Source organism: Phalacrocorax carbo (assembly GCF_963921805.1).
Source record: "Phalacrocorax carbo chromosome W unlocalized genomic scaffold, bPhaCar2.1 SUPER_W_unloc_4, whole genome shotgun sequence".
Lineage (NCBI taxonomy): Eukaryota > Metazoa > Chordata > Aves > Suliformes > Phalacrocoracidae > Phalacrocorax > Phalacrocorax carbo.
In genome coordinates this window covers 1213334-1285422 of record NW_026990255.1, presented here as the reverse complement: position 1 = coordinate 1285422, position 72089 = coordinate 1213334, and the positions used below count along the sequence as shown (strand labels likewise).

The window sequence follows — 72089 nt, the reverse complement described above, 5'->3', positions numbered from 1 at the left end:
GGAAGCGATTTACATAAATTTTAAAAAACGCAGTCATATAAGTTCAGTCTGGCTAGCTTGAAAAGTTCTAAAGAACATAGAGTCAGATGTCTGAAGCACACACATTCAGGAAACAAGCACTGGAATCACCTAAAAAACATATGCAAGGTACTCAGCTCTTAGAAAGAAATAAGCGCTATTTTTCTTTTTTGTCTTTTTATTTAAAATTATCAGTGGAAGTAATACTGTGCACCTAGGTTGAAGCCAGTTGTACTAATATCATTTCTGAAGATACCTTTAAACAAATGTGTCTTCATCATTATAAAAACAGGGGGTGTAAGTGAGGCAAACAATGGAAAGGGCTGTGTCAAAAGAGCAAAGTAATTTGCTGGCCTCTGGTCCCCTGCAGCTCAGCAGACAGCTGAAAGAGCCCACTAACTGCAGCTAAGTTAAAGCATAAAGCTTGGTGTCATGGTTTTAGCTGGGACAGAGTTAATTTTCTTCGGGTACCACCTCATGGAGACAATTAGCAATTATACCTCCTCCACTGAGAGGTTTTTTTATGGAGGAAATACAGAATGGCACCTTAGCTACCTGCTTCTACAATGTCTCCTACTTCATTACAATTCTTCAGTATATTGAACATCCTTGGGGAGTTAAGATATATCTGTTGGTATTTCTTTGGCAGATTGTTTCAGTTTTGTCTAAGGTTAATAAGCAATTGAAGAATATAATCCAGAGATTTGCCCCAAGGCTCAATAGTTATGTGTGGCAGGGAATGTGGGATACTATGGGCAAACATCTAGGATGGTGGGCACCTCCAGTGTTTTGGGACTTCACCCCTGACCAAGTGCAGAAACCTGAAAAATCAGTAGAATACTGGGAGGAAGTATGCATTTCCTCCATAAAAAAACCTCTCAGAGGAGGAGGTATAATTGCTAATTGTCTCCATGAGGTGGTACCCGAAGTACAGTAATGGCTTCCATGCAAGACCTAAATAACCAATAAATCTCCTAGGCAAAACATTGCTAATCATTACAGAGCACAGCAAACTACAAAACCCAACAGCAATCTTTAGCATGTACTTCAAAATCAGCATGGTGTAGATCTGATAAACTAATATTGAGAACAGATGAATCAATGCTGTGACCAGCAACTGCTATTATCTCAACCCTTCGTGCCCCACATTGGGCACCAAAAAGGACTGTCATGGTTCAGCCTCAGTCGGCAACTAAACACCACGCAGCTACTCACTCACTCCCTCCACCCCTGTGGGTTGGGGGAGAGAGTCAAATGGGCCAAAGCAAGAAAACTCATAAGTTGAGATAAGAACAAATTAATAATTAAAATAAATCAGTAATGGTGATAATAATAACAATAACAATAATAATATAATGAAAAGTACAATAACAAGAGAGAGATGAAACCTTGGGAGGAGGGGAAAAAACCAATCAAGCGATGCCAGCACTCACTGCCCACTGACTGATGCTGCTGGTCTCTGAGCCACAATCACTGCTTCCCCCGGTCAACTCCCCCCATTTAATATACTGGGCACGACGTTACATCACATGATATGGAATATCCCTTTGGTCAGTTTGGATCAGCTGTCTTGGCTGTGCCCCCACCCCTCCTGGCTTCTTGTGCACCTGGCAGAGCATGGGAAGCTCAAAAAGCACTCCTTAGCAACAAGTAAAACATCCGTGTGTTACCAACATTATTCTCATACTAAGTCCAAAACACAGCACTATACCAGCTACAGTGAAGAAAATTAACTCTGTCCCAGCTAAAACCATGACACATGGCAGAACCAATTTTACTTGGATCATTACATTTACTGGAGAGGCAAAGGTAGATAAAGTCATTTACACCAGCCAAAAATGCCACAAATACCACAGCAAACCATATGAGAATGCCTCATGATGACAAGTAGTAGATAACAAATTGTTGGAAGTGCTCAAGTTCTGTTAGTACACAAAACTATTAGTGATTCATGTAATAGGAATTACTGGTATGCCGCAAACATTCCTTATTTTTAAATGAGAACAAAGTTTCTCACATTCCTTTGCTTAACCCACATGAAAGATATTTGCCATTCTTGATGCTCATTTTTTCCCCCAAGTAGTTTTAATTATTAAAAGATATCAAGATTTGCTTTTAAATAGTAATTTTACAACAACCATTCTATGTTGATGGCTACTAAACAAAACATGCAAACAAAAGACCTTGACATAAAACCAAGCAAAATGAAACAATCTAACGAGATTTGTCACTCCAGAAAACAAATTCTAAAACTCAGTGGGAACTTAAAACATGTTACGAATCTGCATCGGAGAGCAAATCTAATTATTAGAAAGATGGACAAGCTAGTTTTACAGGGACCTTTTAGTAAAAGACAGGAGAATATGACAATACAGTACAAACTTCAATGCAATAAATTCCACGCAAGGCACATGCTAAAAGCAAAGGTTGTGGAGCATCACTGCTAGACCCTCACATAATCACAGGTTGGAAGGGACCTCAAAGATCATCTAGTCCAACCTTTCTGGGAAGAGCACAGTCTGGACAAGATGGCCCAGCACCCTGTCCAGACGACTCTTGAAAGTGTCCAATGTGGCCGAGTCATCAACCACTTCCCTGGGGAGATTACTCCAATGGTTGACTGTGCTCACTGAAAAATTCTCTTGTGTCCAATCGGAATCTCCCCAAGAGAACTTGTGTCCATTCCCCCTTGTCCTCTCCATGTGACTCCTTGTAAAAAGGGAGTCTCCATCTTCTTTGTAGCTACCCCTTAAGCACTGGTACATGGTGATGAGATCCCCTCTAAGCCTCCTTTTCTCAAGGCTGAACAAACCCAGTTCTCCCAGCCTATCCTCATATGGCAGCTTCCCAGTCCTTTGATCATCTTGGTGGCCCTTCTCTGGACCCCTTCCAGCCTGTCCACATCCTTTTTGTATAGCGGGGACCAGAACTGTACACAGTACTCCAGGTGTGGCCTGACAAGCGCTGAGTAGAGTGAGATAATGACTTCTTTCTCTCTCCTGGCGATGCCCTTTTTGATGCAACCCAGCATCCTATTGGCCTTCTTGGCCGCAGCAGCACACTGTTCGCTCATGTTGATCTTTCTGTGCACCAGGACCCCCAGGTCCCTTTCCACAGAGCTGCTCTCCAGCCAGGTGGATCCCAGTCTGTGCTGCACTCCCGGATTATGTTTCCCAGGTACAAGACCTTACACTTCTCCTTGTTGAACTTCATAAGGTTCTTGTTGGCCCACTCTTCCAGCCTATGCAGCTCTCCCTGCAAAGCAGCTCTCCCTTCTAGAGTGTCTATTTCTCTGGTCAGGTTGGTGTCATCCACAAACCTCATCAGACTATACTTGATCGCATTACCCAGATCACTTATGAAGATGTTGAATAGCACTGGGCCCAATATTGATCCCTGGGGCACCCCACTTGTGATAGGTTGCCACTTTGAAAAAGAGCTATTTACCACCACCCTCTGGGTGCAGCCTGTCAACCAGTTCCCCACCCACTGCACAGACCACTTGACTAGGCTGTAACACATCAATTTCTCCAGGAGGAGGCCGTGGGGGACCGTATCAAAAGCCTTGGAGAAGTCCAGGTAGACAATGTCCACTGCCCGCCCCATGTCAACCAGGCAAGTCACTTTGTCATAGAAGGCCACCAGGTTTGTCAAGCACGATCTGCCCTTAGTGAAGCCATGTTGGCTTTTCCCAGTCATGTGCTTCATTTGACTTGTGATGGCCCCCAGGAGGATTCGTTCCATAACTTTCCCAGGGATTGTAGTAAGGCTGATGGGCCCATAATTACCCAGATCCTCCCTCAAGCCTTTCTTGTAGATAGGGGTAACATTTGCCTTCCTCCAGTCCTCTGGGACATCCCCCGTTCTCCATGACTTCTCAAAGATTATGCAGGGTGGCCTTGCAATTACATCAGCCAGCTGTCTCAACACCCTTGGTTGGATGGCATCAGGGCCCATTGATTTGTGTGGGTCAAGCTCCTGTAGTAATTGACATACTAACTCTTCCTTCACTGATGGTGGGTTGGTGTTTGGATCAACCGGCAATTTCATTCCCAAAGCCTGGGCTTCCATAGTGCTGGTAAAGACAGAGGTGAAGAAAGTGTTGAGGACCTCTGCCTTTTCAGCATCATTGGTGACTGACTCTTCTGTTCTGTTTAACAGTGGGCCTATGTTTTCCTTCTTTTTCTGCTTATAGCTGACATACCTGAAGAAACCTTTCTTGTTATTTTTGGCATCTACAGCCAGTTTCAATTCAAATTGGGCTTTTGCTTTTCTAACTGCATCTCTGCACACTCTGGCTATGCCCTTGTAGTTCTTGGCGGATAATCTTCCACACTTCCATCTCTGGTATGCTTCCCTTTGGATTTGAGTAGACCCAGGTGTTCATGGTTGAGCCAAGGGGGCCTCTTGCTCCACTTACTTCCCTTTGCTTTGTAGAGAGTAGTTTAGCAACTACATCAGCCAATTCCCTCAGGACTCTGGGATGCATCTCACCAAGTCCCATAGACTTGTGTATATCCAGGTTTCTCAGGTGGTCTCAAACCTGATCTTCCCTTACAGTGGGAGGGGCTTTATCCCCCTGGTCTCCATCCTACGGTCCATCCACTTGAGAGGTGTGGGAGGAGAGGATACCAGTGAAGAATGAGGCAAAAATGTTGAGTACCTCAGCCTTCTCCTCATCTGTTGATAGTAGGCCACCATTCTTGTTCATCACAGGGGGTATGCTTTCTTTGACTTTCCTTTTCTGGTTCACGTACCTATAGAAGCCTTTCTTGTTATTCTTTGCATCACTTGCCAAATTCAGCTCCATCCATGCCTTAGCCCTCCTGACCCCATCCCTATACAACCAGTCAGCATTCCTATACTCTTCCCAGGATATCTGTTCCTGCTTCAACTGCCTGTGTAATTCCCTCTTGCTCTTTAGTTTGACCAGCATGTCTCATCTCAGCCATGCTGGTCTCTTCCCTTCCTTACCTGATTTCTTACACCTGGGGACTGAGAGCTCTTGCGCTGTATGGAATGCATCCTTAAAGATCTGCCACCTCTCATCTGTTCCCTTGTCCCTGAGGACCATTTCCCAGAGGGTCCTGCTGAGTAATTCCTTGAAGAGCTGAAATTCCGCTTTCTTAAAATTTAGGGTCTTGACTATACTCCTCACTTTTCCCATATCCCTCAGGAGTGTGAACTCCACCAATGAGTGATCGCTGCAGCCCAGGCTGCCTCCAATCTTGACGTCACCGATGAGCTCACTTGCATTGGTGACCATCAGGTCTAGTATTGCATCCCCTCGGGTAGGGCTGTCTATTACCTAGCTCAAGAAGTTATCCTCAACGCATTCTAGAAATCTCCTGGATTGCCTACAGCTTGCCATGCTACTTTTCCAGCAGATGTCGGGGTGGTTGAAGTCCCCCAGTAGGATGAGAGCCTGCGAGTGCAAAGATTCCTGGAGTTGGCTTCGTCAGTAGGCTCCCCTTGATCAGGCGGCCTGTAGTATACACCAACCACAAGGTTCCCTTTGTTGCCTCTGTCTCTGATTCTTACCCATAAGCTTTCAACCTGCTTTTGGTTATTCTTCAGGGACAGATCTTCAACTGTATTGATCCTTGCTTATTATGTAACCAGAAAACTTTCTGCAGCATTTTAATTTTTCTTTCAAGACCAGATCCGCTAAGCTCTGGGTCACTTTAAACAGGCTTTCACCAAATGAGAACCAGGGGCTAAACAGCAGTAAACAATGTAATATTTTCAGCTGTGCAACACAATCATGCTCATACACCCAGTGCTCCCCATTCATTCATCTACAAGTCATCTTTGTAACATGCCAAGCTTTTACCCATTCTGTTTTTCTTCTCTCTACAATAGGGGCAGTTCTGATAAATATATGTAAGAATTATTTACAGCTGTAGTATTTCTAAAGTGCATACACATTGTTAGTAACCAAGCAAACCAGAATATAAAATTCTGTACTGATCTAGAGGGGTAAGGAGTGGTATTCACCTGCACTGCAAATATAGCATCGTCTTTTTTAATGTTTTTTTTTAACCTGCATAGGAAATATATTATTTTCAAGAAACAATTTATAGGTAAGCTCTAAAAAGGTAGGGGCAGGGCAAGTGCTAACTAAATACTTTCAATGAAAGGGACCAAAGATGTCTGATGACATCAAAAGTTTGCATTTTAGAAGACTAAGAATGAATGGGCTTTGTGGATGCATCCACAAAATAGGATTAATGACATTTAATTTATTTTCATTATGGTGATGAAGATTGCTTGTTTTGAGTACACGCCATAGTTATTTGAATGCTTTGGTAAGACTTCTTCCAGCTTTCTACCAGACACCTCTTTTAGGGTGAAGCATATGGAACACAGATAAGAGCATCCTCATACAAGTTCTCGATACCTTCTTAACATACCCTGAGAAAGGGCAGGCCACATGCAAAACAGACTCAGCTAATGTTGCCAAGATTTGTGTTCAGTCTAAAGGTCTTCCTCCTCCTCTGTGATACCATTACCCAAAGTCTGTATCACTCCTGAAACTCCATGTAGGATGGCTTAGAATTGACTCTGGTTATGAGTACTATTGCTTGTATCTACCTGCCTGGTTAAAGCTACTCATGTGAAAATATGAAAAGGGACATGAGTGAGACCATCCCCTTCCTTTAGCTGCAAGCGGAGCCACTGGATTGGCTCTGTCATATCATCTATCCTCATTAACAGTTAACAAGAGAACTGCATATGAGAATCTCATACATCCAATTAATTACAATAGAAGCAGTTTGCTACCAAGAACTGCTAAAGAATTTAGTTTGTGTTTACACATCATTTGACATAAATTGTCATAAAATAGTCACTGTGGGTGGCACTCTATGGAAGCTAATCAGAGAGATGCAGAACTAGACTTCAGCTTCCAGAGGAGACTCCTTAAAACAAATGGGAACAAGACATGTTACACAGGTAACATCTTGCTAATCTAGCTAATACCAATGGGAAAAAAGCAGACAAGCCTTCTTATTTCCAAAGACATATTGTAGCCAAGCTATTCAGCACCGGAGAAAAATAAATACACAAAAATCAGACCATAAATTTCCACCTGCAGTAGACAAAGAGGGGGAGACGGTGCTGTCTTCTGTAACATGAAAATACAGCAGGAAGGAGTTTCATAGGAAGGGGAGACAAAAAAAAAATATAGCTACCTTAAAAACCACAACATTCACCTTAAGAAAGAAGAGGTGAGCAAGTAAAGTGAAAAATATTCATCAGTACCAAAGGAAGACGTATTTTTCTACAGCCACATCTTGCCTATAGCATACACTCAGCTATTGCAGATGCCATGGTGCAAAGTCAATGTAATTTTATGGAACTTTTATTGTACCAGGTATAATCTTGCTGGGTTCAGAATATTAGTAAGTAGTAACGCTGATAACACTGGTGTGGAGTTGCAACATATGATTTTGTTCACTCTTTAATGCAGCAATTTACAAAAGCTGAACTGCTCCCACATCACTCTCACACTGACATGGGCTAATTTCCTTTACCATTGTTTCCTACCGCCTTGCACTTGCTCAACCTACCTACCCTCTGGGTCCTAGGCCGATATACTAGGCAGTAAAATAATGCATTCCTTTTGCTCCAATTTTGCTTGCGTTGCATTAGGCAGGCATAAATCTTAAAGGCAGCTGACCTAGAACTGACACCTTCCTTCCTTCCCCCCCCTTTTTTTTTAAACTACCATGCAGAATAGCAGACATGCTGTTGAGCCCTGTAAACATCAGCAAACGCATCCTCCCTAGGAGGCTCTTTCAAAAGGAAGCTGGAACCAGCTGCATCAGCACCTTCTGCAATGACCCATACAGCGCAACCATGAACTTTGGGAAGTGTGACTGTCGTGGTTTAGCCAGCAGCTCAGCCCCACACAGTCGCTCGCTCACTCCCCCACCGGTAGATGGGGGAGGGAATCAGAAGGGTAACGCTCGTGGGTTGGGATAAGAACAGTTTAATAATTAAAATTAAAAGAAACAACAATAGAAATGCAATGGAAAGGAGAACAACAAGAGGCGCAAAGCCCTGGGGGAGGGGGAAGGGAGGGGAGAGGGGGAACAAACCACCGAAACAAACCGCACGCGCTGCAGCCGCTCGCCGCCCACCGACCCGACGCCGCGCCGCCTCCGTGCTGCCACTGCCCCCCCCAATATACCGGTCATGGTGTCACATGGTATGGAATGAACCTGCCATTGGCCAGTCGGGGTCAGCCACCCCCACCATGGCCCTGCCCCTCCAAGCCCCCCCCCGCCACGCAGCAGAGCGCGGGAAGCTGGAAAGGTAGCCAAACCCCACAGTGAGGAGAATTAACCCCTTCTCAGCCAAAACCAGCACATTCTCCACCCCTTATTCCATACCATTTACACCATGCCCAGGTCCCATACGATGCAATACAACCGTACCAACCACCACCCCTCCCCTTCCCATCCTTTAACATAATACACAGGCATCATTCCCTTAGTTCATGGACCTTCCCTGTAAAATGTCCATTAAAATGTCCATTGAGTTCACCCAGTCCATGACTCTGGGCTCCATCTGTTGTATCAGTCTTTCAGGGTGGGAGAGATGGTGTGTGGCATTGGGTTGCTGCATACCGAGTCAGTCATCGTTCCATCACTGCTGCAGGGCTTGTTTCATAGCTGATCTTCCATGGGTTGGGAGGCTTGTACTCTGATATCATTGATACAACACAGAGGTGACACACAGTATTTATTATATAGCAGTTCACATTGTGCCATTCAGTTCATTGACTGTTTTCACCCAAAATCAAATCCCCTTGAGGCACACATCGGATTTCTCCATCCTCCCGCATCACCCACCAAGTGCACCCAGGTCCTCCAGCAAAAGCAATCCCACGAATGGGTTTGCCTTTGCCCGAGGCAGGAAGAACCCAGACTGTTTTGCCCAGCATACTTTTTGTGTGCACTACAGGGACTCTATCCCCTTCCACAGTATGTAGGATTTCTGACTGGGCAGGGCCAGCTCGGTTGGCAGATCCCCTCGTGTTGACTAACCACGTGGCTTTTGCTAAATGTGTATCCCAGTGCTTGAAAGTTCCACCCCCCATTGCTCTCAGTGTAGTTTTTAACAGTCCATTGTACCGTTCAATTTTCCCACAGGATGGTGCGTGATAGGGGATGTGATACACCCACTCAATGCCATGCTCTTTGGCCCAGGTGTCTATGAGGCTATTTCGGAAATGAGTCCCACTGTCTGACTCAATCCTCTCTGGGGTGCCATGTTGCCACAGGACTTGTTTCTCAAGACCCAGGATAGTGTTCCGGGCAGTGTCGTGTGGGATAGAATATGTTTCCAGCCAGCCAGTCATTGTTTCTACCATTGTAAGCACACGGCGCTTGCCTTGGCGGGTCTGTGGGACTGTGATATAGTCAATTTGCCAGGCCTCCCCATATTTATATTTCAGCCATCGTCCCCCATACCACAGAGGCTTTACCCACTTCGCTTGCTTGATTGCAGCGCATGTGTCACATTCATGGATAACCTGCGCAATAAGGTCCATGGTCAAGTCCACCCCTCGATCACGAGCCCACCTGTATGTGGCATCTCTCCCTTGATGGCCTGAGGTGTCATGGGCCCACCGAGCTAGAAATAGTTCACCCTTATGCTGCCAGTCCAGATCCACCTCAGCCACTTCAATCTTGGCAGCCTGATCTACCTGCTGGTTGTTTCGATGTTCTTCAGTGGCCCGACTCTTGGGGACGTGAGCATCCACATGCCGTACCTTTACAACCAGGTTCTCTACCCGGGCAGCAATATCTTGCCACAATGTGGCAGCCCAGATGGGTTTGCCTCTGGGCTGCCAGTTGCTTTGCTTCCATTGCTGCAGCCAGCCCCACAGGGCATTTGCCACCATCCAGGAGTCAGTATAGAGATAGAGCACTGGCCACTTTTCCCGTTCAGCGATGTCTAATGCCAGCTGGATGGCCTTTACCACTGCAAACTGGCTCGATTCACCTTCTCCTTCAGCAGTTTCTGCTACTTGTCGTGTAGGACTCCATACAGCAGCCTTCCATCTCCGGTGCTTTCCCACAAGGCGACAGGACCCATCAGTGAACAGGGCATATTGCTTCTCATCTTCTGGCAGTTGGTTATACAGTGGGGCTTCTTCAGCACGTGTCACCTCCTCCTCTGGTGATAATCCAAAATCTTTGCCTTCTGGCCAGTCCATAATCACTTCCAAGATTCCTGGGCGACTGGGGTTTCCTACTCGAGCCCGCTGGGTGATCAGTGCAACCCATTTACTCCACGTAGCATCAGTTGCATGGTGTGTAGAGGGGATGTTTCCTTTGAACATCCAGCCCAGCACTGGCAGTCGGGGTGCCAGGAGCAACTGTGGCTCAGTACCAACCACTTCTGAAGCAGCTTGGACCCCTTCATATGCTGCCAATATCTCTTTTTCAGTTGGAGTAGAGCGGGCTTCGGACCCTCTGTATCCCCGACTCCAAAACCCTAGGGGTCGACCTCGGGTCTCCCCTGGTGCTTTCTGCCAGAGGCTCCAGGTAGGGCCATTCTCCCCAGCTGCGGTGTAGAGCACATTTTTAATATCTTGTCCTGCCCGGACTGGCCCAAGAGCTACTGCATGAACTATTTCCCGTTTAATCTGTTCAAAGGCTTGTTGTTGTTCAGGGCCCCATTTGAAATCATTCTTTTTCCGGGTCACTTGATAGAGAGGGCTTACAATCAGGCTGTAGTGTGGAATATGCATTCTCCAAAAACCCACAACGCCCAAGAAAGCTTGTGTTTCCTTTTTGCTGGTTGGTGGAGACATGGCTGTTATTTTGTTGATCACATCCATTGGGATCTGACGACGACCATCTTGCCATTTTATTCCCAAGAACTGGATTTCTCGTGCAGGTCCCTTAACTTTACTTTGTTTTATGGCGAAACCAGCTTTCAGGAGGATTTGGACTATTTTCTTCCCTTTCTCAAATACTTCTTCTGCTGTATTGCCCCACACGATGATGTCATCAATGTATTGTAGGTGTTCGGGAGCTCCACCTTGTTCCAAAGCATTATGGATCAGTCCATGGCAAATGGTAGGACTGTGTTTCCACCCCCGGGGCAGTCAATTCCAGGTGTACTGGACGTCCCTCCATGTGAAAGCAAACTGTGGCCTGCACTCTGCTGCCAGAGGGTTTGAGAAGAATGCATTAGCGATATCAATTGTGGCATACCACTTGGCTGCCTTGGACTCCAGTTCATATTGAAGTTCTAGCATGTCTGGCACAGCAGCACTCAACGGTGGAGTGACTTCATTCAGGCCACAATAGTCTACTGTTGGTCTCCACTCTGCATTAGATTTCCACACTGGCCATATGGGACTGTTAAAGGGTGAGTGGGTTTTACTGATGACTCCTTGGCTCCTCAGTTGGTGAATGAGTTTATGGATGGGGATCAGAGAGTCTCTGTTGGTGCGATATTGCCGTCGGTGCACTGTTGTGGTGGCAGCTGGCACCTGTTGTCCTTTGACCTTCAGCAACCCCACAACAAGAAGGGTCCTTTGAGAGACCGGGCAAGGTAGACAGCTGTTTCGTTTCCTCCGTCTCCAAGGCAGCTACACCAAAAGCCCACTTGTAACCTTTTGGGTCCTTGAAATACCCTCTCCTGAGGTAGTCTATGCCAAGGATGCACGGAGCCTCTGGGCCAGTCACAATGGGGCGCTTCTGCCACTCATTGCCAGTTAGGCTCACTTCGGCCTCCAATACAGTTAGCTCTTGGGATCCCCCTGTCACTCCAGCAATGCTGATGGGTTCTGCCCCTATATAGTTTGATGGCATTAGGGTGCACTGTGCGCCGGTGTCCACTAAAGCTTTATACTCCTGTGGGTCGGACGTGCCAGGCCATTGGATCCACACAGTCCAGTAAGCCCGGTTATCCCTTTCCTCCACCCGGCTGGAGGCAGGGCCTCTCTAGTCCTGATCATGGCAGTCACAACTCACTTCCTGTAAATGTGAATCAGGAGTCCCTCTATTACACTTAGAAATAAAATCTGCGCTTCTACTCCTCTGTCTGGGGATTTGCTCGCTGGAAACTGGAGCAGAAGCTTTCCTGGAAGAGCCTCCCTGAGTGACTGTTCTTCCTTGCAGTTCATGTACTCGTGCCTCTAGGGTCGAAGTAGGCTTGCCATCCCACCTCATCATGTCCTCTCCGTGGTCACGCAGGTAGAACCATAGGGTGGCCCGTGGTGTGTATCCCCTTCTTTGAGCCAAAGGACGCTTATTCCTAACAGCTGAGACACTACTCTGTCGAGGTGGGGAGTAGGACAGATCTTCTTTGAGTTGCTGGACCTCTTGGGATAGTTTCTCCACAGCAGAGACTAGCGAGGAAGAGATATTTGTGTTGTAATTCCGGAGTCTATCAATCACCTCTGCCACCGTTGGTGTCTTGTCATCTTTCCAGGACATCACTGCCAATGAGTTTGCATGCGAAGATGGTGCGCTCCGTACAAACTTCCGCCACATGGGTCGTGTGCACTCGGCTTCATCTGGATCTTTGGATGACTCTTGATTGTCCAGGTCACCATAAATCACCTCAAGCACAGCCAATTCCCTTAGACACAGGATGCCTTTCTTGATGGTTGTCCATTTTCCTGGGCAATATGTAACGTCTTCTTTAAAGGGATACCTTTCCTTCAATCCAGACAGGAGTCGCCTCCAGAGGCTGAGGGCTTGTGGTTTTTTTCCAATTGCTTTGTCAACGCCCCCTTCCCCAGAAAGGGATCCCAGTTGTTTGGCTTCTTTTCCCTCTAATTCCAGGCTACTGGCCCCATTATCCCAGCATCGGAGCAGCCAGGTGACAATGTGCTCACCTGAACGACAGCTGAAATCTTTCCGCATATCTTGCAACTCACTCAAGGACAGGGATCGGATCGGGTGGTCTCTATTTCAAGCGTTTGCTGATATGGCTCCACTGGCAAGAGTCTTTCTGAGTTGTGCAGTCTCAGCACAAACAGGACCAGTCCCCAAGTATTAGGTCCTTTGAGTCCTGAAATGTTTTGTAAAGATTTACATGAGATACCATTTTTATTGTTTTAGAACTACAATTTCAGAGTGTTTTTCCCAGAAAAGAAGAAATTTAAAATTTTCTTAAGAATGAAAGTTTAGATTTCTTTTCAGTTATAATAATATTTTTTAAATGAAAGGATTAGCCCTATCTACAGTGCTAAGGGTGCAGGAATAGTGGAAATCAGACAAGTCACATTTAAAGCCAGTTCAGGCAATTTGTGAAACAGAAATCTGCTTATGTTGAGGTATAGGTCTATGTTTATCCTTTCATGTTTTTACTGCTCTTGATATGAAAAATCTGTTGCAAAATCTCCAAACATAGAAATAAAAAAAGTTTTGTTAAGATTTACGATATACATAATATGCAACTCAACAGTAAAGTGGGAAAAAAATATGTGTAACTCCTTTCAAATTTATTCTTTTTTTCTTTATTCTTTTGAAGACAAACAACATGACATTGAAATCCCTTCTCCAATGCAGAAAGAAAAAGAGAAAAAGAAGAGGCCAATGTCCCAGATCAGTGGAGTAAAAAGCTGATGCACAGCTCCAGCTTGACTAATTCCATTATCCCCAGATTTGGAGTTAAAACAGACCAAGAAGATGTTCTTGTCAAGGTAGAGAATATTTAAATCCTTGAATTAAAATGGAGGGTGGACTTGTCAGTATTATTCCATCCTCTGCTTATAACCATCAATTTCAAGCTGTATCACCAAAGGCTGGTCTCTAAATAATATAAATCCAGTGAAATGGAAGAATAACAAATAAAATCAGAATCAGGCCATGAGGGTTAATTTCTGCATGAACAGGATTTCAGCAGGAATGTTTGCTGTCTGGAGATGGAATGTAAATCAACATTTGTATATGCATTAATAAAGCTGCTTATTCATAAATAATATCTGAGGAATTAATAGTAGACATACCATATACTATCAGAGGAATGAGAATATATAGCAGCCCTATGTCTTTTTGAAAATGCACAACTGTATATAGCATTAGAGCTAGCCCTGCAAGTCCTGTCTTAGGCTGTATCGTTTTATGTACATCAGTTGTGTTTTTGTTTTTAGTGACATTTCCTGTGATTTTCACACCATCAGCTGGTTGGCAATAATATAAAACTGACATAAAGTGATTATTCATTCAATTTTTGCATTTTGAAATATGTCTATCCTTACGTTTCCAGGAATCTCCCCCTTTATTTGAAGAGACTGTTTCTGAGAACCAGGGAGACAGCAGCAGAACCACAGAATCTCTCTCTGGAGGTTTCTTCCTCACTGAATTCTGCTGTCACTGAGCAGTGAGATAGCAAAGTGTGTCAGTTCAGTTCTTCAAGATACTGTAGCATTTTTCCCCCTGGAGCAATCCACTTAAAAGAGGCACTCTTTCCTGCTTAGTGAATTAAATTCTAGAAAGTTGGTAGCTGCAAATTCAAATATTGCAAGATTAGGAGCAGCAGCTTTCCCCCTTTCAGAGTTTAGCGTATAATTTTCACAGTGGCAAGGTCTGAATCTTCTTGAGTCTGCTGTTTGTAGCTGTTTCAATCAAACACCGCTGGAATGTGTGTGTTAGGTTTCAACATGTCTGTTGCTTGATTCTGTTCTAGGAACTAGAAGATGTGAACAAATGGGGCCTTCAGGTTTTCAGAGTAGCAGAATAATCTGGAAACAGACCTTTGACAGTCATCATGCACACCATTTTTCAGGCAAGTAGCAGTAGCCATACTGGTTTTTTGCTTGTCTTAGAGATTTTTCTGTGCTTTGTCATCTTAATTGTTTTTCTTTTCCTTTTCTAGGAACAGGACTTGTTAAAAACATTTAAAATTCCAGTAGACACTTTAATAACTTACTTGATGACCCTAGAAGACCATTACCATGCAGATGTGGCATATCACAATAACATACATGCTGCAGATGTTGTTCAGTCAACCCATGTCCTGCTATCAGCCCCAGCACTAGAGGTAAACTATGCTAAGGTGGGAAAGAGGCAGACATGAGAGAACAGGATATACTAAGACTCTTCTAAACTAAATGTTAAAAGATCTTAGTTTCTGCAGTATTTTTTAAAAGAAATCTTGACATTTCTTTCATGAATTGTGCTCTTTTAAAGATATTTTGTGAGGATCAAAGTTTATTTACATGTAAATATGCAGAAAATGTCATGTCTTTTTCTCTTAAATCATGGGTTTTTACTTGCAGATTTGTGCTGTCATTGTAATACAACGCATAACTTGTTTCCACCATCTCATTATTAATACTACATCCTGTTCTGTCATTATTTCCCATATAGGACTTTCACCATAGTTAGTGGAATTGCTTACAAAAGATAGTGATAAAATGGGATTCCCTCAATAGGGCCATGTGTTGGTTATTTTTTCCCTTGTTCATATTCATTCTCATCCTGAAAGGCTACTTTTGTGTTTGTTTCTCAGGCAGAGTGGAACATGTACTAAATTTTCACTGGAGTATCTAATTTATTTATAAATATTTCAAAATTATTTGGAAAACAATAGCATTTCATATGTTCTTTTCTGAGGAATTCTCTTGTTGAAAGTGATTAAATCTCTGATGTGAAAGGAAATGAAAGAAAGATAGAGATTGCTTTCCCCTTTTTAAGCACAATTCAGCCCTTAGTTTAGCAAGCATTGACATATCCCCGTAAATTGTTGGAAAAAGCAGATAAAGCAAGTAACTGAAATTTTAGTAGTTCAGAAGGCTATGCCCTCATTTTCAAGGGGGGCCCTGCATTTTTAGTATTTTTCATAATGACCAGTCTTTCATGTTACTGAATGCTTCTGCTTTACCTTCTGCTTAACAAGAGGGTTATAAGTGGACCTTAAGACTGTTGGCAGGTCTTGATCCTCAAAGACTAAGGAATTCTCTTGGGAAAGATTTTCTTTATCTCAAGAAGATCAGATTATGTTCTTCAATCACCACTAGCTTCACCAAATAGCTGTCAGTAACATTTTGGGTTTGTTTTTTTCCAGATCAACTGTTTTCCATGGCCTTGTTCTCAGCTGAGCTTTAGCCAGTAAAACAGCAATATCTGCCTGGTGCCACAGCTGACCTACACACTTCTGAGCAGTTCTTGATTAGTTATGAAAGCAATTATATAACATGGGTGTTTGTTGCAACAGGGGACTGGACTCAGTGACGCGCCAGGTCCCTTGCAATTCTCTGTTCCTATTTTCCTAATAATCTCATACAGAAGAAAAATCAGTAAATTTTAAGATGCCTTGTAGCCTGTCACCCTTTCCTTTAGCATCATTTAGGAGATGTGCATCTTTCAAATACAGGACAATGTGTTCATTGTGTAATGTAGACATGTCAGATGTAACATGATACCATGATACGTAGGAATCAGACTGAAATTTTTACCTTCAATTTGTGCTGTAGGTTAGAAGCCTAAATCTGTACTTAATGATCTAATAAAAGTGGATTTATTTACAGACTGAAGCTGAAAAAAACTTTTAGTTGTTACTGAATTTATTGATGGTGTCATTGTGAAGTAAGGATAGTTTTAGTTTGATGGCCAAACTTGAAATATTTATTAAATTCTATGTAATTGACAATTTTACAAAAGGTTATGATAGTCTATGTGTAAAATCTCTTAAGATCCCTGATATATTCCAAATGTGTTTTGCTTGTTCAATTCTAGATTCAAAATAGAGTCCTTCTTATTGAAAACATTTTTCATTGATTAGTGATTGTCATTTCTGTTTCATGATTTTCTAGGCAGTGTTTACTGATTTGGAGATTCTTGCAGCAATTTTTGCCAGTGCAATACATGATGTAGATCATCCTGGGGTTTCAAACCAGTTTCTTATCAGCACAAGTAAGCTTGATGTTCAGTGTTTTTCTCAAAAATTTGCTGCAAGATCTGCACATAGCACCTGAAAAATACACAGTTCATTATTTGTTTGCTTTTATCTGTACCTTTTCTCAGTAAATGGATAGGTGTTTGTATTTTTAACTGAATATCATTTTGCATTGCTTGTAATTTTAGAAATAATATACATAGTACCCTCTAGCAAAAATTACTAAGACATGAACTATAATCCTAGTATTGTTTCCATGTGCTGGATGTGGTCTCTTTTCTGGAAGTTAGTTGGTTTACATTAAATAAATAAAGTTGTAGGAGAAAAATGATGGAAGATTAAATAAAATATCAAAAAAAAGGAAGACAACAGTTTCTGTGTTTATATTGGAAGCATATGGTATGACCAAGGATAGCCATACATTTTTAAGAAATTTAGAAAACAATTTTATTTTTAGCAGACTGGCAGGCCCATCTCTGTCTCTCCCTGGCTGCTGTACTTGTTTTCTGATCTCTGCATACTCATGCCTCTAGGACTGAATTTTTTTCAGCCTGTCCCTGCAGGCTATGGCAAACCTCTTCTCTTTTTTTTGTGAGTCTCTTGCTGGCACTCCATGTGTGGAGGAAAAAGCCCTAATGAAATGAGACCCTAATGCCATCTCTGAAGTTGAAACCAGGGTACCTTTTCTGCATTCCTCAAGGCTGTTCTCTGCAGCATTGCATGAACCACTTCCCCCTCTTTAATCTTTGTCGTGGTTCAGCCTCAGCTGGCAACTGAACACCACGCAGCCGCTCGCTCACCTCCCCCCCCACCCCTGTGGGATGGGGAAGAGAATCGGACGAGCAAAAGAACTTGTGGGTTGAGATAAGCACAGTTTAATAACTACAATAGAATGATGATGATAAATGATTATGATAATAATGACAGTAATGTTAATATAATAAAAGGGAAAAGGAAGGAAAGGGAAAACAGGGAACAAAAACGCAGAAACACGAACGATACAACCGCTCACCACCCGCCGACCGACTGACGCTGCCCGTCCCCGAGCCGCGATTGCTCCCTCCCTCCCCCGGCCAGCCCCTCCCAGGTAGCATACTGGGCATGACGTTACATGATATGGAATATCCCTTTAGTCAGTTTGAATCCACTCTCTTAGCTGTGCCCCCTCCCCTCCCGGCTTCTTGTGCACCCAGCAGAGCATGGGAGGCTAGACATGTCCTTGACTAGTATAAGCGCTGCCCAGCAACAGCCTAAACATCTGTGTGTTATCTCAACAGGTTTTTTTCCATGCTAATTCCAAAGCACAGCACTATACCAGCTAGAGTGAAGAAAATTAACTCTATCCCAGCTGAAACCATGACAGTATCCACCCCTTATTCCATATCATTGACATCATGCTCAGGTCCCATACTATTCAGTAGAACTTCAATAATCCTTATCCATCTTCTCATCCTTTAACAATATATGTATATATATATATATACAGATTTTCATTTATCATTCCACTAGTTTATGGAACACCCCCGTAGAATGCCTGTGAAATGTCCATTGAGTTCATTTAGTCCATGACTTTGGATTTCATCTCTTGTAAGGGTCCTTCAGAGAGGCGGTGTGCGTGGGGTCAGATTGTTGCATGTCAGTCCTTGTTCCATCACCGCTGCACTGGTAGTTCTTGTTCTCTCACTGCTGCACTTGCTCGGTTCCATTGAAAGTTCATTTGCTATTATTATTAATTGGGAGATTCCCACCATGATAACATTCCACTGATGCAACCATAGTAGTGATGACATACAACATCATATTACAATTAACAGCATATTATTCAGTTCATTGGCTGTTTTCACCCAAAATTAAATCCCCCTGGGGTACACACCGAACTCCTCCATCCTCCCGCATCACCCACCAAGTGCACCCAGGTCCTTGAGCAAACGCAATCCCACGAGTGGGCTTGCCTCTGCTGGAAGCAGGAATAACCCAGACTGTCTTGCCCAGCATATTTTTTATGTGCACTACAGGGACTCTATCCCCTTCCACAGTACGTAAGGATTCTGACTGGGCAGGGCCAGCTCGCCTGGCAGATCCCCTTGTGTTGACTAACCAGGTGGCTTTTGCTAAATGTGTATCCCAGTGTTTAAATGTTCCAACCCCCATTGCTCTCAGTGTCATCTTTAATAGTCCATTGTATCTTTCGATTTTCCCAGAGGCTGGTGCGTGATAGGGGATGTGATACACCCACTCAATGCCATGCTCTTTGGCCCAGGTGTCTATAAGGTTATTTCGGAAATGAGTCCCATTATCTGACTCAATTCTCTCTGGGGTGCCATGTCGCCACAGGACTTGTTTTTCGAGACCCAGGATAGTGTTCCGGGCAGTGGCGTGGGGGACAGGATATGTTTCCAGCCAGCCGGTGGTTGCTTCTACCATGGTGAGAACATGGCGCTTGCCTTGGCGGGTCTGTGGGAGTGTGATATAGTCAATTTGCCAGGCCTCCCCATATTTAGATTTCAGCCATCGTCCCCCATACCACAGAGGCTTTACCCGCTTCGCTTGCTTGATTGCAGCACATGTTTCACATTCGTGGATAACCTGCGCAATAACGTCCATGGTCAAGTCCACCCCTCGATCACGAGCCCACCTGTATGTGGCATCTCTCCCTTGATGGCCTGAGGTGTCATGGGCCCACCGAGCTAGAAATAGTTCACCCTTATGTTGCCAGTCCAGATCCACCTCAGCCACTTCAATCTTGGCAGCCTGATCTACCTGCTGGTTGTTTCGATGTTCTTCAGTGGCCCGACTCTTGGGGACGTGAGCATCCACATGCCATACCTTTACAACCAGGTTCTCTACCCGGGCAGCAATATCTTGCCACAGTGCAGCAGCCCAGATGGGTTTGCCTCTGCGCTGCCAGTTGCTTTGCTTCCACTGCTGTAGCCAGCCCCACAGGGCATTTGCCACCATCCAGGAGTCAGTATAGAGATAGAGCACTGGCCACTTTTCCCGTTCAGCGATGTCTAATGCCAGCTGGATGGCCTTTACTTCTGCAAACTGGCTCGATTCACCTTCTCCTTCAGCAGTTTCTGCTACTTGTCGTGTAGGACTCCATACAGCAGCCTTCCATCTCCGGTGCTTTCCCACAAGGCGACAGGACCCATCAGTGAACAGGGCATATTGCTTCTCATCTTCTGGCAGTGTGTTATACAGTGGGGCTTCTTCAGCACGTGTCACCTCCTCCTCTGGTGATATTCCAAAGTCTTTGCCTTCTGGCCAGTCCATAATCACTTCCAAGATTCCTGGGCGACTGGGGTTTCCTACTCGAGCCCGCTGGGTGATCAGTGCAACCCATTTACTCCACGTAGCATCAGTTGCATGGTGTGTAGAGGGGATGTTTCCTTTGAACATCCAGCCCAGCACTGGCAGTCGGGGTGCCAGGAGCAGCTGTGCCTCAGTACCAACCACTTCTGAAGCAGCTCAAACCCCTTCATATGCTGCCAATATCTCTTTTTCAGTTGGGGTATAGCGGGCTTCGGACCCTCTGTATCCCTGACTCCAAAACCCTAGGGGTCGACCTTGGGTCTCCCCTGGTGCTTTCTGCCAGAGGCTCCAGGTAGGGCCATTCTCCCCGGCTGCGGTGTAGAGCACATTTTTTACATCTTGTCCTCCCGGACTGGCCCAAGAGCTACTGCATGAACTATTTCCCGTTTAATCTGTTCAAAGGCTTGTTGTTGTTCAGGGCCCCATTTGAAATCATTCTTCTTCCGGGTCACTTGATAGAGAGGGCTTACGATCAGGCTGTAGTGTGGAATATGCATTCTCCAAAAACCCACAACGCCCAAAAAAGCTTGTGTTTCCTTTTTGCTGGTTGGTGGAGACATGGCTGTTATTTTGTTGATCACATCCATGGGGATCTGACGACGACCATCTTGCCATTTTATTCCCAAGAACTGGATTTCTCGTGCAGGTCCCTTAACTTTACTTTGTTTTATGGCGAAACCAGCTTTCAGGAGGATTTGAACTATTTTCTTCCCTTTCTCAAAAACTTCTTCTGCTGTATTGCCCCACACGATGATGTCATCAATGTATTGTAGGTGTTCGGGAGCTCCACCTTGTTCCAAAGCATTATGGATCAGTCCATGGCAAATGGTAGGACTGTGTTTCCACCCCTGGGGCAGTCGATTCCAGGTGTACTGGACCCCCCTCCAAGTAAAAGCGAACTGTGGCCTGCACTCTGCTGCCAGAGGGATTGAGAAGAATGCATTAGCTATATCAATTGTGGCATACCACTTGGCTGCCTTGGACTCCAGTTCATATTGAAGTTGTAGTATGTCTGGCACAGCAGCACTCAATGGTGGAGTGACTTCATTCAGGCCACGATAGTCTACTGTTAGCCTCCACTCTCATTAGACTTCCGCACTGGCCATATTGGACTGTTAAAGGGTGAGTGGGTCTTACTGATGACTCCTTGGCTCCTCAGTTGGTGAATGAGTTTATGGATGGGGATCAGAGAGTCTCTGTTGGTGCGATATTGCCGTCGGTGCACTGTTGTGGTGGCGATCGGCACCTGTTGTTCTTTGACCTTCAGCAACCCCACAACAGAAGGGTCCTTCGAGAGGCCAGGCAAGGTAGACAGCTGTTTCGTTTCCTCCGTCTCCAAGGCAGCTACACCAAAAGCCCACTTGTAACCTTTTGGGTCCTTGAAATACCCTCTCCTGAGATAGTCTATGCCAAGGATGCACGGAGCCTCTGGGCCAGTCACAATGGGGTGCTTCTGCCACTCATTGCCAGTTAGGCTCACTTCGGCCTCCAATACAGTTAGCTCTTGGGATCCCCCTGTCACTCCAGCAATGCTGATGGGTTCTGCCCCTATATAGTTTGATGGCATTAGGGTGCACTGTGCACCAGTGTCCACTAAAGCTCTATATTCCTGTGGGTCAGATGTGCCAGGCCATCGGATCCACACAGTCCAGTAAACCCGGTTATCCCTTTCCTCCACCTGGCTGGAGGCAGGGCCCCCCTAGTCCTGATCATAGTATTCATCACTCACTTCCGGTAGATATGAATCACGGGTGTCTCTGTTAAGATCAGTCAGGCCATCAGCACTTCTGCTCCTCTGTCTGGAGAATTGATTGCGGGAAACTGGGGCAGCAGCTCTCCTGGAGAAACTCCCCTGAGTAATTGTTCTCCCTTGCAGCTCACGTACCCGCGCCTCTAAGGCTGAGGTAGGTTTTCCATCCCACTTCTTCATGTCCTCTCCGTGATCACACAGGTAAAACCATAGGGTGCCCCGTCGTGTGTATCCCTTCTCTTGAGCCAAGGGACGATTACTCCTAATGGCTGAGATACTGGTCCGTACTGGTGGGGAGTAGGACATATCTTCTTTGAGTTGTTGGACCTCTCGGGACAGTTTCTCAACAGCAGAGACGAGCGAGGAAGAGAGATTCGCTTCATATTCCCGGAGTCTATCAATCAACTCAGCCACCGTTGGTGTCTCGTCATCTTTCCAGGACATCACTGCCAATGAGTTTGCATACGAGGATGGTGCGCTCCGTACAAACTTCCGCCACATGGGTCGTGTGCACTCCGCTTCATCTGGATCTTTGGAGGACCGTTGATCGTCCAGGTCACCATAAACCACCTCAAGCACGGCTAATTCCCTTAGATGCTGAACGCCTTTCTCTATGGTTGTCCATTTTCCTAGGCGAAATACAATATCTTCCTTGAAGGGATACCTCTCTCTCACCGCGGCCAGGAGCCGCCTCCAGAGGCTGAGGGCTTGTGTTCCTTTTCCAATTGCTTTATCAATGCCCCCTTCCCTAGAGAGGGATCCCAGTTGTTTGGCTTCCTTCCCCTCTAATTCCAAACTACTGGCCCCATTATCCCAGCATCGGAGCAGCCAGGTGATAACGTGCTCACCTGAATGACGCCCGAAATCTTTCCGTATATCCCGCAACTCACTCAAGGATAGAGATCGGGTAGTTTCCGTTTCTTGTACACATGGTTCCTCCTCCTCCTCCTCTTCTCGTGATGGCCCTGGTTCATCGTAATCTCTTTCTAAACGAGTTGACTTTCTCTTCCATGATTTCTTCTTGCGTATAGGGGCGACTGATACTGGCACAGGTTGGTCCTCTGGTTCAGCTGCACCGCTTGGCACTGGGGTTTGAGTAGCTGCAGTGCCTGTCGTGGGGGTTTGAGTGGCCGCCATGCTCATCACCAGGGTTGGAGCAGCTGCAGTATCTGTCGCGACGGGTTGGGTGGCCGCAGTGCTTGTCACCGGGGTTGGAGTAGCTGCATTCTCTGTCACGGCAGGTTGGGTGGCCGCCGTGCTCATCACCAGGGTTGGAGCAGCTGCATTCTCTGTCACGGCGGGTTGGGTGGCCGCCGTGCTCATCACCAGGGTTGGAGTAGCTGCAGTCTCTGTCGCAGCGGGTTGGGTGGCCGCAGTGCTTGTCACTGGGGTTGGAGTAGCTGCCGTCTCTGTCGCGGCGGGTTGGGTGGCCGCAGTGTTTGTCACCGGGGTTGGAGTAACTGCAGTCTCTGTCGCGGCGGGTTGGGTGGCCGCAGTGCTTGTCGCTGGGGTTGGAGTAGCTGCAGTGTCTGTCGTGAGGGTTTGGGTGGCCGCAGTGCTTGTCACAGGGGTCGGAGTAGTTCCCTTCTCTTTCCCTTGGGGGTACTGAATAGTGTTAAATAGGGCTCGATAGGCATAAGCCAGACCCCAGCACATGGCAGTGATCTGTATCTCTCTGGAATTGCCAGGGTGACAACATATTTCCTCCAAATGTTCTACTAATTTTTCAGGATTCTGCACTTGTTCAGGGGTGAAGTCCCACACCACAGGGGGTGCCCACCGCCTTAGGCATTTGCCCATACTTTCCCACATACCCTGCCACGCATAGCTATCGAGCCTTGGGACAGATCTCTGGATTATATTCTTAACTCGCTTACTAACCTTAGACAGATCTGATACCACCTGCCAAAGCAATATCAACAGATGTATCTTAACTACCCAAGGATGTTCAAGATACTGAAAAGTTGTTGTAATGAGGGAGGAGACATTACATAAGATATTAGCTACGGTGCCATTCTGCATTTCCTCCATAAAAAACTCCTCAGAGGAGGAGGTATAATTGCTAATTGCCTCCATGAGGTGGTAGCTGTAGTACAGTAACGGCTTCCATGCAAAACCTAAATAACTGATAACAGTCAAGGCCAGTGTTTTAATAACAAGTCTCCTAGGCAAAATATCTCTAATCACTGCAGAGCACAGCCAACTGACAGAACCAACAGCAAGTTTTAACATGTACTTTACAATCAGCATGGTAAAGACTGGACAAACTAATACTGCGAGCAGATGAATCAATGCTGTGACCAGCAACTGTTATTATCTCAAACCCTTCTCGCCCCACGTTGGGCGCCAAAAATAGACTGTCGTGGTTCAGCCTCAGCTGGCAACTGAACACCACGCAGCCGCTCGCTCACCTCCCCCCCCACCCCTGTGGGATGGGGAAGAGAATCGGACGAGCAAAAGAACTTGTGGGTTGAGATAAGCACAGTTTAATAACTACAATAGAATGATGATGATAAATGATTATGATAATAATGACAGTAATGTTAATATAATAAAAGGGAAAAGGAAGGAAAGGGAAAACAGGGAACAAAAACGCAGAAACACGAACGATACAACCGCTCACCACCCGCCGACCGACCGACGCTGCCCGTCCCCGAGCCGCGATTGCTCCCTCCCTCCCCTGGCCAGCCCCTCCCAGGTAGCATACTGGGCATGACGTTACATGATATGGAATATCCCTTTGGTCAGTTTGAATCCACTCTCTTAGCTGTGCCCCCTCCCCTCCCGGCTTCTTGTGCACCCAGCAGAGCATGGGAGGCTAGATAGGTCCTTGACTAGTATAAGCGCTGCCCAGCAACAGCCTAAACATCTGTGTGTTATCTCAACAGGTTTTTTTCCATGCTAATTCCAAAGCACAGCACTATACCAGCTAGAGTGAAGAAAATTAACTCTATCCCAGCTGAAACCATGACAATCTTCTACTAAAAGAAAAAACACTGTTAGCTTTGTTGAACCTGATCATGACACATTTACTGAATGGCTTGTTGCCCCAATGTAACCTGCTTTGATTTCAGTGATGTATGTTACTATTATAAGTGGGTAGCAGATTGTAAGTCAGTGCAAGTTCTGTCATATGATGTTATTTCTTTTGCCATCTGACGACTTCTCCTTTTACAATAACTGACCCAGAAGTACAAAAGTTGAAATAATACTAAGAATCCAAGTACATAAGAAGAAAAAGCTACAAAAATGGAAACATACCTAGGGTTGCATATTTGACCCATCTGGTTGCACATTTATAGATGCTGTCATTCCTGCACTTGGGTGAATTTATTGCACTGGTGATAAAATAATATGACCCCACATCAGCAGTATAGTTTGAAGAAGGAAGGTCCCATTCTTAGTCATTGCTGCTGTATGTTCAAATAAGACCTCCACTTCGGTATAGCCTGCATCTAATTTTTTTTGCCTTAATGGCCTGAGGACCACCCATAGTGAAATTTAATCTGATGACTCATCTGCAAGGAGGAATATTGGGACTGACTCTAGATTTCTGGTGCTGTATTAGTAACCAGTACAGTTCAGCAGTGTGGTATAGGAAGAGGACGAATCAAGCTTTGTGCACAAAACAGTGTGTAATACCCAAATTCTTAAGAGCAGGCATATGTAAGTAAGGTTTTTATTTGTTTGTTTAATCAGAAAATGAATAGCAGGATATATTGGTGGCTCTGAGGTGCTATGGGGAAACCACTGAGTTGTTCACGTTTAAGCAGAATGACTGGCTAGTTGAAGGGACCAGTAGTGACACATAAAGCTTTTGCTTTTAGGCAGACAGCTGAAATTCAGCTAAGTTTGGAGTGATTATTATGCTGCTTATTTAGTGGCTTAGAAGAAATATCTTGTTCTTCTCAATTTAGCTTTTGATAGAGAACCAGCACACATGTCAATCAACTAACATCACTAATTGGAACTACTGTTGCCAAGCTGAAAAGAGACAAAGGGATTTTATCCCTTCTGAGTTATGTGTACAAAGAAGAAACTGTAGGGACAGAGACAAAGACCATCTAATTTAGATTTATTTAGCTACCTAATACCCATCATTTTCAATGAGAGCTTAAGAATCAATGCTCACGTGACTTGTACAAAAGTCACATGTGAAGTCTCTTGAATCCCAGATTTTCCTAACCCCTAGATCATTTGCTTCCATCTAGTTTTATGTTTTCCAATGAACCTTACAATGTATTAACATTTCACTAAGAAATATAAGAATACATTTTTAAAAGCATAAGAGACTTATAGTTACTTAAAGTATGTACATATTTGCCATATTTCAGCTTATTCTTTATAATTACTCATGTGTTATTTCTGAATATTGTATCCCTATTTCAGGTTTGTTTATTTCTGTCTATTTACACAGTTGTCTAAAAATCTGATCCCTCTTCAATGCTATTAAAGAACAAACAAATATGGATTGTGTTAGCATCAGAGGAGATGCTTATTTGATCATTGTACCTCTGTCCTTCCAGACAAATACTCTTGAAGCTTATAATGTGTTACAGAGATTACCAAGGGGGAACTTTCTTCCATTTCCATCTCCATTACAAAGTTGAGCGCATTTTAGCTCTGTCTGTAGATCCAGCCCTTCCAAAGTAGTTTGGCAATGTTGAGTGTTTTGCAGTTGGGGTTCATCAGAAGGCTGTTTGAAAGGAAAATAAACTAGTGCCTATTGTCTTTGTAAAAAAAATAAGTAGAAACGTAGAATCATATACTCATAGGATGGTATAGTGGCAAGCTTTATAAATGTTCTGTGAAAGATGAAAGAGAGATTATTTGACAAACTTGCTTTCTTTTTCTTTATGTTATTATGGTTTTGCTGCCATTAGGATAAGGAAAGGTAGAGGAAGGGTTTCCTGATTCACAAGATTGGTGTATTCAAGACAGGAGAGGAAAACAGCAGGAGAATGCATAATGAGGCTAATGAAATCTGAAGAACAGGGCTTTTATAGGCACCCCATTGAGCTAGAGGGATTTTAAAACAAAGCTGCTGTAAAAGAAGATAAAGAGGACAAAGAATAGAATAGACTTACATATGGTTAGATTTAGGATAGAACAGCTGTAATAATTAGAAATTAATATCAGCACATGGCAAGTGTGACTGCATAAAAAGTATTCATTTTTGACGACAGATTTATTTGCAAGCTGTGTCTTAAAATATATGCAAGCTGATTGTGCAGTATGCCCAGGTAGAAACTGAAGCTGTACAGAAAATTGTAACTGCTTTTATTTGTCAAAGCTGGCTCTTCAGTGGGCCTAAGCAGACAAATGCAGACCTTGTGTGTGTGCCTTAGTATAGTCATTGCTAGGAAGGTGTATATTATTCTCACAGCCATATGGAGTGACTGAGTTAAGAATACTTTTGTTAAAGAAGGCAGCATTACAGCATAAGGCATTGATCGCGCTCAAGTATGAGGCGGTAGGCAAGGCCACTGCTTGCATTTTCAAGCCACATGACCTTCCAAGAAAAAGACCAGAAGCATAACTGTTACCATCCAACCAGCCTCATCTCAAAACCTTCTATTGTCATGGACTAATGACTGCTAGGCCTAATTGGCTAGGCATCTGAATGCCTTAGCTAACTGCAGAAGGACATGGTTTGAAAACTAAGATGTGTGCTCTCTGTCTGACCTGCAATAAAGCCTCAGCTGTGTATTCCCAGGTCTGAGTACTAGATAGGTGCAACTTGACTTAAACAGTTGAATTTTAGTACTGATGGGAGGGAGGGATGAGAAGAGAAAACATCAGTGTGTGTTTTAGTTTAGGTGTGTTTATGCATATATTTTCCATGTTACCTCATGCAGATATGAAAATGTATTCTGAAAAATACCTTACTTGTATTTTTTCTAACTTGCCACTCCAGGTATGTGTACACGCTTCACTGCAGAGCTGTTTTTTATTTTCCTCAGCATACTTTGCCTTGATTTGTTAAATTAATTTTGTAACTTTTAATAGTGTGTGAACTACAGCAACTCTGTTTCTAAAAGTTCATCTGCAAATCTTGTTATGAATGTAACTAATTTGAATATCATAAGGGATTTGGTAGAAGCATGGGCTTTATTAATGTTCTGCCCTGTGACTTATTGCAGATTCTGAACTCGCCTTGATGTACAATGACTCATCAGTACTGGAGAATCATCACTTAGCTGTGGGCTTCAAGCTGCTGCAGGAAGAAAATTGTGACATTTTCCAGAATTTGACCAAAAAACAGAGGCAATCATTGAGGAAAATAGTCATTGACATTGTGAGTTCTGCTTGACAGTCCCTCTTCCATAGTGCTAGCAAATTGAATAATAAAGCACAGAAATGTTTTATGATAAATTACATGTCATCAGACCCATAACCAATGAAGTAAAAGTTTGAAGTTTTATTGTGTACTTTCCCAAAAAGAATAGTGGGTTCTTTTCAGTTTCAATATCCATCTATACATTTTTGGAAAGTATGCAATCCTCCTTCAAGCTGTTTTCATACTGACGTGTATGTCATTTCACCAACACAGTTAGAAATTTGCTACTGATTTGATGATGAGGTTAGGCTAATCAGATCTTTCTGAACAATTATTTTGTTGTATTCTTAAACTAATCAAAAAGAAAACTTATTATTTTGGACACTGATGACATACAGGACTCAGACTTTTATAATGTATTCAGATACAGAAGTTATAGGCTCCTCCAGAACTGTTTATTTCTGTGTTCAAAGATTGTTTTAAAATCGGTACACTAATTTACATAGTAGCCTTTTATTCATTTGTTTCTTTCAAGGTACTTGCAAAAGACATGTCTAAGCATATGAATCTATTGGCTGATTTAAAAACTATGGTTGAAACCAAAAAAGTGACAAGTTCTGATGTCCTACTTCTTGATAACTATTCAGACAGAATTCAGGTAAGAAAATTCATCCACAATGGTCACTTGTATTGACTTACAGCCTTAATAGCATTGGCCTGCCCATTTTCCAGTATGGGTTAGATCAGCTTTCCATTCTCACACCATGACTCACTCCCTTCCCTCTTCTCTGTAATGTTTCCTAACTGTGACATATTCTGTTAGGTACTGAGTGACTCTCTGAGAGATTAATGGGGTGGTAAAGTACTTCTGGACTGAATGCAGCTTTAGCCTTCCCTTCAAATTGTCAGCACCTGATTGGTCTTTCTGTCAAACATTTTCTGTCTCTTATACATGCAGAAGCAAGGTAATTCATGGCTATTACTGCAAGTGTGAAAAACACCAAGCACAAGTTTTTGCTGTTTAGAATAAATCTTGCGCTGTGTGTATTTTCAAGATTCTGTTTCATAGCCACCAAAAGTGTAAGTTGAAAAGGAGCTGTTTTTCTCCAGTGTAATAACACCGCAGTTGTTTAATCTATTTTAGGTTCTTCAGAATATGGTGCACTATGCAGATCTAAGCAATCCAACCAAGTCACTCCATCTCTACCATCAGTGGACAGACATAATAATGGAGGAATTTTTCCATCAAGGAGATTGGGAAAGAGAGGGGAATGGAGATAAGTCCCATGTGTGATAAGCACAATGCATCTGTAGAAAAATCACAGGTAATTGATTTGAGTAGGCAGTTAAATAAAACAGTATGACATTTTAACAGCAAAGGGTGGTCCATAGCCATTCTTTGTTTTGATGAATTTCCAAATGCACTATTTCCTTTATTTCCTCCTAGTTAATTAATTCAGCTCCTGAGTAGTAGTGAGGGGAGCTGAGATTCTTACTGTGAAAACATAGCACATGGCAGTGTGTTTGCTGAAGGGATTCCAACACTGTAGTGATCTGCAATGAAGCACATGCTTCACAAGAGAGTATTGTATAGCTGCTCATTAGGGTTTCCTTCAGAAGCAGAATTAAATATAAAGCAGCTGTTTGGCTCACTAGATGCTTTGGAGTTTTTTTGGAATGAATAGTTGATTTGAAAACAAATCCTTACAAGTCCTTATCCAATATCCTGAATTAGACTTTTGAAAGGTAAAAGACCCTATTTACAACATAGAACAGCATGGCTTCCTTTCAGCCACCTGTCGTGGTTTAGCCGGCAGCTCAGCCCCACACAGTCGCTCGCTCACTCCCCCACCGGTAGATGGGGGAGAGAATCAGAAGGGAAACGCTCGTGGGTTGGGATAAGAACAGTTTAATAATTAAAATTAAAAGAAACAACAACAGAAATGCAATGGAAAGGAGAACAACAAGAGGCGCAAAGCCCCGGGGGAGGGGGGAAGGGAGGGGAGGGGAGGGGGGGAACGAACCGCCGAAACAAACCGCAGGCGACGCAGCCGCTCGCCACCCGCCTCCACACCGCTCCTGAGCCACCAACTGCCCCCCCCCCCCCCCCCCCCCCCAATATACTGGTCATGGTGTCACATGGTATGGAATGAACATGCCATTGGCCAGTCGGGGTCAGCCGTCCCCACCATGGCCCTGCCCCTCCCAGCCCCCCCCCGCCACACAGCAGAGCTCGGGAAGCTGGAAAGGTAGCCGATCCCCACAGTGAGGAGAATTAACCCCTTCTCAGCCAAAACCAGCACACCACCTTAAGGGTAGCATGTCGTGTCTCTTACTAGTGTTATCTTTCTCAGACATTGCATGACTTATAGGCATAGTTGTTTATTTCTTTATGAATAAGAGCTCATCCTAATTTTGTATTACTTGAAACAGGTGGGGTTTATAGACTACATTGTTCATCCTCTGTGGGAGACATGGGTAGATCTTGTTCACCTGGATGCCCAGGATATCTTAGATACACTGGAGGACAATCGAGAATGGTACCAGAGCACAATCCCTCAAAGTCCCTCTCCTGCATCTGATGACCAGGAAGAGGGTAGGCAGGGCCAAACTGAAAAATTCCATTTTGAACTAACAGTTGAGGAAGACGGTGAGTCAGACACCAAAAAGTACAGTGGAAGTCAAGTAGAAGATGACACCAGCTGCAGTGACTCCAAGACTCTTTGCACCCAGGATTCAGAATCCACTGAAATTCCTTTTGATGAGCAAGTAGGGGAAGAAGTGGAGAACCAGACAGAACCTTGTGTGGCAGAAGATCATTCTCCTGACATGTAGCAATGAAGACGCAGTCTCTCTCTTTTGCCCTCTCCCTTTCTTTTCCTCTTTCTCTCTGTTTTTGTTTGTTGTTGTTTGTTTTCTTTTTTTTTAATTAGGTAATGGTTTCCAAAGTGTATGTCATATGCTAAAACCATGGTCACAACTCACTGTCACCTGCCAGGACATTTGTCAATCAAAATTGACCTTGATGACTCAGTTTGGCACTCAGGAATATTGTAACCAGAATTTTTGCCTCCATGGCATCATAAAGTGGGGGGAGAACATCCATAAACTACATTTTAATAAGCTCTCCATTTGGCAGATATTAAATAAAGCAAATGTTTTCAGAGGAGTACCACCTGCCAACTGAATGCTGGTATGCTTTGATAGTTTTTAAATTAATTTTATTTCACAAGCAAAGCATTGGATAATGTTCATCATCTGAGAAAACAGACAGAAAATAAACTGAGGTTCCTACTGGAAAACAAATGCACATAAATGATGGGACACAACATGAATCTGTTACCAATAGGAAGATGAGCTGTGGAAATCACATAATTTTCTAATTTCAAGTCTTCCTGATATGAAAAAGTGTGACCCAGGGGGTTGCACTAACCTCTACATTTTGTATAATATGTGAAAGAGAGATCTTTTGTAGAGCTTACTTTTATTATTAAATGTACTGAAGTATTATATTTAAAGAAAAAAACTTTCAGACTTCATCTGCCACTGGTTATTTTTTTCAAAGAGTAACTTGCAAGTTTTCAGTACAAATCTGTGCTACACTGGATAATACTTCTAGGGTTTTTTTCCTTTCCTCCTTTTTTTGCACCTTAGAATCTCATGGTAATATTAATCTGTAAAAGTCTATTATTTTATATATTGGTGAGTTCCATTATTATCATTTATGGTCCATAAGACTCTTTCAGTATGATGTCTTTTTTTTTGTTTGTTTTCATCATAATTTTCCCAAACATGTTAGATGAACTTAGGTTGTGCTTTTGTCCTCATAGTGGCCTGATCCTGTCAATTCTGTCTTACTACCAGAAGTGGTCCCAGCGAAACCAACTGCACCACTAAGATTAGAACTTGCAGGACTAGAGCCTATAAGAAAGGTACTGAATTGTCTTTTTAATACAAAAGGAGCTCTTCTGCTGTATTAATAAAATTTGTCCCTCTGAAACAAGGTTTCCAGACCATTTTTGGCTGAGAACTATAGACTGCTAAATCAGAGCAGGCTAATACAATGTATGGAATATTTATTTTGGTAAAAAATGTAATATTTCCAATTTTGACTCTCTTAATGGCTTTTTATGTGTCAGCTATCTAGTTAAACTCTTTGCTAATCTGAGACATGTACAACATAAAAATAATGATTAGCATTATTTTTTCATGTTTTTGTTGCAAGAAGAGCCAAGTCAGTTTTTTCTTTTTATGTTTTTAAGTAAATGAGCAATGCATCATGAGAGCTGCAGTTTTCTCCACATTATTTCAATCTCAGATCTTTTCATCCTTTATCCAACTTGTGCTGAGGGAATCCTGCTTTTCAGTTTGATTGGCACTGAAAGCTTCTGTAACTTGGAAAGTTAAAGGGAAGTAGGAGTTCATATTTGTCATTTTCCAGTCCTGTTGTTTGGTCACATGAAAGAAGGACTTTTATCTCCTCCACTTTACCCTTCATTAAAATTGTAGTTTTGAGAGTAGACAATGGGAAATAGTTGCCTAGGGAAGTTAGCAGACTTTTGCTCTAAAATTCTGGTAAAATGACAATATCAAGATGATTTCTTAACAAAAGAAAACAGAAACAGCCATTTCCTGTTTGGGTTCATTTTGTAGTAAACTTGCAGATATGAAAGTTTCTTCCTGAAACTGATCCATCTGAAAAGCCTTTCAATCCCCAAGAGTGCCATGGAACCTTAATAATGGAAAAGCAATATACATTCCAAAATAACAAATAGGGACCTGAAAAAGTTTTGTATCTGCACTAATTGAAAGTAAATGAAGAGACTAACACCATATTGTGAGATATACACCCATACACGTGGGAAATCAAATAATAGAAAATTATATCATTTCTTTGTGGGAAACTCTAGCCCAGGAATGGCTAGCAGAAAGAGGGCATTGAAGTAGGAAAACAGGCTCCAGGTCGGAAGCGACCTTGGGCCCAGCTGTTGGTCAACAGAAGAATGTGAGGCCAGCTGGTGTTTTACAAAGGAGTGTGAGCCCAGCTGTTGCTGATCGGTAAAACAATGTGAGAAACAAGTAACTGCTAATTGCAAGGCTGAACACAAGAGATAAGCATGGGAGGAGTTGGCATTTACCTCCCAGCCAATGATGAGCTGCACTTTTGCAATATGTATGTGCTAATTAACGAACGGTATAAAAGATGTTTGCTGATTGCCAATAAACGAGACTTGCTGATCATCATTGGATGGTGCCTGTCTTCCGCTGGTTTTCCGTCAAATGGTGACCCCGACGTGATACCACAGACGGTCCAGCGTAGGGTTCGGGTCCTGCAAGCAGAGGGACGGCAAAACAGACAGCGCAGCTGGTCTGCGTACCCTGGGCGACCACATAGGTGGGCTCAGTCTGCGTGCCCTGGGCGACCACATAGGTGGGCTCAGCCGATACATGCTGCCGAGACCTTGGGAGCTGCAATGGCGCCGACGAGCACAATGCAGAGGCAAGCAGCATATGATTTCTTTACATCTCTTTTAGAGAGGCGTAACATTAAGGGTATAGATTTACGTAAAGAACTACCGTTGTTGATAAGCTGGGGATGCGAGAAGGGACACTTTGTAAACCCACATACGGTGCATGAACTGGCAGAGTGGAGAAAGGTGGGGGACAGTTTGTGGGAGGCGGTGTTAGAGGATGATAAAACTGCAAAGAAAATGAGTAAGCTATGGAAGGTAGTACATAACGAGTTATTGCAGATACAAGCAGAAAAGCCAGCTGTGCAGCAAGCTGTCTCAGCTCAAGAGCGAAATCGGAGCTACGGCTTAGACTGGGGACTTAGCACCCCGGGCCCGCCTGCGGTTTCAACTGTCTACCTGCCCCCTGGGCCGGCAGACCCCTCAAACTTGCCCTCGTCACCCGCAACTCCCGCTACTGCGAATAACCAGCCCGCAACGGTACCGGCTCCCGGCCTAGGCCATGAGCCGATGCCTGGAGCGGAATCTGACTTAGCAGAAGCTGTTGTGCGGGAGCGGCGAGGGGCATGGGCAGCATTAGCGCGGGAGGGGGCAGAAAAGGGTGATCCTGAACTAGCTGAAGCCGGTGGTACTCTCGCTTTTCCGGTAATTTATAGACCGAATCCCGGGGGAGGACTGCAGGCAGAGATTACTGCGTTAGACTGGAAATTATTGTCCCAGTTACGGTTCACTGTTAGTCAGTTCGGAGTATCGAGTGAGCCTGTAAGACAAATGCTGGACTATCTGTTCACTGCACATGTCTTGTTGCCTGCCGATATTAAAGGGCTCGCCGAGTTGATTTTTTTGCCACACCAAAGATTGCTGTGGGAGGCTCACTGGCAAGCTGAGGCACAGGCGTCAGCTGCAACCCAGAGGGCACCGGGAGATCCCCTTCAAGGCGTTACCTTGGATGAACTGTTAGGGCTGGGAGCGTTCTTTAGAACGGAGGCACAGGTTTTATTGGGACCAGAGAAGTGTAGAGAAGCGATGAGAGTTGCTCGAGCAGCTATGACTAAGGTTAAGGATACAGGAGGGATCCCCTTTTATATGGGAATAAAACAAGGGAGAGCCTATGATGATTGTTTGTTTGTGGGATTTGGTGATAGATGACGATAAGACAGCGGAAAAGTTAATGAAACCTTGGTGGGAAGTGATTAACTGTATGAAAAAATATAAAACTGAAAAAAGATTAGCAACAGCCGCCTCTGATCGGCTAGACAACTGTGACCCCAATGCTGGAAAGATTGGAATTGGCTTAGACAATCTCTCACCTCCCTTCTCGGGGATCCCAGTTGTCGTACCTCGAAAACCCCTTATTCCCCCTCCTCCCGCCCCTGATAAATCTACATCTGTAGAAACTAGCGGAGGAGGAATAAGCTTGGGAAAGGGAGGTGAAGATATTGAAAATTTATGTGATGTAGTCTCTCCGGTGGAGGAAAATAAGCCGAGCACGTCTAGTCACCGTTCTGTGCCTGCTGTGTGTAGCCAGGTTGACTGGCGGAAAATCGGGTTAGAGGCATTACAGAACGGGGACCTAGAGACCGCCGATTTGTTAGCTCAGGCTTTCCCTGTCATCTATCAACCAGACCCTGCTAACAATCAAAATTTATTAGCACACCATAATCCTCTTGATTGGAAAATTTTTATGAAGGGCCCATTGCTGCGTCAGTGTGTTATGGAAAACTCCAACCATGCTGCTAAGAGCATTTTAATTACACTTCCCCTAGACGCAGGCATTGAGGTGATGCTTGAATGCATGAGTCGGGTGCCTCCCGGCCCCCGAGCTATGTTAGTTGAAGCATTGAGGGAAGTTGGGCAGGGAATGGTACACGTTCAGCAACAAGTTTGTGCCGCTCTCGCCCCATTGGGTCCAGCCAAAAACTCTCAACAGTAACCAAAGAGGGTCACTGCCACATGGACTTTCCCAATCCCACTGACATGGCTCACAGAAGAGCCAGTATGGGTCGGGCAGTGACCGCTCAAACGGGAAAGTCTACAACAAGCCCGTATATTAATAAAACAACAATTAGATCAAGGACATCTCAAGCTGTTACATGATCTACGGGCAGTAAATCAGCAAATGCAAGCAATGGGGGCTTTACAGCCTAGCCTTCCAAATCCAGCCATGCTACCAACTGACTGGCATTTACTAATTATTGACTTAAAGGACTGCTTTTTTACTACAAAGCTGCATCCTCAGGATACCCAGCGGTTTGCATTTACATTACCGGCAATCAACAGAGAGGTTCCTGACTTACGCTTCGAATGGACAGTATTGCCACAAGGCATGCAGAATAGCCCTACTCTGTGTCAACTCTTCGTAGATGCTGCATTGAAAGAAGCGAGGCAGCAATGGCCGGACACTATAATTTACCCTTACATGGATGACATCTTGTTTGCACAAGTACAACCTTTCTCAGCACAGCAAGAATTATATTTACAGCAACAGCTCCAGCTACACGACCTAGTAATAGCAGCAGAGAAGGTTCAACGTTCACCGGTATGGAAATACCTTGGGTGGCGCATCAGTGACTCTCAGTTTTTCACCCAATGTTAAAGGGCACTGACCCTGCCGCGCCGGTCCGACCGACTGCTGAACAACACACTATGATACAACGTCTTAGCTCCGAGATCGTCCAGAGAGCAGTAGACCGCCTGGACCTCGATCTCCCCATCGATCTCACCATATTCCATGGTTCTACTCACATTTTGGGTGCACTTACTCAGTGCAAAAAGAAAAAGGGGGAGAAGATAAGGGTGTTGGAATGGCAAAAGTTTTGTTTGTGCAGAAGTTTTGTTTGTATTAAATCACTTATGTATATTTGCAGAACACGATAACCCTCCTGCGTGGGTGCATGGAAATGACGATAGGAAAGAGTCAAGACAGGCAGTAATGGTGAAGTATCGAGACCCTTCCACTGGTCTATGGCAAGGGCCTGTAGAAGTCAAGTATTTTGGTCGAGGTTACATGTGTGTGCTTACCCCCACAGGTCTGAGGTGGATACCCAGTAGGTGGGTAAAGGCTATGCCTAGTGAACAGAAGAACGAAATCTGCAAAGTAGACGGTGAAGACGTATGACTACACCGGTAGAGGTAGACAGGATACGGATAGAATGTCCCCAATGCGATAAGTGCCAACCCTGGGCACTAAGAGAATGTCATAACTGTCAATAGCGTAGGTGGGTAAAAACCCATCGAGCTAGGAGGTGGTGTGACAGTTGCTACTATCACCACTTACAGACACATAAGGCTTTAATCATCACAGGCCACGAGGTAGAGGGTTCTAGACAATACACCTGAAATATGGGAAGTAACACCAAGGCACTAGGAAAAGACAAAGAGAAAATGTACACGAGAGTACTCCCATTAGTCATCGTAAGTATCGTGATAAGAATCACCGAGGGCATATACATACCACCCCAGCCCAAACAGAATGTATGGGTTACCCTGGCAAATCTAATAGGCCAAGATTCCATCTGCCTATCATTGTCATCACCAGGAAATCCCTTCTCCACCTGTTTGGTTGGAGTGCCAGTTGATAATTGGACGCTAGTGATACTACAAAATACCACACTTAGGGAGCCTTTGTGATACTCCCCAGAATTGTGTGAATAATTGGGACGGTTGGGCAGTCCATCGCCCTCAAACTAATCTTGAGCCACAAGAGCTTGAGCTATTGGGTTCTTTGTCAGTGGATGTTTGTTTATATTTTACTTACACAGGAAAGAACCAGTCTCTTTCTTGGTCTGTGAATGCTACCCTAAGTATATATAAAAATGCTACTGCTTGGTGTAACTATACCTCTGTAAATATATCACGCTCTAACAATATGCCTATTGCGCTACCTGCAGGTTTGTTTTTAATTTGTGGAGATCGGGCTTGGCCTGGCATCCCGTCACATATAAAGGGAGGGCCTTGCTCTATAGGTCGCCTAACGTTTCTTACCCCTAACACTTCAATGATTTATCAACATCATAGAAAGATGAGAAGCGAAAGGAGCACTCATAAGTTTGAGGATAACTGTGACTCTACAGCTGAATTTTGGAATCCTACAAAGATCATAGCTGTTTCCTTCTTGGCTCCTGGAGTTGGTGTTGCTCAAAGCCTCACGACATTAAACAAGCTAGGATGTTGGCTAGCTAAGCAAACAAATGCCACATCAAAGGCATTATCTGACTTATTACTAGATGTAGACTCTGTAAGACAGGATGATCCATGGCATTGGTTTAACAGCTTGTTTAATGGATGGGGCATTGGCAATTGGATCAAGAGTATTTTGCAGATGGGATTAATAATATTTATACTGTTTATTATTATATTAATGTGTGTCCCTTCTATATCGCAATGTATGCAACAAATGATGGAAAGAAGTATGAGTGCCGTGTTCCTTTCTCAAGGAACAAAAGAAAAAGGGGGAAATGTGGGAAACTCTAGCCCGGGAATGGCTAGCAGAAAGAGGGCATTGAAGTAGGAAAACAGGCTCCAGGTCGGAAGCGACCTTGGGCCCAGCTGTTGGTCAACAGAAGAATGTGAGGCCAGCTGGTGTTTTACAAAGGAGTGTGAGCCCAGCTGTTGCTGATCGGTAAAACAATGTGAGAAACAAGTAACTGCTAATTGCAAGGCTGAACACAAGAGATAAGCATGGGAGGAGTTGGCATTTACCTCCCAGCCAATGATGAGCTGCGCTTTTGCAATATGTATGTGCTAATTAACGAACGGTATAAAAGATGTTTGCTGATTGCCAATAAATGGGACTTGCTGATCATCATCGGATGGTGCCTGTCTTCCGCTGGTTTTCCGTCATTTCTTAGAGCCAGGAATATAGTGCATTGTACAATCTTTTTTTCCTCTTTTGCCAAAATGTGTTTTAGCATTGCACACTGTTTTAAAACAGTACAATTTACAAGTGGCTTTATGTGGTCTGAATATTTTTGCCATAAGAAAATGCAGTGAGTTGGGTATTGAGTGGGGGGACAGAAAATTCACATTGCTTATAACAGTAAGCTTTAGCTTGCAAGTTACTGTACTCAATAATGCTGTATTTGAATTTTTAAATTTTTTTGTGTCACTGGTAAAAAACAATAATGAAAGAATATAGATAGAACAAATAGCATTCAGAAGTTTTTAAAAATGAAATTGATTTTGCAGAAAGCTGACAGTTTTTTCAAACGCATTATTTATTTGTGCCATGCATTTTTCTCAACAAATGACCTTACCTATAATAGTGTCTTGTTTGTCTGTTTACAACCATTTATTTATTGTAATGTACATACTGTAATGTTAATTGTAAATTATGATTTCTTATTATAACATCCTTGTCAGGGTAGTCTTGCTATATTTGGAAACTCTTGGTGAGAGAATGATTATTGTGTATACATATTCTTTGTACATCTTTTCTTCTGTAATATATTCTATGTCACCTTAGAGCTTGTTTATGGAAGATTCAAAAAAAGTATAAAAAACATACAGATATACCCATAAAAAAAGCTGCAGGTCTTTGGTCCCAGTGCTGTGCCTTAACTTTAAACAATATTGTCTTCTGTTTTGCTGCATTTGAAAGTAAGGTAGCTATGGGGCTTGGGCTGGGCATTTCTACCATAGTTTTAGTTGCTAACTGATGGGGTTCCTAGTACAAGCTAGTATGCATGATACTACAATGAGCTTTCATTCATGACCCTACTGGAAGTTCAATCTTGTCCAGTCTTATGGCAATATAATTGCATTGCCTCTGATTATCTTTTTACAGGCTATCATCAGGGGTTATTGCAGCCATTACTTGCTCCTGAAAAAAAATTTATGCTGTATTTCAGTACTGAATTGTACTGAAACAGTTTTGGAAAGCATCTCTAATAAGAATTTGATTTTAATGTATATTGGAAAATGGAATAATTGGAATTAAAAGAGTATAACTCATACACTTCTTTTACAGTTGTCTGTAATATCCCTATTTTATTTATTAGCACAAATTATCACTGTATAAGCAGAATACATAAAGTAGGACAAAAGAAAACTTTAATCTTGGAAATGCTATTAGTGTTATAAGCAGCCAAAGCTTTTATTTTATATAGATGTACCTAAGGCTTTGTACAGGTGTGTATAGCATAACGCACTAGATCTACAGGAGAGTGGTAAACCTTTAGATCTTTCAATAACAATAGTATTAGAGATGCAGGTTGGACTCTGAGTATCTCTTGGTGTTTGACTATCATGTTGCTCCAGACTACTTAGGACTGAGCAATTTGTCAGAGCAAGGTAAATGCCTCTCTTCCATTACAGTGATGCCCAGCCCTTGTAGCATGTGACTTCTCAGTGAAAAAAAAGCCTCCTTTTTGACACAAACTGTAGATTTTAGCAGCCCTGGCCCAAAGGAAATTGATTGCTTTTGTTTTAAACAGTATAAATGAGATGATATAATGACAGAAATTTGAACAATTTCTGTTATTGTTTTAATTTGATTTTTCCTTTGGGTATGTCTTGAGAGTGGCAACTTGTGTGAACATTGCACAAGATGATTCTTCTACTGGTTTCTTAGCCTCTCTTACAGCCTATGGGATAGTACTGTAAATCAATACCTTCATATGAAATTTTTATATGCAATGGAAATAAAAGCATGGGTTGATTCTGCCTAGTTACTGTATTTGATTTTCTTTTGCAATCTGTTTTTTTACCTACATGCCATAGTTGTGGCATTTTAAGATAAAGCTTATTGCCAGAATATTACTGTATTTTTGTCATCATACTATGTTTTTCATAGATAATACAAAATAAATGTGGGGACAAATCAGAAAAGTCAATCAAATGTGGTATTTCATAAAGAAGTCTAATCCAGAAAGATGCTATACAGTTATAGAAGGTGTTCAATCTCAGTTTTCAGGAAATTTTACCATTGGCTTCAGTGGCAGAAGCAACCTATCCTGAAAAGATAAAAATTCAACTTTAAAGGAACAGGAAGAATACAGATTGCCTAGAGGAGCAATACACTGGGATATCACAAAGAAAAAAGAAAGAGTACCATAGTTAAATATTGACAGACAATCTTGGCTCTAAATGGATTATTAAAATAATTTGTTTTTCTAAAATACAATTCATAAATGGCAGCTGTTGTCTTGAAGAAGAAATGTGGTCTTAATGTAGGTCCAGCTCTTGAAGTGGCTTTCATGTACCTCTCCTTGATCAGAGTGGGATTTTGTTGTTTAGGGATTTGGTTGTTTGCTTAATTGAAAATACTTTCTGAATGAATACAAGAAATATTCTATGTCCATTTTTTCCTTAAGTCTCTTAGATCCTTCTTTGGATCTGGGGTTAGTTTGCAAGGAGTACCAGCCCTTAGGACACCTTTTTAATCACACCTTGGTGGCAGAAGAGGCTGGTAAGTGCTGTGCTGGGAAGATGAAGGATACTGCACTGAGCACAGTGAGGCAAATAAGCCAGGTGGTGCCTCTCACTCTTGGCAAGCTCATCCTCGCACATTCCTAGTGGCCTGTCATGGTTTTAGCTGGGACAGAGTTAATTTTCTTCACTCTAGCTGGCGTAGTGCTGTGCTTTGAACTTAGCATGAAAACAATGTTGAGAAAACACACAGATGTTTTGGTTGTTGCTGGGTAGCGTTTGTACTAGTCAAGGACATTTCTAGCTTCCCATGCTCTGCCGGGTGCACAAGAAGCCGGGAGGGGAGGGGGCACAGCTAAGAGAGCGGATTCAAACTGGCCAAAGGGATATTCCATATCATGTAAAGTCATGCCCAGTATGCTAACTGGGAGGGGCTGGCTGGGGGAGGGATGGAGCAATCGCGTCTCAGGGACAGGCAGTGTCTGTCAGCAGGTGGTGAGCGGCTGTATCGTTTGTGTTTCTGGTTTTTTCCCTTTTCCATTTTATTATATTATCATTACTGTCATTATTAACATAATCATTATAATTATTATTTTATTGTAATTATTAAACTGTTCTTATCTCAACCCACAAGTTCTTTTGCTCCTCCGATTCTCTTCCCCATCCCACAGGGGTGGGGGGAGTGAGCGAGTGGCTGCGTGGTGCTTAGTTGCCAGCTGAGGCTGAACAACGACAGTCCTTTTTGGTGCCCAAAGTGGGGCACAAAGGGCTTGAAAAACTTACAGTCGCTGGTCACAGCATTGATTCATCTGTTCTTAATATTAGGTTGTCCAGTCTCTACCATGCTGAATGTAAAGTAGACATTAAAAATTCCTGTTGGTTTTTGTCATTTGCTGTGCTCCGCACTGATTAGAGATGTTCTGCCTAGGAGATTTGTTATTAAAACAACTGGGATAGCTCTCTAGGGAAGGGGGCATTGATAAAGCAATTGGAAAAGGAACACAAGCCCTCATCTTCTGGAGGCAACTCCTGTCAGGTGTGAGAGAAAGGTATCCCTTCAAGGAAGATGTTGTATTTCGCCTAGGAAAATGGATGACCATGGAGAAAGGTATCCAGTACCTGAGGGAACTAGCCGTGTTTGAGGTGATTTATGGTGACCTGGATGATCAGCGGTCATCCAAAGATCCAGATGAAGCCGAGTGCACACGACCCATGAGGCGGAAGTTTGTACGGAGCGCATCATCCTCGTATGCAAACTCATTGGCAGTAATGTCCTGGAAAGAGGACGAGGCACCAAGAGTGGAGGAGTTGATTGATAAACTCTGGGAGTATGAAGCAAATCTCTCTTCCTCGCTCGTCTCTGCTGTGGAGAAACTATCCCTAGAGGTCCAGGAACTCAAAGAAGATAGGTCCTTCTCCCCACCAGTACGGACCAGTATCTCAGCCATTAGGAGTAAGCATTCCTTTGCTCAAGAGAAGGGATACACATGATGGGGCACCCTATGGTTTTACCTGCGTGACCACGGAGAGGACACGAAGAAGTGGGATGGAAAACCTACCTCGACCCTAGAGGCACGGGTACGTGAGCTGCAAGGGAAAACGATCACTCAGGGGAGTTTCACCAGGAGAGCTGCTGCTCCACTTTGCAGTGAGCAAGTCCCCAGACAGAGGAGCAGAAGCGCTGATTTTCTTTCTGCTCTTAATAGAGACACTTGTGATTCATATGTACAGGAGGTGAGTGATGAACACTATGATCAGGACTAGAGGCGCCCTGCCTCCAGCCAGGTGGAGGAAAGGGATAACCGGGTTTACTGGACTGTGTGGATCCGATGGCCTGGTACGTCCGACCCACAGGAGTATAAAGTTTAGTGGACACCGGCGCACAGTGCACCCTAATGCCATCAGACTAGACAGGGGCAGAACCAATCAGTATTGCTGGAGTGACAGGGGGATCCCAAGAGCTAACTGTATTGGAGGCCAAAGTGAGCCTAACTGGGAATGAGTGGCAAAAGCACCCCATTGTGACTGGCCCCGAGGCTCCGTGCATCCTTGGCATAGACTACCTCAGGAGAGGGTATTTCAAGGACCCAAAAGGGTACAGGTGGGCTTCTGGTGTAGCTGCCTTGGAGATGGAGGGAATTGAACAGCTGTCTACCTTGCCTGGCCTCTCGAAGGACCCTTCTGTTGTGGGGTTGCTGAAGGTCAAAGAACAACAGGTGCCGATCGCCACCAAAACAGTGCAAAGGCAGCAAAAACGCACCAGCCGAGACTCTCTGCCATCCATGAGCTCATTTGTTGACTGGGGAGCCAAGGAGTGATCAGTAAGACCCACTCACCCTTTAACAGTCCCATATGGCCAGTGGGGAAACTTAATGGTGAGTGGAGACTAACAGTAGACTATCGTGGCCTTAATGAAGTCACTCCACCGCTGAGTGCTGCTGTGCCAGACATGCTAGAACTCCAATACGACCTGGAGTCAAAGGCAGCCAAGTGGTATGCCACAATTGATATGGCTAAAGCATTCTTCTCAATCCCTCTGGCAGCAGAGTGCAGGCCACAGTTTGCTTTCACTTGGAGGGGCATCCAGTATACCTGGAATCGGCTGCACCGGGGTGGAAACACAGTCCTACCATTTGCCATAGACTGATTCAGACTGTACTGGAACAGGGAGAAACTCCAGAACACCTTCAATAATATACTGATGACATCATCATTTGGGGCAACACAGCAGAAGAATTTTTTGAGAAAGGGAAGTAAATAGTCCAAATCCTTCTGAAAGCTGTTTTTGACAAAAGAAAAGTAAACATAAAGGACTTGCACAAGAGATCCAGTTCTTAAGAATCAAATGTCAAGATGGCCGTCATCACATCCCAATGGATGCAATCAACAAAATAGCAGCCATGTCTACACCAACTAGCAAAAAGGAAACACAAGCGCTTTTGGGCATTGTAGGTATTTGGAGAATGCATATTCCAGATTATAGTCTGAATGTAAGTCCTCTCTATCAAGTGACCCGGAAGAAGAATGATTTCAAATAAGGCCATGAGCAACGACAAGCCTTTGAACAGATTAGGCAGGAGATAGTTCATGCAGTAGCTCTTGGGCCAGTCCGGGCAGAACAATATGTAAAGAAAGTGCTCTGCACTGTAGCCGGGGAGAATGGCTCTACCTGGAGCCTCTGGCAGAAAGCACATGGGGAGACCCAAGGTTGACCCCTAGGGTTCTGGAGTCGTGGATACAGAGGGTCCGAAGCCCGCTATACTCCAACTGAAAAAGATACATTGGCAGCATAGGAAGGGGTTTGACCTGCTTCAGAAGTGGTTGGTACTGAGGCACAGTTGCTCCTGGCACCCCGACTGCCAGTGCTGGTCTGGAGTTTCAGAGGAAACTTCCACTCTACGCACTATGCAACTGATTCTACGTGGAGTAAATGGGTTGCACTGATCACCCAGCGGGCTCGAGTAGGAAACCCCAATCCCCCTGGAATCTTGGAAGTGATTATGGACTGGCCAGAAGGCAAAGATTTTGGATTATCACCAGAGGAGGAGGTGACACGTGCTGAAGAAGCCCCACTGTATAACAAACTGCCAGAAGATGAGAAGCAATATGCCCTGTTCACTGATGGGTCCTGTCGCCTTGTGGGAAAGCACCAGAGATGGAAGGCTGCTGTATGGAGTCTTACACGACAAGTAGCAGAAACTGCTGAAGGAGAAGTTGAATCGAGCCAGTTTGCAGAGGTAAAGGCCATCCAGCTGGCCTTAGACATCGCTGAACGGGAAAAGTGGCCAGTGCTCTATCTCTATACTGACTCCTGGATGGTGGCAAATGCCCTGTGGGGCTGCTTACAGCAGTGGGAGCAAAACAAGTGGCAGCACAGAGGTAAACCCATCTGGGCTGCCACATTGTGGCAAGATATTGCTGCCCGGGTACAGAACCTGGTTGTAAAGGTACGTCATGTGGATGCTCACGTCGCCAAGAGTTGGGCCACTGAAGAACATCGAAACAACCAGCAGGTGGATCAGGCTGCCAAGACTGAAGTGGCTGAGGTGGATCTGGACTGGCACAGAAGGGTGAACTATTTCTAGCTCGGTGGGCCCATGACACCTCAGGCTATCAAGGGAGAGATGCAACATACAGGTGGGCTCGTGATCGAGGGGTGGACTTGACCATGGATGTTATTGCTCAGGTCATCCACGACTGTGAAACATGTGCTGCAATCAAGCAAGCAAAGCAGGTAAAGCCTCTGTAGTATGGTGGGTGATGGCTGAAATACAAATATGGGGAAGCCTGGCAGAGCGGATTCAAACTGGCCAAAGGGATATTCCATATCATGTAAAGTCATGCCCAGTATGCTAACTGGGAGGGGCTGGCTGGGGGAGGGATGGAGCAATCGCGTCTCAGGGACAGGCAGTGTCTGTCAGCAGGTGGTGAGCGGCTGTATCATTCATGTTTCTGTGGGTTTTTTTCCTATTTTTTCTTTCCCTTCCTTTTCCATTTTATTATATTAACATTATTGTCATTATTATTATTATTATTATTATTTTATTGTAATTATTAAACTGTGCTTATCTCAACCCACAAGTTCTTTTGCTCTTCCGATTCTCTTCCCCAACCCACGGGGTGGGGAGTGAGCGAGCGGCTGTGTGGTGCTAAGTTGCCACCTGAGGCTGAACCATGATAGTCCTACAGCTACTGTGATTAATAAATCCCCTCTTACATTCACGGTGAGTTGTCTTACAAACATCCATCCTCTGCTCCCCTCCTCACCTTTGGGGAATGGAGGGTCTAGTTTTCTGCCTTTTCCCTAGTCAGCTCCCCCTCAAGATCTATCATGGGTGGAGCATCAGGAACTAATCTGAGAGTGGCCTTCTTCCCTGAACATTTCTGTACAAGTTTTTCCAATTTTTGGGTTGGGAGTCCATCCATCAGGTCTCGAGGAATGCCCTTCTGAAGCCCTAGATGCCATAACCCCTGTCAGCTTAGGGGTCTCTCTCTCCTAGGATGACTGTTGCGGAGTGGCCTCAAATCCTGGCCCTTCCCAATTGACAGCTGCAGGTTGTTAACTTGCTCTGCAGACCATACAACCCTTGTTTTGGTTTTTCGGAATGATCCACCAACAGGGCCATATATTCTCCCAAAACTGATTAATTCCTGCGCTACCTCCCCCACATCCACACTTTCCTTCCTGACCGCTGGTGGTCGGGGGTTATTATCCCTTCCAGAGTGGCCATAGTTCTTTCTCCTTTGGAAGTATTTTGAATTTTCCCCTGTAATTGGATCCCAATGGGTTTCAGGGAGTCAGGGAGTCCCCAGATCAGGGGAGTCACCCTCTTTGGGTGTACAGGCATCATCATTGGGCAACTCTGTTTGGGCTTGAGCTCCCGATCATACATCATTTGGAGACAGGCTGCTTTCTGCACACTTTCCACTAATTGATCCACCGTACCTGTTATGGCAAGGGGATCTCCCCTCTCCAAAGGGTTCAGCCCTCCAGCCCAATATGCGGCCCTCTGGGTTAATGACCATGGGGCTCAGCGATTACCTGTAGTTAAGAACACACCCGGACCCCAATATCCTTCTGCTGCTTTCTCTGACAACAAAATTCCATCCCCCCTGACAGGGACACTCTCCACACATAGTCTGTCTCCGATTCCTTCGGAGTTCTTGCAAAGTCTTTCTTCAACTTTGCTAGTTCAGTTGCTGTAAATGGGACTTCTTTGGTGAGAACGTGAGGTTGGTCACCGTTATTGTCCTTGTACAAGTACTTTGTTTTAATGAGTGGGTACATGTGAGGGAGGCTTTCTACAGTTTCCCTTGCCCTCTGCAAGTCTCCCTGAGGGTAAACTTGCCGTATCCCTTTCTGTGAAAGTTTCACCTCTACCTCCGCCAGTGTATCTGCTTCCCTCAAAAGTTGATCCCTCAATTCTTCCTTCAGTATGGCATTTTGATTTCTCTCCTGCAACAATCGCTTGTTTTCCTCCAATTGTTCCTGTAGTGACTTTATGACCATCTGCAGTGAGTCTATTGTGACATCGGCTTGACAAAGCCTCCATTTCCTATCTTCCACCGCCGCTGCCAGACTTGCACCCAGTACTGCACAAATTACCGCTTTTCCTTTCCCTGGTCTAACCCTAGCTTCCTTCTGCAGTACCCTTATCCTGTCTACTACACTCTGCGGTTGAAACCGATGTTTTTTCACCCAATCTTGTCCCTGAGGTGAGGGGTGAGATCGGTGCGCCTCCAAATGATCATATAGCTTTTCTATCCCTTGGGCCAGTGACGAGACATAATCGTGGGCATTAACTGCCTTCTGAGTGGCCATTTTACCTAACAGAAAAGGGGCTGTATCATCCTGAGAGGGTCATACCTTAATGCTGCTAGCCACTTTTCCCTTTTCACCCTCAGAGGGCCACACCTTAATAGTGCACTTTCTGTTCTCTGACAAGCCTGTCCGTGACGCCAATTTAGAAATGTCACAATCCACTGTTGAGTTGCACAATTTGGCGGAAGTTAAACCCCCTTGCTTTCTAATCAACCTCAGATAATTCTGGGTGGCTAGGGGCGGCTGGGCTTAACTTCTGAGTGATGTTCAATTGGATGTTTTATCGTGACCAGGTTTGTTGTATTCTTGGGGACAGAATTAAGACTCAAAATGGAGTCAAGTGCCAAGTCACTTTATTTGGCCAACAACAAGTACGCAAGAGAAAAGGAGAGAAAGAGAAAAAAGAAAAAAGAGAGAGAGTTACAATAGCTACCACCATGGATCTGCCGCGTCCCGTCAGTCCAATGTATCTTCAGTCCGGTGGGGGAACATTCCAACTGGTCTCCGCTGGTTCCGCCTTTTATAGCATTGTCCCATTGCATAGTCAATGAGCTGTTTTGTATAGCCACACCTCTCACTCGGCAGTGGGGCGCATGCACAGTATCATCACTAGAGGATGCTTGACAGTTCCAGAGGGTTCCAGAGGGTCCAAGCCCCCACCCCATATGTTGTAAGATGACCCTGGGGCCAGGCGCATGTGCAGAGGACTGGGCCTATGCGCTCCGAGACATGGATGCCCGCCGGATGCATGGAGGATTGCTCCTCCTAACGTGCATACCGTCAAATCTCCTTGTGCCAGTTAAGTACATGCTTCATATACATATTCATTAGCTTTCTGATAAAAGATATATATATTCAGATGTTATTTGTGCATGCCTGTTGGTGTCTCAGGGTGGTCGTCAGGGGTCTCTGGATGGAGGACATATTCTTCCTCCCTGCTAGTTAACCCTTGTGTTCGCGCAAACTCAGTTCTGAGATCACGTATGTACTGCCCTTGAGGGGTGGTCTGTTCTGGTTTAGTGTCTGCTCTGCAGTTCCTTATCTTTATGGCTCTGTATGTCTGCTTTTCTTAAGGCCAAATGTCATCGTGACTTTGTTTAGGTACTTCGAATCTTGAGGTCTCTTTGACTCCCTAAAGCAACAAGGTTTAGTCATTGTGCAGGCTGTTCTTGTTTCGGCTACCTCCTTATCTTGGCTAAATTTCAGGTCCGGGTCCCAGCCTTAGTTGAGCTACACTAGATTGTATTAGTAACTCCCAACCATTTATACCCTGAACCATTATTACCTGAAAGTGAGGCTTTAATTTAATCCTTAAAACAGAGGTTTGGACCCTGAGCGCTAGGAGTGAGGGTTTTGGGATCTAAAAATTAGGCTTTGAGTCTGAAAGGAGAGGGGTTCTGACAGAAATGCATTATCATCTCTTACATTAAGGCTTAACTAATGACTAAAATACAGATTAATGAATACATTGATTGTCCCCAGACTTAGTGGTCAGTTGGATGGCATAGCAGCATCAGTGTGTGGTTAACTTCATCACCCTGGTTACAGCTTCACTTCTGATTGAGATCAAAGGTAGGTGTGATTCTTCCCCAAAATCAATAAAAACTACTACACTATTCAAAACACCACTTAAGTGGGAAGTAAGTGAAGCTCTGGCCTTTCTGGCTCTCCCATGCAGGTGCAAATTTCGTCTAGCTGTCTTGTAACTAGAATCTCTCCTGGTTTCAGCTGGGATAGAATTATTTTTCTTCCTAGTAGCTGGTATAGGGCTTTATTTTGGATTTAGTATGAGAATAATGTTGATAACACACTGATGTTTTAGTTGTTGCTAAGTTATGCTTACACCAAGTCAAGGACTTTTCAGCTTCCCATGCTCTACTGAATAAGAAGGCTGGAGATGCACAAGAAGCTGGGAGGGGGCACAGCCAGGACAGCTGACCCAAACTGGCCAAAGGGATATTCCATACCATATGATGTCATGCTCAACTACTGGAAAGCTGGCTAGGGGGCCGCTGCTTGGGGACTAGCTGGGCATCAGTCAGCAGGGGGTGAGCAACTCCAATGTGCATCACTGTACATTCTTTTATCATTATCACCATTATTATTACTACTATTTTATTTTGTTTCAATTATTAAACTGTTCTTATACAAACCCACAAGTTGTTTGGTTTTGGTTTTTTTTTCACTTTTACTCTTCCAATTCTCTTTCCCCTGTCCTACCGCAGGGGGGAGTGAGCGAGTGGCTGTGTGGTATCTTGAACATCCTTGGGTAGTTAAGATACTTCTATTGGCATTTCTTGGGAATATTGTTTCAGTTTTCTCTAAGGTTAATAAGCAATTTAAGAATATCATCCAGACATTTGTCCAAGGTTCGATAGTTATGAGTGGCAGGGTGTGTGGGACAGCATGGGCAAATACTTAGGATGATGGGCACCTCCAGTGTTTTGGAACTTCACCCCTGAACAAGTGCAGAATCCTGAATATCTAGTAGAATATATGGAGAAAGTATGTTGTTACCCTGGGAACTCCAGAGAGACACAAATCACTGCAATGCGCTGGGGCCTGGCCCATGCCTACCAAGCCCAGTTCGACACTATTCAGTACCCTCAAGTGGAAGAGGTCTCTGGATCTGATGACAAAGCAACAGTCACTGTGGTTACTCCAACCCCCGGGACAGGCACTGTGGCTAATTAAACCTCGGCAACAGGTATTGCTGCTGTACCAAGGAACCAACCCTTATCAGTATCAGTTGCCCCTATACACAAGAAGAAATCTTGGAAGAGAAAGTCATCTTGTTTAGAAAGAGGTGATGGAAGAGCAGGGCCACCATGAGGAGAGGAGGAGGAAGAGGAAGCACTCGTACAAGAAATGGAAACTACCCGATCCCTATCCTTTAGTGAGCTGCAAGACATGTGAAAAGATTTTCGCCATCATTCAGGTGAGCACATTGTCACCTGGCTGCTCCGATGCTGGAATAACGGGGCCAGTAGTCTGGCATTAGAGGGGAAGGAAGTCAAACAACTGGGATCCCTTTCTAGGGAAGGGGGCATTAACAAAGCAATTGGAAAAGGGACACAATCCCTCAGCCTCTGGAGGCAACTCCTGTTAGGTGTGAAAAAAGGTATCCCTTCAAGGAAGATGTTATATGTCACCCAGGCAAGTGGACCACGATGGAGAAAGGTATCTAGTATCTAAGGGAATTAGCCATGCTGGAGGTAATTTATGATGACCTGAATAACGAGTGGTTATCCAAAGATCCAGATGAAACCCAGTGCACACAACCCATGTGGCAGAAGTTTCTATGGAGTGCACCATCGTCGCATGCAAATTCATTGTAGTAATGTCCTGGAAAGATGGAAAGGAACCAATGGTGGATGAATTGGCTGGCCAACTCTGGTGATATGAAAAAGATCTCTCTTCCTCCCTACGGGCATGTGTCTCAGCTGTGGAGAAACTGTCCTGGGAGTTTCAGCAACTCGAAGAGGATATGTCCTACTCCTCACCTGTATGTAATGAGAAGTTCTTGTTTAATATGGGCATGAAAGATTAATCAGACTTCTCACATTTAATATGCATTCATCGGTGTGCTATGCTCTGTTAGATAATTATGGGTGTCTTGTATTAAGCACCTCTATTTATATATGTTTCCGCTTTTCTCTTCTTTTTGTGTAGATTTTGACCTTTTTGCAGGGGGAAGGTAACCTTTGTTGGCAGATAATAACAGTAGACTTTAATTAGTACTTCTCTGCTGACTCAAAACCATTAAAAAAACCAAAACACCTGAACTAAAAAGTCATGTAGCAATGTAAAAACTTTGGGAAGCACTTGGCATTTAACAAATGTTTCATTGGATTATGTTAAAAGTTGCTTTTTCTGGAGACTTCCTTTTCCACTGTGACCATATGAAAAGTGTTTGAAGAGCCAGAGGAGCATGGCAGAGAGGAGGGTGACTCTCTTGGGAAGCTCTTTTGCTTTGCTGAAAGGTGAAAATTATATACAGTGTGAACTTGCTCCAGAGACAGTCATCATGACAACTGATAGTGAGAACACAGCTATTTTCACTGAAGAGTTCCTCCTGTTTTAAACCTGAAAATAGTGGCATTTATTTCTGAGCACTAAGTGGCTATAATACAGGTGAAATCTTAATCTCCAACAGCCTATGTGGTGGGTTGACCCTGGTTGGACACCAGGTGCCCACCAAAGCTGCTCTATCACTCCCCCTCCTCAGCTGGACAGGGGAGAGAAAATACAATGAAAGGATTGTGGGTTGAGATAAGGACAGGGAGAGATCGTTCACTAATTACCGTCACGGGCAAAACAGACTCGACTTGGGGAAATTAGTTTAATTTATTACTAATCAAATCAGAGTAGGGTAATGAGAAATAAAACCAAGTCTTAAAACACCTTCCACCCCCACCCCTCCCTTCTTCCCGGGCTCAGCTTTGCTCCCAGTTTCTCTACCTCCTCCACCCGAATGGCACAGGAGGATGGGAAATGGGGGTTGCGCTCAGTTCATCACATGTCGTCTCTGCTGCTCCTTCCTCCTCAGGGGGAGGACTCCTCACAGACTTCCCCTCCTCTAGCGTGGGGTCCCTCCCACAGGGTGCAGTCCTACACAAACTTCTCCGTGGGTCCTTCCCGTGGGCTGCAGTTCTTCATGAGCTGCTCCAACGTGGGTCCCCCACGGGGTCACAAGTCCTGCCAGCAAACCTGCTCCAGGATGGGCTCCTCTCTCCATGGGTCCACAGGTCCTGCCAGGAGCCTGCTCCAGTGTGGGCTTCCCATGGGGTAATGGCCTCCTTTGGGCACATCCACCTGCTCTGGCATGGGATCCTCCACTGCCTGCAGGTGGATATCTGCTCCACTGTTAACCTCCATGGGCTGCAGGGGGACAACCTGCTTCGCCATGGTCTTCACCACGGGCTGCAGGGGAATCTCTGCTCTGGTGCCTGGAGTACCTCCTCCCTCCTTTTTCACTGTCCTTGGTGTTTGCAGAGTTGTTTCTTTCACATATTCTCTTTGGCTGCAATTGCTGGTGTTGCGCAGCATTTTTTCCTCTTCTTAAGCATGTTATCACAGAGGTGCTACCACCATCACTGACTGGCTTGGCCTTGGCCAGTGGCGAGTCTGTCTTGGAGCCGGCTGGCACTGGCTCTATCAGACATGGGGGAAGCTTCTAGCAGCTTCTCTCAGAAACCACCCCTGTAGCCTCCCTGCTACCAAAACCTTACCACACAACCCCAATACAGCCTAAAAATAAAAATAAAAAAGGGAAATTCTATGAATTTGAAATTCTATGAGAAGCCACTAGCTGCTAGAAGTAGTGTGTTTTGGGGCATCAAGAACTGGAATGCTCCATCACAGCAATCAGCATTATCTCATGGCAAGTCCAAGACCATTTTTTCCTCTGTGCATCAGTGTGTGATCCAGCTTTAAAAAAAGGGATTTAGGTGAGCTAACAGTAAGAATCCATTGGTCCAAGACAGGGATTTTCCACAAAAATGACAGGAAATGTCCCTCTCATCCTTGTAAGGCTCTTCTCCATTTTTGTACTCAGGGTTTCCCTGGAAGGGACTGCTCCCTGAACATTTTACATGCCTTTACCGATGCAGAGGCATCCAGGCAGAGGCTGATTAAGCTGCCATTGCAGATGTGGTTACCATCTCCAGCAGTCTTTCATAGCCCTCTCACTCCTTGAGATCACTGGATGCTGCAGCAGAGTTGTGTGCAAAGTCCCTTCTGGGCCACCACAATTCCTGGTCCCAGATTAAGGTAGCCTTCACCCAGCCTTAAGGCAGGCAGCAGGGGAGCAACTGATGTCATGAAAGCATTGGTATCGTCCCTGGGGACTGTTCTGTTTTAGGGGCTGTTGAGTCAATCACAAAACAGTAGGTTTCCAAGGTCCCTTGTCAAATGCAGGACATGATGGTGGATGAGCAGAGGTCACCCAGTGTGCAACCCCTATTGCCCTGCTGGCCCTCACCTGCAAAAGCTCTGCTTCTCTTTGCAGAGGAGCAGCAGGGTAGCATCTTCTCTCGCTCAAAAAGGAGCAACTACAGAAATGGCTGGTATGAAAAATAAGATGCTTTCATGGTTTGAAGCAGCTCCCATGTTCTCTGTTTCAGCTTTTCTTACTGTTTGCATTTTTCACTCAATATCTGCAGACTTTCAGAACCTGCTCCCTACCTGATACTTCCTAATCCTCACATGCCACTTCCTTCACCCGGACAATTCATAAATGGCTATGTTAAGTGCCACATCTCTCAGTAAGGTCTAAGTTTGCAACCTCTGCCATGCCACCGCTTATGCTTTCAAGCACTTCTCCCTGTCTGACACCTGGGACCTCCTCTGCTCCACTCTGAGGTGACACCCCACTCTGCTTCCTCAGACCTCACTAGTCAGTCTTAGTTTAAGCTGAGAAACTGAGAACAGGTGGAGATTGCAGGAGAGGCAGAACCAGGATGGCACTGAGAGCAGGGATGAGCTCTCCCAGGCCACTCTTGCTACGCCAGAGTGTGAAGCAGGGTGGTAGCTAATAACAAGCATGTGGCTTTTCCACATGGCTCCTTTCCCTGCCCACGGTGCTTTCTGAGAGGAGCCTCGTTCTGCCCCTTTTGGATAACTCCTTGCTCTGGCACCTTTGTTAAGCGAGCAACAACTCCTGCCCGGGGCTGCTGCTTTGTTGCCCTTTTAATGCAGCAGGGTCATGTGCTTTGCATGGACCTCCAGAGAGAGGTGTGAGTCTGAGGAAGATGTTGGTAGTGGATGGGTCTTTACAACGCATCTCTCTCTCCCAGGGACACTGTTCAGAGAGAAAGCCTTGACATTGGCTACGACCAATGGATGGCCAAGATAAAGCAGGGGCATAAGAGGGCAAAAGTGGACATGGCAAGTCCCTTGGATCGTTATAGCAGTCAACCCCAGGAAAAGCAACAGCATGGGAGACTCATGCCTGAAGTGAGTTGCTCTCTCTTGCCACTGTTTCTGGGTTTTGCTTTTCCTGTTTTTAATAATCCCTTCTCTTGTGGGCAATGATCGCTATATAAATTAGAGCTGGAATATTTCTCTTAATCGCAAATTAAGGCAGGATGTGGATATCTGGGAGCACAGCCCTGGCAGAGCCAGGCATGGGCAAAGCCATCTGGGGCTGTGGGATGGGCCAGGCTGTCGCCCTTGGGGAGAAAAAGAGTATAAAAGGAGTCACATCTTTAAATGAAAAGCAATAGGGAGGACTGGGAGGAAGAAATCCATAGCTTTAGTAGATTTTACATGGAACATAAAACCTCCTCTCCCTTTCCCCTCCATGAGCCCATTTTTGGGTAGCATCAGCAGTGCCCTTTCCCTCAGCCATCCCTCCCAGCCGCTTTGGCACACAAAGGGCAAGAGCAGCACATGTTCCTCCCCCAAAACCCTTCAGAAATTAGGTCTACATCCTTTCCAGTGTCATAAGACAGCACTGGGATTCATGCCCCGTGTGTGTCCCTGCTGAGAAATATTTCTGTGCTGCCTGTAACAGAGGTTAAGAAGGGACAACACCAGGCACCACATGAAGGGAGCCTTTGTGCTCCCAGCTGCCTGCCCTGCTGATGCCAGGGGGACTGCGCTGCTTCCTGGTGAGGGCAGGGGCATCAAACACCATCTGTCTGAGCTGGTCATCTTCTCACCCTGCCTTCTGGCTGGATGGGTGGGGATTGGTAGGTTGCGATATTTTATATGTGGGAGATGCAAGGAGAGAAGCAGCCTCTTCTCCCATACAGGAATGGGGTAGGCTCCCCGATATTTTAGGAGATGGCCAGCTGAGCATTTGCATCCAGCTCTGCTCTCTTTAAACCCCCAGTTAATGTAAATGCCAGCCCAAGGTCTCCAAACCTGGTGGCCCATCCCTGGGGCAGATGGGAAGATGAGGAGGACTGAGATATCCATAGCCTCTGCTTGGTGCAGACTGGGGCCTGACCACTGCACACCTCTACGCACTGTACTGCCAACATGGGGGACCATGGGTCAGGAGTGGGCCTGCTTCTCCAAGGAAATGAAATTAATAAGAAATATATTTGGTGTTCCTGCTATTTCACTAGTGGGTCTGGCAGCCTTTAAAATTCAGGTTTGCAAAGTTACCTCTATAGTAAATGATGAGTCAATCTCAGGGCTAGGGTTTTAATAGAAGAAAGCCTGTGAGCTTCAATAATATCATGAGAAGTAGCAGAGGGATACACCATTTTTGCAGACTGCAGCCTCATGCACCACATGCCCACCATGTGGCAAAGCAAAGGTAGCAAGGGATCATTTGTAGCATGCTAGAGGACATTTCCTATACTCTGTGTAAAGTTTCCTTGCTTTCCCGTGACATGCTGGAATACTTCCTCCACTGTCTGAGAAGAGAGAGGGAGAGCAGGATGCATTAGGCTACAAGGAAGGGCAGAAAGGTGTTTCTTATCTCCCCACTGGGACAAGCTCTGCCCTACTATCCCTGTGGTCAGAGAAGGGACAAGAAATGGGGGGATGGACAGATGGACATGAAACCTGTGCTCACACAAGCAGCACAGTCTGCATCATGGGCCCATGTTAAAGCTGTGTGTTTCTCTCTGCAGATGCTGTGGGTGGGAAGCTCTCTCTGCCTGCCAGCCCCTGTACAGCAGCATTACCTGCTTGTGGCTGGGTGGCAGGACCTGGACAGGAAAGTCTGCTTGGATGGTCCTGTGAGCCCACCTAGAAGTGTTGGCAAACGCATAACTGATCCTGCTGTCTGAAAAAATGCAGAAGTTTGGGTAAGCCTCCAAGCTTGTCAATGCTGAGGTGTTCCTGGCTATGGAACCATAATGGCTTGTCTTAAAGCTGGTAGGAGATGATTAAAGAGTCTCTCAGCACTAATTCTCCAAGGAGTTTCTAGTCCTCAGTGCTCAGAGCAAACCTGACAATGTGGGAGGTATCGGGGCAGGTGGCAGAGACCAGGGTACCCACGAAGGGTGGTGAGAGACCAGCTTTGATCACTTTCTTTATATGTATGGGAGAGCTGACAGCATGAAGTATTTCTCCTTCTTGCTCTTTCTTCCCTCATCTAAGCAGCAACTCTTAACACACTAAACACACATCCCAGATGCACTTGGGAGTATGGACAAAAAACTACACACCAGACAGTAGAAGGGATGAAGCCAATATATTATATAGCTTTTAGGCAACTATCTCACAGCTTTCCTGCAGTCAGACTCGTGGTTTGGGAAATTAGAGGAATGACAATATTGAAAGCTATAATTAGAGACAGATATGAAAAGCATCAGCAGCTACTGTCAAAATGTGTGCTGCATGGAGTCCACATGGGAAAATGGGAAAGGGCCAGAGTGGAACAGAAAGCTTTCCTACATTTGGATCCACACGGGTAAAATTAGCAGATATGGCTATCTGCAAGGGATTCAGCAGAAGGCACTGAGCTACAACAAAAGCCTTGTCACCACATTGTAGCCAAGACAGGCCACTCATTTCTGGCGTGGAGAAAACAGCCCTTCTCCCTCTTCTTCTGAAAAGAAAAAGAAACAGTTGTACACACACAAGGCAAGCTGCAGGAAATGCTATAAGAAAAAATTAGCAAAACATAAAAGGGGCACAGCAACCCTGGCTGGGTCCCGAGCGGGCCGGCGGGAGCAGGGGTGGCTCTGGAACTCCCTCTGCTGCCCACCTCTGCTCCCAGCGCAGCCCCAAAGCGTGAGTTAGCCCCCGTCCTGCTGCACTCAAAACAAAAAAAAACACGGGGGAAGAGGAAGGGTTAGGTCAAAATGCGCGTTCATCAGATATAATCCCTTCTAGATTTAGAAGGGGTTGTTCCTGGGATATAGTAATGCTCGTCTCTACAGGCAGTTCTCCAGCAGTCCCTCTTTGGCACATATATGTGGGGTAAGGAGGAAGGTGGTCAAAGTGACTGTAAATGGTCACCAGCACAGCTGTGTGCATTGCAAGCTCACCGAGCCCACACTTCAGCTCTTGCTCTCATCAGGAAAGCTGCTTTTAGGCATTATCCTGAAAGGGAAATTCATGTTGCAACTGCTCAGCAGTGGTAATTTGTGGCTGAGGAATGATCTGGCACAGAAGGCAAGAAGGCCTGGCTGCAAGAAGAGGTTAAAATGGATGGAAGTGGGAATGCCAGAGACAGACTTCTTGCGAAGGAGTGAAGTTTCCCTGGGTGATGAGATTAAAAAACAGCTTCAGCATTGTCTTGTAGCTGTCCTGGAATCATAGAATCATGTAGGTTGGAAAAGGCCTTAAGATCATTCAGTCCAACCATTAACCTGATATTGCCAAGTCCACCACTAAACCATGCCCCTAAGCACCATGCCTACATGTCTCTTAAATACCTCCAGGGGTGGTGACTCAACCACCTCCCTGGGCAGCCTGTTCCAGTGCTTGATAACCTTTGCAGTGAAGAAATTTTTCCTAATATCCAATCTAAACCTCCCTGGCCATTTCCTCTCGTCCTATCACAAGTTACTTGGGAGAAGAAACCAACACCCACCTCAGTACAACCTCCTTTCAGGTAGTTGTAGAGAGCAATAAGGTCTCCCCTCAGCCTCCTTTTCTCCAGACTAAACAACCCCATTTCCATCAGCCACTCCTCATAGGACTTATACTCTAGACCCTTCACCAGCTTTGTTGCTCTTCTTTGGACACACTCCAGCACATCAACATCTTCCTTGTAGTGAGAGGCCCAAAACTGAACACAATATTCAAGGTGTGGCCTCACCAGTGCCGAGTACAGGGGCATGGTCGCTTCCCTAGTCCTGCTGGCCACATTATTTCTGATAAAGCCAGGATGATATTGGCCTTCTTGGCCACCTGGGCACACTGCTGGCTCATTCTGCTCTCTGTCTGTGTCTTCCAGCTCAGGGGGCTGTGTACCACAAGAATAACTCGTCTTACTATTAAAGACTGAGGCAAAGAACGCATTAAATACCTCAGCCTTTTCCTCATCCTTTGTCACTGTATTTACCCTGCATCAATAAAGGATGGAGATTCTCCTTAGCCCTCCTGTTGTTGCTAATGTATTTATAGAGACATTTTTTATTGTCTTTTACTGCAGTAGCCAGATTAAGTTCTAGTTGGGCTTTGGCCCTTCTAATTTTCTCCCTGCAAAACCTCAGGACATCCTTGTAGTGTTCCTGAGTTGCCTGCCGCTTCTTCCAAAGGTCGTAAACTTTCTTTTTTCCTGAGTTCCAGCCAAAGCTCCCTGTTCAGCCAGGCCGGTCTTCTTCCCTGCTGGCTCGTCTTTCAGCACATGGGGACAGCCTGCTCCTGTGCCTTTAAGATTTCCTTCTTGAAGAATGTCCAGCCTTCCTGGACTCCTTTGCCCTTCAGGACTGTCTCCCAAAGGACTCTGTCAACCTGTCTCCTAAACAGGCCAAAGCCTGCCCTCCGGAAGTCCAAGGTAGCAGGTCTGCTAACCCACCCTCCTTACTTCTCTGTGAATTGAAAACTCCGTCATTTCATGCTTACCAACAGGTCCACCAGGATGCCTTCCCTAGTTGGATTACCTACCAACTGTGTCAGGAAATTATCTTCCATACACTCCAGAAACATCCTAGAATGTTTCCTCTCTGTTGCATTGTGTTTCCAGCAGACGTCTTGTAAGTTGAAGTCCTCCACAAGAACAAGGGCTAGTGACCATGAGAGTTCTTCCAGCTGCTTATAGAATATCTCATCTGCCTCTTCATCCTGGTTGGGTGGTCTGTAACAGACTCCCACTATGATATCTGCCTTGTTGACCTTCCCCCTTATTCTATGAAAACAGACAAAAGGACTAGGTTATTCCAGATTTTTTAACTCTACTCTTATTCCTGAAGACCATTGGTTTTACAGCAAGATTTTGTGCAGGTTTTGTAGACCCATCCTCCTCTTTCCCTTTCCCACTAGAAGATGAAACCATTAGCTGAGCTGTGTGACTCCCCACTTGTTGGGCTGGAGCAGCACCTTCTGGAAAGCACAAGGAAATGCAGTGCTTAGAAACCTCATGGCTGGATCATGAAGTGTGCCTGAAGGCAAACAGACAACCAGGAAAGAGGCTGTCCACAAGATCATAGTTGCTGTCGCTCATACTTGGAAACGACTTTGTAAAGCTTGATGAGTTACCTGTGGTCGTCAAAACCATCCAGGCCCAGCTGCCTTTTCCTGCCATGGTTTGTCTCTCACCATCAGCATGTGAATACGCTGTGACTTATTATTTGTGTAGCATTTGTCTGTACCTTTCCTGGTAGAGTAAATGGGTCTTCTGGTTATTTGACCTCATTTTCAAAACACAAGACTCACTTCCCAGAATCCCAGCACTAAAAGGTCACAATTTCTCTTTGGAATATAAATGGTGAATGGGGGGGAAAGCATCTGTTTACCTAGCACCAAGGCACTTGGCTCTGCCAAGGCCACTGAAAAAAAGATCATGAAGTTAACCCACCAGCGAGCTCAGTGCAGGGGGAAATTCTGTTGCCAGCACATGTCCAAAATGTAGTTCTGTGAGTTCTACGTTTTGCTTTGGTAACAGTTGCCAAGCACCTGCCATGCTAAGTTAGTGATTTTTGTGTTATGGGACTGTGTGGGCAAGGATTACCTTTATCAGGTTAATAAGTTGTCTTTCTGGCTTCCTCTGAAATGTAATAGTAAAGTCATTATCTGCTAAAGCAATAGGAAAAAACTCTACTATTATATTTCAGGAAAGTAATTAGTGGAAGAAAACTGGGAGTCACATGTGGAAGGGGAATTAAGCAATTTCCAGACTGAAATTTTCACCCCATGATCAGGTGCTTACATGCCTTAGTACCAAGGTGTGCTGGTTTTGGCTGGGATAGAGTTAATTCTCTTCACTGTAACTGGTAAAGTGCCAATAGCACACTGATGTTTTAGTTAAGTAGTGGCTAAGTGTGGCTAAGTAGCGCCTATAGTAGTTAGGGACCTTTCCAGCTTCCCATGCTCTGCCAGGTGGGCAAGAGGCCACAGCCAAGACAGCTGACTCCAACTGGCCAATGGGATATTCACTCCATGTGATGTCATGACCAGTGGTGTTGGGTTGACAGGTGGTGAGCAGCTGTGTCATGTGCTGTCCCCCTTCCCCCCCCGGGTTTTACATATCTCTCTCCCCCCCCGCTCCCTTTTCATTTATTTATTGTTGTTGTTAAATATTAATTAAACTGTTCTTATCTCAACCCACGAGCTTTTACCCTTCTGATTCTCTTCCCTGGTGGGGGAATGAGGAAGCGGCTGTGTGGAGCTGAGTTGCCAACAGTCTCTTTTGGCACCCAACATGGGGCTCAGAGGTGTTCTGCTGTGATTAGTGATGCTTTGACTAAGAGATTTGTTATGCAAACACTGGTGTTAAGCTTTGTCTGGTATTTGGGGTTTGTGCTGTAACCATTACTGTACTGCTACTCTTCCATGTGGGCACAAATGATGCTGCAAGCCAGAGTCTGGGAAGAACTAAGTGAGACTATAAAGTTCTGAAAAAGCAAGTAAAAAATATTGGTTCTCAAGTTATCTCCCCCTTCATATTACCTGTTGGAGAAAAATGGGAGATTAGAAATAGGCAAATAATACATATCAATACAGAATCACAGGTTGGAAGGGACCTCAGGGATCATCTAGTCCAACCTTTCTAGGAAGAGCACAGTCTAGACAAGTCCAGACGACTTGAAAGTGTCCAACGTGGCCGAGTCAACCACTTCCCTGGGGAGATTATTCCAATGGTTGAGTGTTCTCACTGAAAAATTCTCTTGTGTCCAATCGGAATCTCCCCAAGAGAACTTGTGTCCATTCCCCCTTGTCCTCTCCATGTGACTCCTTGTAAAAAGGGAGTCTCCATCTTCTTTGTAGCTACCCCTTAAGTAGTGGTACATGGTGATGAGATCCCCTCTAAGCCTCCTTTTCTCAAGGCTGAACAAACCCAGTTCTCCCAGCCTATCCTCATATGGCAGGCTTCCCAGTCCTTTGATCATCTTGGTGGCCCTTCTCTGGACCCCTTCCAGCCTGTCCACATCCTTTTTGTATAGCGGGGACCAGAACTGTACACAGTACTCCAGGTGTGGCCTGACAAGCACTGAGTAGAGTGGGATAATGACTTCTTTCTCCCTGCTGGCGATGCCCTTTTTGATGCAACCCAGCATCCTGTTGGCCTTCTTGGCCGCAGCAGCACACTGTTCGCTCATGTTGATCTTCCTGTCCACCAGGACTCCCAGGTCCCTTTCCACAGAGCTGCTCTCCAGCCAGGTGGATCCCAGTCTGTACTGCACTCCTGGATTATGTTTTACCAGGTGTATGATCTTACACTTCTCCTTGTTGAACTTCATAAGGTTCTTGCTGGCCCACTCTTCCAGGCTATCCAGATCTTCCTGCAGAGCAGCTCTCCCTTCTGGAGTGTCTACTTCCCCACTCAATTTAGTGTCATCAGCAAACTTCATCAGGCTGCACTTGATGCCGTTAGCCAGATCGCTTATAAAGTTGTTGAATAACATTGGGCCCAATATCAATCCCTGGGGGACCCCACTTGTGACAGGTTGCCACTTGGAGAAAGAGCTATTTATTACCACCCTTTGGGTGCAGCCTGTCAGCCAGTTCCCCACCCACTGCACAGACCACTTGTCTAGGCCATAATGCATTAATTTCTCCAGGAGGAGGCTGTGGGGGACCGTATCAAAGGCCTTGGAGAAGTCCAGGTAGACAATGTCCACTGCCCGCCCCATGTCAACCAGGCAAGTCACTTTATCATAGAAGGCCACCAGATCTGTCAAGCATGTTCTGCCCTTAGTGAAGCCATGTTGGCTTTTCCCAATCACATGCTTCATTTGACTTGTAATGGCCCCCAGGAAGATTCGTTCCATAACTTTCCCAGGGATTGAAGTAAGGCTGATGCGCTTAGTTACCTGGATCCTCCCTCGAGCCCTTCTTGTAGATAGGGGTAACATTTGCCTTCCTCCAGTCCTCTGGGACATCCCCCCTTCTCCACGACTTCTCAAAGATTATGGAGAGTGGCATTGCAATTACATCAGCCAGCTCTCTCAACACCCTTGGTTGGATGTCGTCAGGGCCCATTGATTTGTAGGGGTCAAGCTCCTGTAGTAATTCATGTACTAACTCTTCCTTCACTGATGGTGGGTTGGTGTTTGGATCATCTGGCAATTTCGTTCCCAAAGCCTGGGACCCGTCAGTTTTGGTAAAGACAGAGGTGAAGAATGTGTTGAGGGCTGTAGCTGTACGCTTCTACGGGAGAACTTATCTTGGGCCGCATATCTCCGGGACACAGGGCTCTACCCACCCTGGGGACAGTGATGCACAGACATCAATATGATGTATACAAAATGTCCGCTTATTTAGCTGCGTCACACGCTTATATAGCTCTTGCGCTTCCTGTTCCTGCCACTCCTATGGGGAGGAGTCTATCTTTCCGTCACATCCCGTAATCTTCCGGTCGCCGATCCCTGTCTATTCCCCTACAGAGGACCTCTGCCTTTTCAGCATTATTGGTGACTGACTCTCCTATTCTGTTTAACAGTGGGCCTATGTTTTCCTTCTTTTTCTGCTTATGGCTGACATACCTGAAGAAACCTTTCTTGTTATTTTTGACATCTACGGCCAGTTTCAATTTGCTTTGGGCTTTTGCTTTTCTAACTGCATCTCTGCACTCTCTGGCAATGGCCTTGTAGCTCTCGACAGATGATCCTCCACTCCTCCATCTCTGGTACGCTTCCCTTTTGGATTTGAGTAGACCCAGGAGGTCATGGTCGAGCCAAGGGGGCCTCTTGCTCCACTTACTTCCCTTTCCTTTATAGGGGCCAAACTGGTTTTGTGCTTCCAATAGAGTTCTTGAAGAATTCCCAGCACTCACTAGCTCCTTTATATTCCATGGAAGCACCCCATCGAATCCCTCCCAACCGAGCCCTGAGTGAACTGAAGTTTGCTCTTCTAAATTCCAGAACCCTTGCCTTAGAACTGACCTTCAGCATGCTCTGTAGGACCCTGAACTCCACAATATTATGATCACTGCAGCCAAGGCTATCACTAACTGATATATTACAAAGCAGGCTTTCTCAGTTTGTGAATAGCAAGTCCAGCAGTGCCTGGATCACCAGCAGGTGATGAGATCTCTGGTGCTGTCATGGGAGGCCACATTCACTTACTCCACACTTTGCCTCAGTTTTCTGATTAACTTGCAGAGTCCCTTCATTTGGGTGTAAGACCACAGTTTTTCTTGATTTTGGTGGATCCCATTGCTAAATAATCCACCCTCACTTCTCCTTTCTTACTCGAAATTGGGAATCTTTTCTGTGCCACTTTCTCTCTCCCGTTTCCAACATCTTTTCTGACATCTTTTGCTTTAGTGGTTGTGAATTTTCTGTCTCCAGCCTTCTGACTAGAAATAAGATAAAAATTGGTTTTATTGAGCAAGAAACACCTGTTGTTGAGACAGTTTTTATCCTAGTAGATCTGTGATTTTCTCTAGTCTAGTTCTATATGTTAAAAATTCCAACATATTCAAAATAACAGCAATTCAAAAATAGCCTTGTTCCAAGGCATCTGTCAAAAGTCGTCTGTTCCTTCCCTGTTATCCTTCCCCTCTTACCCCTCATTCTCTTGTCTTACACTAACCCTAGTAGGCAAAGCAAGTACATTAAGGCCAATCTCATAGATCAATGGCATGAGGAAGGTGGATGGAGAAGATGCTAAGTTTGCTGGTAGCTGGGAGGAAAGAGGGAGTTTCATTCTCAGATGTGATTTGATGACAAGAGTCAGTGCCAGAAATAGTGAGGGCAGTGAGCTGCACAAATAGATGCCAAAGCAGAAACCTGCTTACAGATATGGGGTCCCGAGCAATAAGCTAGGAAGCACTTGGTGTTGAATGAGAACTTGGCATTAATCAGGCAATGTTTGCTCTGCAGATGAGATGTAAATATACTGGAAAAATTGGGGGCTTGACTGAAGCACAGTGGAACAATGAGAGGGAACATGAGTTTGCAGGTGGACCCCTGCGAGCAGGAGCTGGGGAGCACAGGGAACAGTGCAACCTGTTCAACAGATTGGATGAAGATTAGGATTTATGCGAAGAGAAGATAAATTCAGGAGTCGCAGTAGGGATCAAAATAGCACAAGGGTGGCTGTGTGTCTAGATAAAAGCAATACTTAGACAGAAATATATTACACTATGTGTGAACTGATGCCGCCACAATTAAAATGGATTATATGGGCTAAGATTTCATGGCAATCTAATAAGAGCATTCAACAGGCACAGCCACTGTTTAAAAGTTTATACAGTGAGAAGTCAAAAGAAAAAACTTTACCCCATGCTAAAGGGACAGCATGTAGGCTGCTACAACACAGCTTTTGGTAGGGAAATGTCTAAATGTCTAATCTTTCTCCTGCAGGCTCCTAGGGCAAAATCTCCAGTGAATTCTTTGGGATGGAGACAGAACTATGATTCACCAGTGCTACTGAGGGGATATTAATGAAATGGTGTGGTGTCATTGTCCGTTATTTTATCAAAACTGAAGTAATTCACAGTTTTAGTAAGTGAAAGGAAATAAACACGGGGGGGTAGGACTATGTCACCACAACTGAGATATTAATGAATATAGTCTCTTGAATATTTATTGTAATCACAAAAGGAAAAAACTTCCAACAAAAAATTAAACAAACAAAATCCACTTGGTATACAGAAGTCACATACAAACAGACTATCCAATGGAATACATATGGTCTCTACTTCCACATAGAATTGAAGCTCTGCATATGGATAAAACTTGTACTTCACTTTCAGACAAGAGATCCCATGGATGTATGCAGAAAATTCACAATTTTTGTCAGCATTTTAAACTAAAATATATTTAGAACCACAGTCACTATATTGCAGTAATAGCTGGGGAAGGAGGGACAGATTGAGTCTCACCCCCTCACAAATGTATCCTAAGCAAGTACTTCAACCTTTCTTCAAGGGCTATTCAGCAAGTAAGTTAGCTTGAGGGAGACAGAACAGCTACATATTTTCAAGGTAAGCATTTATCTTTGTGTATGTAATCACATGTCTATGAAGAATAATAAAAATACTAAGTAAAATTATCTTCCAGCCTTTGAACAGTCAGGTAACGCATCCTCAGTCCTGTAGCAGCCTGTATATCTGTATTTAAGTGGTACCTCATATTATGACTGTTACTTTGTCTGCTGCTCAGCTACAAAGATATCCAGAATTTCCTTTTTTATTAAGCAATCCCAAATTTATCTCCAAATACATTTTCATTTCATTCTGGTATTTATAATTTTCCAGAAGTTTTCATTGCAAAAGGTATAAAAACAGGAAGAATTTTAAGGGCTGCTCAGGTCATTGCAAGTACCTTCCTGTGCTATTTAATGCAATCTGGCTACTTTGCTTTCACAGAGAAACTATTTGATGACATAGGAAAGGAAACACATGCTACTGGTTTCCAGTAAGCTTTGGAGTTTGAGTCTTTGTCTGATGACCTTGCTTGTGTGCTTAGAGAATTACTAGAAATATGTAAGGATAATTGGAAAGAAAAAATAAATTATTGGATGTCTCCTTTTAATATCATGGTTAGGTAATGGGCTGAATTTTGTTTCCATTTGTACTGCAGCTTTACTGCTAACAGTGGAATTGTTCATCATTGAGGGCCACGTAACAGCTGAGTGAAGACTCTGGGTCAATATATTTAAGGATGCATCTTCTATTTTTAGGATCTAGAAAAGTTAAGAAACTTAATTGGCAGAAGTATCATTAAGGTCATCATCCACTGTGCTGGCCCATTTTGAATGTGACCTTCAAGATGTTCCCAAAAATGTTAACTCAGTGCGTCAGTGCACCAACTGAAGTTTGCCGAGTCATCTGCAAGGGTATTGGGTATTCCTATTTAATATTTCAGGTAAGTATTATGAGTTAACTGTATCAGATTAAAGAAAACATGTCCACATGATATTATGCAATTCAGGCAGATAGAGGATGTAACTGATTCTTTAAGAATAAATTACTCACTGTAACTGCTGAGCTCTAGGAGATTCTTTTAATGCTTCTAGAGAACATGCTTTAAAAATATAGGTAGATAGTTTAGAAATGGTTACAAGCATCTTCTGACTGAAAGCACTGTCCCACTAGTGTTGGTGTAACGTGATCATTTTCAAAAAGGACACTCACAAGTCTAAAAGTAAAATTCACATGCACTTGCACTAAACATACAGATATCTTTTACTGTCATCTCATATATGAAAAATAGCTAAAATGACTTAAGAATAGAGTATTCTTACACTACACTGGTAAAGCATTTACTATATAAATTTTACTATAAGACACATACAACTACTGGAAATCTGAAGCCACACAAGCATCAACAGCTTATCACACATACATGACACTTCTCCCTTTCACACAAGTTTATATGCACTAAGTCATTAAATATTGCACTTATTGGCCCATGATTCCTCAGTTTTGAGTTATTAAAAAATAGAAAACATATATATTTTTATAACACATTTCCATGCAACATTTCAGACATTTCAGTTCCACGAACACTAGTATATAGGTTACACATTCTGACAGTCCAACTGAGCCACAACACATCTGACATTACTGACAAAATATTAAACAGGAGTTACAGCACAAGCATTTCATTTAACACTAGTTGCGGGTACATGTCAGAATTATTCAAGGAAATTTCTCACCAGAAGTGGTAAGCAATCCCTAGCTTTCATTTCTGCATGTTATGCGCGATCCTAAAGTTACTGGAAGATTAGGACTTATACTTCCCCCCAAATCATATACCAGGTACCTTATTCTATAAATGTCAAGCCATCTACACCTGCTGGAACCATGGATAATAAACCTATGCTCTGCAAATGTAACCCAGCTAATTTCTGGTGCTAATGAGAATTTATGGATAAATTCCACTGTGGTGTTTAGGGAAGGTTGCACTGAACATGAACAAGTAGCAGTGGGAATTGAATGAATGTCGAAAGACGTACTGCTGTGTACATGTGTATACTATATGTGCATAGTTACAATTTCTGCTTCAGTGAACATGGATAAAAAGTAAAAAAAAAGAAAAAAGCTTAAATTGAAAAGGTGACCTATGTTTACCCCTTCTTAATAAAGAAAACTGATAGAAATCATTCAAATAATTGAACCGAGTTGCCTCTTTAAACGAGCCTTGACAATTGATGAACCTTGGAGAATCTGGAGTCAGCGTGTATTGAAGAGACTATGCATATGGATTTAATGGTGTAAATCAACACAACTCACTCCCCTGTTGGCATAAGTGAAGATCTGTTGCTTTACACCTCCTGAGGTTTTACATAGTCATGGTCTCAAACCAGTAAATCTGTCATCCTAAAGAGGAACTAGGCACATACACTGTGTGTCTGTCTATATGAAACAGGCCAAGGAGGAATCTGTCCTAACAGTCAGCCAGCAGAACAGTATATTGGTTGATGCCCTTAAAAATGCAAGTAATAAAACATGCCTCTCACAAACAAATATAGAAAAGAGTAGCTGGGGGAGGTTTTTTTGGGAGGTGTGTTTCTTTTGGAATGCAAATCAGCATCATTCATCTGCTATTGAAGAAACAAAGGCATCATCTTCCTAAAAATGACAATTGAACTCAAAGCATTCTCAAAGTTAGGATCAAACTCCAGCAGATTTTGTGCACCCTGAAGCAGCACTTCATTCCTAAAATAAAGAAGGTGCATGTGGTACAGCTGAATATACAGAGATGAGCAAACTGGGAAGAAAACTTAATCTTTCAGACTGATGCTCCAGAAAGGCCACATAGATGTAGTTTCTCTAGGCATTACATTAAGTATAAGCACAAAGGAACAAACAGTTCCAGGTAGCGGTCACATACACAGCTGTTCAGAGAGAAAGAGTATTTTTTGACAGAAAATCAGACTAACCCATATGTAATTCAAACACCAAACAAACAGGTCTAAATAAACCCAACAACAAAATCAGTAAGTTAGTTGCATTGTAAGGATCAGAACACTTGTGAAGACGAACTCTTATCAAAATTGAAAACATGCATCTGAAGGTTCAGCCCAGAAAGGCTTGCTAGCTGTTTGGCGAGACAGTGCCAGGAGGCACCACAGGAGCCAGTCACATTCCATCCTGTGCTGTCACATGCTCCTAAGGCATTTTCTGAGCACTAGCTTTATCATGCAGCAAGCAAGACACTGTCAGAGCATGATAAGGCTGGTGCATTACCATTCACAGGATTAGCCTGCTGCTAAAAGCTTTAGTCTAGGTCATAACTTGGAAAATGGGTTGTGTAGTATTAGTTCAGCTGGCACTATGGTGTTCAGGACGCTCTGTCCAAAGGCATCTAATCTCTCATAAATTTAATGTGCTCTGTGTGTCAACTGCTGTATCTCACCAAGTCGACTAAATATCAGCTGAAGAGGTTATCTGTTGCTGGACCAATAAGAATCATAGAATCATAGAATCATTAAGGTTGGAAAAGACCTCTAGGCTCAACAAGTCCAACCGTCAACCCAACACCACCATGTCTCCTAAGCTACGCCCTGAAGTGCCATGTCTACATGTCTTAAATACCTCCAGGGATGGTGACTGCACCACCTCTCTGGGCAGCCCGTTCCAATGCCTGGCCACTCTCTCAGTAAATAATTTTTTCCTAATATCCAATCTAAACCTCCCCTGATGCAGCCTGAAGCCATTTCCTCTCGTTCTATCGCTAGTGACCTGGGAGAAGAGGCCAACACCCACCTCACTACAACCTCCTTTCAGGTAGTTGTAGAGAGCAATAAGGTCTCCCCTCAGACTCCTCTTCTCCAAGCTAAACAACCCCAGTTCCTTCAGCTGCTCCTCATAAGACTTGCTCTCCAGACCCTTCACCAGCTTCATTGCCATTCTCTGGTCATGCTCCAGCAACTCAGTGTCCCTCTTGCACTGAGGGGCCCAAAATTGAACAAAGTATTCGAGGTGTGGCCTCACCAGTGCTGAGTACAGGGGCACGATCACTACCCTACTCCTGCTGGCCACACTAGTCCTGATACAAGCCAGGATTCTGTTGGCCGCCTTGGCCACCTGGGCACACTGCTGGCTCATGTTCACCGGCTGTCAACCAACACCCCCAGGTCCTTCTCCACCATGACATTCAGTCCTATTTCTGTGCTGAGGGTGACAACAAATTAGAGCAAAGTATGTGAGTACTTTTGCACCAAGAACTGTGATGAGGCTAAAAATAGTTTTGAATCTCCTATCACAGGTTTCAGTTTAATGACCCATCCCTCATCCATCACTAAAATATATCTCTCTTTAGCCTGGTACTTTCTCTTGCCAGAACTGTGCTACAGCAGTGGATAGATCAGCAATCTAACCAGATCCTGCTTGTCTCCTCCAACAACTCATAATAAGTGACTATTGGATGTGTGTGAAGTACAAGCCATTGCTTGATTAAATTTTGACCCTTGATCAGATTGGGATGGGATTTCCAGAAGTGCTCAGTATTAGCCTAACTCTACTTGCATTTAAGAAAATTGCAGTTCTCTCACATAAGTCAATAGGAGCTGAACTAGATTGACAAAGGCTGCTTTTGGAAATCCTACCTTATGAAACAGGCCAAGGCATAATTTTAAATAGAATAGTTCATCCAGAATTAAAAATAAATTTTTAGAATGTTTGGGGATGGGATAGTAAGTTACTTCCCAAAAGCCTTTCTGTCTTTCATGTTTCTCTACAATAGCCAGGTTCCAGCTGAGGGACGTACTGAGATCGTGATGCTTCTGATCTAAATCTGACCAAACTTTATAGCAGAAAACAATATTCCTGTGAAACACATGGCTCCAAAAGTCAACCTCTGGTGGAAAATCAAAGCCTACTTTTCCAACAGTAGGTAACCCTGATTGTTCAGAAAAGGTCTACTTGAACTTCCACACATAGGGTAAATTGGGTTTGATGGGACATCAGCAAGTCAACCAGACCAATCGCCTGCTCAGCACAGAGTCAACTAAGAGGTCCAAGCAATTTGCTCAGGGCTTTATCCAGTCAGATCTTGAAAACCTCCAAGGATTTGATGTGAACACTTTAAAAGTTAATGTGACTAATTTTGAACTCTATGACAATAGCTGAGTGCCAGTAAAAGATCCTATCACAGGATCACAGAATCACAGGTTGGAAGGGACCTCAGGGATCATTTAGTCCAACCTTTCTAGGAAGAGCACAGTCTAGACAAGATGGCCCAGCTCCCTGTCCATTTTACTCTTGAAAGTGTCCAATGTGGCCAAGTCAACCTAGGAGCTTTTAATCTACTGAGTGGTTCTGCTGTTATACTTCAGATGAGCCTTTTCCTTATAACACATGGCTGGCAGTCTAACGACCAATGTTACTCTGGCAGCTGCTTCCCCTATCCTCCCCATCCCATAGAGAAGATCAGACATGTTGGAGGCCTGAGTGGTTAGCTGTCTCAGAAATCCAAAGGAGAGATTATTCCTCTTTGATTTTGCTATTATTCTTCTGCCCAGTCTCTTGATGCAAAATGAAAAACAATTAATTAATCTTATTTAAGTAATGAACTATTTATCTATCGCTCAATTTCTTTGAAAAGATATATGCTAATAATGTATTGCCATCACTGATTAGAGTCTACATGGCTGTAAAGAGGTGGGGAGGGTCTGGAATTCATTGCAATGGAGTACAAGCAAGGTGTGGCTGTAGCAAGGGGCATCTTGGGGTCTTATTTCCTTGTTACAACATGCACAGGAGATGACCATTTTTCTGCCAGCATCCCAGAGCAAAGATGGGGGAATATTTGCACTTGTAGCCATGCTGCATGATCCAGGATATGCCCAAGCTCATGTAAGATGCGACCATGTCCTCCTCTCTCTTTGCCTTGCCTGAGGCTGGCTCAGACTAATAATACAACCTAAACCTTTTCTAAAGGACTGAGGGCTGCAGCTGAGTGCTGTCTCAAGGCTTCCCTGCTCCCTTTTCTCCAGCAGGAATAACTGCACATAACAAGCATAGGGTGGAAAACTGCCCTTTATATCACACAAAGTGTCCTCAGCTTCTTATCACTTCTTTTTCCAAAGCAGCTGGTACCTAGTGGGTGAAGCGGTATCAATGAAAGTCTCTCAGCACGGTTATCAACCTTAGATGGGGAGAGAAAATCAGCATCCCTGGAGAGAGACAGGGTTATGGTTGGGGTAGCACATGCCTCTTTCACCTGGCTGCTCATCAGCCCCAAAGAGGTACAGTGCTTCCCCTTCATGGAGGTAAACAAGTGAAGGTTCAGCCTCCATGTCTACTAGGAAAACAAGTGCTTAAGGAAGCTAGCTAACAGGACAGACATTGTTTAAAACCCCAGACTGAAGAAAGAACATTTATTCGTTTAAGTTAGGCAGCCAATGTAGCACCCTGATGGCATATCCATTTTACATGTCTCTATATGCCTTGTTTGAAAGTCTTTTTTACTGTTTTAAAGTTTATGTAGGTTATTTAACTAGCAAAAAAGTGTGACCATTTTCTCTTAGTGTGTTTCAGGAGCTTATATAAATTACCTTCAAAAAAGGTAATGTATGTAGAGGTATTTCTTTGCAGTTGTGAGCAGTTTGCAGTAACTTGTGTTACTTCCTTTTTTAAATTTGTCTTCCAATTTTTCCCATTGCAGACATTTTAAGAAATGTCAGCCTTTTCCTATATCATAATAGGAACAATAAAACAGTTAA

The 72089-nt window shown here is 44.3% G+C and overlaps 2 pseudogenes; one reads left to right on the top strand and one right to left on the bottom strand.

Annotated features, from left to right (window-relative positions):
* Positions 1–13475: 13475 nt before the first annotated feature.
* LOC135310879 (3',5'-cyclic-AMP phosphodiesterase 4D-like) lies at positions 13476–31367 on the top strand (annotated as a pseudogene).
* Positions 31368–45859: 14492 nt separating this feature from the next.
* On the bottom strand, positions 45860–47396 carry LOC135310878 (uncharacterized; annotated as a pseudogene).
* Positions 47397–72089: the final 24693 nt, after the last annotated feature.